The sequence below is a fragment of the Dama dama genome, chromosome 6, assembly GCF_033118175.1.
Source record: "Dama dama isolate Ldn47 chromosome 6, ASM3311817v1, whole genome shotgun sequence".
Classification (NCBI taxonomy): domain Eukaryota; kingdom Metazoa; phylum Chordata; class Mammalia; order Artiodactyla; family Cervidae; genus Dama; species Dama dama.
In genome coordinates, this window is record NC_083686.1 from 32503742 (window position 1) to 32575830 (window position 72089).

The 72089-nt window shown below is 37.5% G+C and overlaps 1 protein-coding gene across 1 annotated transcript; it reads left to right on the top strand.

The window, feature by feature from the left end:
• Positions 1–25027: 25027 nt before the first annotated feature.
• Positions 25028–54867, top strand: TMPRSS11D (transmembrane serine protease 11D). The gene is made up of 9 exons (XM_061145582.1): positions 25028–25109; positions 26271–26396; positions 27685–27803; positions 35093–35160; positions 40461–40615; positions 47997–48174; positions 51072–51331; positions 52521–52663; positions 54706–54867. Exons 1-9 carry the CDS (start codon positions 25028–25030, stop codon positions 54865–54867), a joined length of 1293 nt encoding a protein of 430 aa, XP_061001565.1.
• Positions 54868–72089: the final 17222 nt, after the last annotated feature.

The following is a 72089-nucleotide window of genomic DNA, read 5'->3' on the forward strand; positions in this document are numbered from 1 at the left end:
TAGCCCGCCAGGCTCTGTAGCCCCCAGGCTCCTCTGTTCGTGGATTTTCAAGACAAGAATGCTGAAGTGGGTTGCCATGTCCCTCGACAGTTGAAACATAATAGAACATACTTATCTGCATATGTCCCCTTACCTCTCACTGCCTACAGGTCATAACCCACAACATTAAACTTGGCCACGCTGAAAAAATCAAATTACTACCCAACTTTTAAACTTACACTTACAGTAAATATAAACATGCATATTTAAACAACACTTTAAAACTTTCAAATGGTGAGCACATCCATTATCTTTTTTTTCTATCTATATAATAACTCTATGAAGGAGGTCATGACAATTCATTACCAACTATAGCCATATGACTGTGCTGCTCTGGACATGATGACTAAGCAAACTCCAAATTTAGAGAAAACACCCTGGCCCACACCTTCTTAGATCATCTGCCTTTTGGTTGCTTTCTTCTGCTCTTATTATTATGACAGGTTCAATTGAATGACTCATATGTCTCTCACAGCTAGAACCTTTTTCAGACATTTGTGTACCTGGAGATACTATCTCTGCCATAGTCTCCCCCCTCAGCCAAGGCAGGCAAAAGAACCAACCTCAGCAGTGTGTGCACTACATGATTTATCCTCCATCTAAATAAGTGATCTCATCTATTTCCTTGAAGCCTGTTCCTGTCAATCCTAGGTCACACCTAGTCTTATGAATGTACAGCTGTAAGAATAAAATCAAGCCCATGGCAGACAAGAAGAGGATTCTGATGTTTTTTGTACAATGTCACTCTACACACCTTATTCTTGCAATGGCCGCCCCTTGTAGAATAGAAAAGGTCAAGCCCTATCCTGCCACTCCTTGAGGATCTGAAAATTAAGAGTCAACATCTTTTGAAATAGTCCCTGTGAAGAGCAATTGCTTTGCTTCACAAACCATAATTTCATGCCCCACCTCTCCTTCCGTGTTGAGCTCATCACAGGAAAACAGGAAGATGCTTTCAGACTGAATGCAGTTTTCCCCCTGCCTTTCCCCTGACTCGTTCCCAATTTCTGTGTGAATAGTGATGGGACACCAGAATCTGCATTAATTCATTTAGTTATTAAGACATTCAAACAATATGTGTTGACTAAGCACCTTCTCATTAAAAAGGCCTTTGCTGACTGTTCTAGGAAATACAAAGATGGAAAAGAAAGAACACGTATGGTTGGAAGAAAGTGATGTCAACAAAACCCAGAAGACAATATACTTCACATCTTTATTTTTTTTTTTTCACATCTTTAAAAAAGTACTGAAACAAAAGCAAATTTTAAAGGCCATTAAAATATTTAAATAATTTGCCCCAATAAACAGTTTTTATTTTCATTTATTTCAAGGAAATGTTTAGCAATGTGGTTACAAAAGCATGTTCATGAAGGTGGTCAAAATACTTCATATTAGGAGATGGTTTCAGTATTTTATAATGAATCTATTTGGTGTGATATTCCATACGGCTGCATGTGATTAAAATAAAGTCATTAAAATTCTTAACAACTGATGGATCTAGGTCCTATATTTGCAAGTTTTCTGTAAACTTGAAATTGTATTAAAATAAAAAACTATAATATAGCTTCATATAATACATAGTATATATATATAATTTAATATAATATATAATGTTATATACAACTTATATAATAAGTTATAATACAGTTAAACAGCTACTGGATACATACATAGCTACTAGAAATAATACAGAAGCCATTAGAAATAAAAATTAGTAGCACAAGGATATGCCTATGAAATAATATTGAGCATAAAAAGCACAATACAAAGTTATATGCTATAATATAACTTGTGAAAAAGATCTGTACAGTCAAGGTTAACATGTAAAATAAAAATGGTTTGTTTAGGTAACTTTGTTCAACTGTTTTGATATATTGTCTTATTCTTTTTACTAAAAAAAGAAAGGTCAGAATGTCAGGTGTGAGATATGAAAATGTATGCAGGAATGGTAGGCAGGAGCCCATGCATTCCTATTCCTGTTTGTTTTTCTTTTTGTTTTTGCTTTTGATAATTTTTTTTAATAATTTTGATTTTTTTTTCTTTTTTTTCCCAATTATTTTTATTAGTTGGAGGCTATTTACTTTACAATATTGTAGTTGTTTTTGCCATACATTGACATGAATCAGCCATGGATTTACATGTGTTCCCCATCCTGAAACCCCCTCCCACCTCCCTCCCCATCCCATCCCTTATATCTACCTATTCCTGTTTTATGCAAAGCTTTGCACATTACATTTTAAAAATGCATAATTGAACACTTCTTGAGTTACAGTCCTGGAGTGAATTCATTAGCTATCCATGATTTACATGATAGTTATAGAAGACCATGTAATCAGCACCTAATTTTTTCAGCAAGTAAATGAGACTCATAAAGGCATAAGTAATTTTTTGCTTAAGCTTCACAATTAATTGGTGAAAATGTTGAAACCCAAATTCAAATTTCCTAATTCTGTTATACAATTCCAACAATTTAGTATTCATTATTTCTCACAAAGTAACTTCCAGCATAACCTTCCAAATTTATCTCCTATCCTTCCCAATACAATAAACAGAAATAGCTTTTCTCACTTCCATGCTATTCTACATGGAATTCTCATTCTACACTCTGCTGCCCACTCATCTACTGCAATACTGAGTTAGAATATTTTTTAAAGACATACTCAGAGAAAGACTAAATGAATTTGTTTCAATTGTTTTTCTTGCTTATCTCACAAATTTGTATACATAGTCAATTACTTCTCTGAATATTTCAAATGCTATGAGAAAAAGAGAATTTTATCAAAGAGAAAGGAGTATTACAAATTAATCTATGGAAAGCATTTTCTGATAGTCTTTGGCCTGCTGTGGCAAAAAAAATAAGGTGTGTGACAACATGATAACATGGGCAAGAGTGTCACATCCTTTTTAAATCAAAAACTATGATGCTGCAGCCTATGGAATAGTTATAGCCTTTCACGAAATACGTATCACCTGTTACGTTTAATTACAAGTTACCAGTATAAATAAAATCTTTACTGATTTGTAAGATTTCCTGTCTATTTCTGATCCATTCCACAAGTCATATGATTGGTTCAAGTTGATTCCTTCAGACTTGTTTAACAAGTTAGGTTTTAATTGTGTGGAATTTCCTCCTTTGCTTCAGTTCTTTCATAGATCACATATAACATATGAAAGTCATTCATTTGAGTGGAAACCTCAGAGCAGTTGCATAGGCAGAAAAAAGGACTTCTTCGTTATTAAGGATTAAGATGTATAGGTAAGTTCTGTTTTTGTTTTGAAATTTTGACTGTATCATAAAGCATATGAAAAGTATACAGAAGCTTAAGAAATTTTGGTTGGCAGTTACTTCTAGTTATCTTTATCAAAACTTCATTGAAACTCTTATTAGTTAATGTTTAGGTGATATGCTTGATATTGTTTAAATAAGGTGCTTGGCTGCTTGACTGAATTTTTAACAAACTGAATAAATCTAAATAGATGACTTAGTGTTATGAAAACATATATTTAAATAAGGAAGTGTTTTTGTTTTCTCATGTTTAACTTCTCAGAAAACTGATGTGTGGCTTTAAAATGTAATCAGAAAAAAATTTCTTTGTTGTTTTAAAGTTTTTAAGGGTTCTGTATTTTTGCGCCTGTCACAATATCACTTTAGCTATTAAATACAAAGTGAATTCTGAAGTCCTCTTTAAGAAAGCAAAAACTGTATTTGTCTACCTTTTATATACTATGATATCATTACTTTCAAGCAAGTTTTTGTTGATACTTAAGAAAAAATAGTATTTGCCTAGTTTTCTTTTCAGTTAATAGCTGTTTATCTTTATATACTTCCACGTTAAAAAGCAAAGAGTCAGATGGTACAATTTCAAAATTATATAATTTGAAATGTTTGTGCTTGCATCTGTGAGTATATTGTTTTTCCATGAACACAAAAATGTGTGATACAAATAAGTCATTTCAAAAGGGAAATAAATGAAGTATGGATAGTTGGCCAAGTCAAATGTAGTTGAGTTTATTTTAAATCTCCTGAACTTTAGGAAGGAGGAAATCCAATCAAAATTCAAAAATTTTTAATAAAATATATGTACAATTATATGCTTTTAAATATATATATAAAACAATAAAAAATGGGTGGCAGGAACTTCCCTGGTGATCTAGTGGTTAAGATTCCATGCTCCCAGTGGAGGAGTTACAGATCTGATCCCTAGTTGGGGAACGAGGATCCCACATGGTGCAGCCTTAAAAAAACAAAAATGTGTAGCAGCCTAAGCTTTAAAAAATCAGTATTAATTAACAAGGAATAATATATGAAAATAATAAAAATAATTTCATATTCATACAAGGGATAGTATAAGAACCTATAAAACTAGGATAAAATCTATGAAAAAGCATATATTGTATGCTTTCATTTATGTGAAAATGAATCACAAAATTGCATTTACTCATTGACTTACCTCTGAAAACTATACATATGAAAATGTCTAATGAGAAATATAAAATATTAATCATGTTTGTTGTGTTACAGTGGTGAGCTTATGAATTATTTTTCCCCATTGTTCCTAAACATTTTATAACAATGTGGGATTGCCCTAATAATCACAATACAATTTGAAATGATTTTACTGAAACATTTTTAATTTTGTGAAGAAATTCCTCTGATTAAAAAAAAAGTATCCTCATAAATAGCTAAATGTCTTTCAAAGGAAAATAAAAGGAAACTTGTAAACAATGCAAGTAATGAAAGTGATGTACAATTTCAGAAAGCCTTGAGTCAATCTAATTTCTAAACTGATCCATCCTTATACTCAATAAGACCCAAACTTTACAGTTACAAAAACAAACAAACAAAAAAAACCAAACAACAGCTCTTCTTTGGAACTTGGTTTCTATGCAGCATACTTTAAAATATTTTTTCTCTTAAAAATAAGCTGCAGCTACAAATATTCAGTTTTTCCTTTTTTATTAACCTAAAAGTATGCACCTAGAAATTAGTTTTGCTCATTGGTTGGTTGATTTTTATTGTAAGAAGATAATCAGTGTCACTATGCCAAATTGGTGAATTTTGAGAATAACTACCCTTGTTCATCAGTTTGAGGACCCATGACTAGGAAACAATGTCCCTGTCAACCTGAGTAAACAGAATTGTCAGTGGAAACAGGAAAGTTGTTACTCAAATGGCATGGCTAATTTAAAAACAGCAAATTTTTATTTTGACAAGACATATGCCTGAGTTTAATGGTGGGAGGAATTAATTAAAACTTTCAGTTTCCTTTTACTGGACTATCCCCATCAGCATAAAGACACACCCTACTATTTTCAATTTAAAAAAATAAATAAATAACTCAAGTTTCACTATTTTCCAGTTCCTCCATATGCTCAGAGGGAGCAATTGGGTAGGGGAAGGGGTATGAAAGTAATGTTTTTAGGTAATTCTAGGTCACTCTTAGGTAAAATAATAAGGTAATTTTTTGATACTTCTGGTTGACAATTCAGTTCAGTTCAGTTGCTCAGCTGTGTCCGACTCTTTGTGACCCCATGAACGGCAGCACGCCAGGCCTCCCTGCCCATCACCAACTCCGAGTCCACCCAAAGTAAAAGAAATGCAAAAAAGCAAACTGGCTGTCTGAGGAGGCCTTACAAATAGCTGTGAAAAGACAGGAAGCGAAAAAGCAAAGGAGAAAAGGAAAGATATACCCATTTGAATGCAGAGTTCCAAAGAATAGCAAGGAGAGATAAGAAAGCCTTCCTCAGTGATCAATGCAAAGAAATAGAGGAAAACAAGAGAATGGAAAAGACTAGAGATCTCTTCAAGAAAATTAGAGATACCAAGGGAACATTTCATGCAAAGATGGTTGACAATGGGGTCTCTTAAATGGTTTGTGTGTGTGTTAGTTGCTTAGCCATGTCCGACTCTCTGCAACCCCGTAGACTGTAGCCCACAAGGCCCCGCTGTCCACGGGATTCTCCAGGCAAGAACATTGGAGTGGGTTGCCATTTCCTTCTCCAAAAAGAACTATAGAAAGAAAGAAAGTGAAGTTGTTCAGTCGTGTCCAACTCTTTGTGACCCCATGGACTGTAGCCTACCAGACTCCTCCATCCATGGAATTTTCCAGGCAAGAGTATTGGAGTGGGTTGCCATTTCCTTCTCCTTAAACGGTTTGATTACTTGCATATAAACTCTAAGACCTCTTTTAGGTTGTCCTCTCCTAAAGCTTGCAAAGATGGTGTGTTTCTTTTTTTACCTACCTGTTCACCTCTCTCTGAAAAGGGAAATCCTATCAGGGGACCCAGGAATCCGGGCAGTGGAGTTATCATGATATAATTATTATTCTTTTCAAATCCTTAAGTATCCCAGATTTTCTCAGGTTCTCTAAGAGAGTGTGTTTTCCACTGGATTACATGAAAAGTGTGAAATGAAGTTTGGAAAATAGGATGAAGATTCAAATTTGGAATTTAGCATGTAGTTAAGGAAAGATTAAGGTAAATGAGAATATCTCAGCTCAGGAACAGACATGTCTTAGAAGGACTCCTCCCACCATAACAAATCTTATTTCCATTTTCTTCCTTTTTGTTCATGCTCATGTTATGGTTAACTAACCACATAGATGTGTCAGTCAGTCAAAAGACATGGGGAAAAAAGCTATAACTGTCAGAAATACTTTCCAAATTCTGCCTGTTGATTCAATTCTGGTTTGTGAATTGCTATTTTAATTTTCAAAAACCATGCTTAAAATTGTAAACCATTAGGCAAAGGATATATTTCTCAGTAGAAATTAGGCAAGTAGATACCAACTTATCTTTACAGTAACAGAGCCCAAAATGGTGCTTTTAGAGTACAAGATACTATGCATAAAAGCCTGAAGCCACAAGCTGAAAGAGTTACCCAACGGGCCAGACCAGAATGTTTAAATAAAAAGGAATGGTCAAGGGTGTGAAATATTGCTAAAAGTCTATGAGACACGTGTACCCCAATGTTCATCACAGCACTGTTTACAATAGCCAGGACATGGAAGCAATCTAGATGTCCATCGGCAGATGAATCGATAAGAAAGCTGTGGTATATATACACAATGGAATATTACTCAGCCATTAAAAAGAATGCATTTGAATCAGTTCTAATGAGCTGGATGAAATTGGAGCCTATTATACAAAGTGAAGTAAGTCAGAAAGAAAAACACCAATACAGTATATTAATGCATATATATGGAATTGAGAAAGATGGTAACAATGACCCTATATGCGAGACAGCAAAACAGACACAGATGTAAAGAACAGACTCAGGGCTGGTGCACTGGGATGACCCTGAGGGATGGGATGGGGAGGGAGGTGGGAGGGGTTTCAGGATGGGGACACATGTACACCCATGGCTGATTCATGTCAATGTATGGCAAAAACCACTACAATATTGTAATTAGCCTGCAATTAAAATAAATAAATAAAAACCTTAAAATAAAGTCTATATCTTATCTGCCCTTAGAATGTCATGAGAACCTTAAAGCAAGGACAATTGGCCATTTTATAAATGTCCCCACTGTCTTACAGAGTGACATAAGTACTATCTATTGATTTTTTCCCAACATTCATTCAATAAACATTCAATTTAATGTTTCTGCCATTCATTCTGTGTAAGAGAGTGCCCACAATATCCTAGGTTGATTAATTAGCTAATTTAAAAGAGCACAGACAAAAAAATTAAGAGACAACTCGATACCACCACTTAATTTCTGTTTAGATCAGTTTACTCATCTGGATAACGGATAAAGTGGAGTAGGTATTCTCGCAGTTCCCTTCTACGGCTAATGTTCTGTGATACTGCAGAAGGTTATCACTCTTACAAAATGCCATTACCAAAAAAAAATAAATAAATAAGAAATAATAAAAAAAATAAAATAAAATGATACCTGCAGTTAAAGTTGGGTTTTACCTAAAAGAAGAATATAAAATTTGCCATTTATGAAGGCAGGCCAGAGTTCTAGGTACTTTACAAGCAGAACCCCCTTTAATTTTCACAACCCTTTGAGGCATGTGATTGATCCTATTCTATGAATGAGGAACTAAGGCTTAGAAAGATTTTTTTGTCACTAACCCATGGTCACATTGTGTCCGTCTGGATACAAAACTTGAGATTATCATTACTGTACTATATTATCTTTCTGTATTACTTGTAAAATAAAATAGAAAAAAACTGAGTAAATAGATCCATTTATCCAGGAGACAGAGAAGGATCTCTTAACGGCTCTTCATGCCCACGCTAGAAGCCTTAACAATGTTCATAGAGTAGACAGGGCCTCGCTTCCACCACCTGACCCACTTCTCACTGTACAGATACACTTAAACACAGACCATCAGAAACTTCAGGCGACACAGTGGAGAACTAACCGCAGTCAGTCCCTCCCCTCATGAATTTGATTGGCTGCACGCTGACAATGGGCCGAACGTCAGACAATAATAACTCTAGTTGTGTTAACACAGTTTTAACTTCTTTATCCTCACAACCTGGAGATAGGTACCATTATCTCCTCTATTTTGCAGATAAGGTAATAAGGAGAAGTAAGGTAACTTCCCAGGTTCGTGCAACAAGTAGACAGCAAAAATAGAACTCATGAAGTCCGGCTTCAGAGTCTATGCTCTCAACTGTGGCTCCTCTCACAGAGCTTAATCTACCAGGAGGGGAGGGAGGTGATGTGGGAATGGGGAGATAAGAAAAATGTAAGCAGACAGACATTCTTAAGGGAATAAAGTATTTGCAAAAATTTAGTGTGTAGTAGATGTGAGAGAATCTACCAAATAGAGTGGTCACGGAGTTAAAAGGAACCATCTATGCGAAGCAAGGGAAAGGACAGAACACTGTGAAGGTGATGGGGAAACTCGCTGATTCTTCATTCAATGACAAAGGAGACCATGGCTGATTCATATCAATGTATGACAAAACCCACTGAAATGTTGTGAAGTAATTAGCCTCCAACTAATAAAAAAATTGAAAAAAAAGAAAAAAAAAAATGACAAAGGAGAAAACTCAAGTTCATAGAAGTGATTTGCCTAATGTCAAGTAGCTTTGCTGATCTCTTCAACAGTGTTTTCCCCCACACTACGTAAACTGCTTCCCAAGAAAAGAGATGTATCTGCAGCCTTTTTACTAAGTTCTGTGGAATATATTCTACTGTGTAGGTTTCAAAAAAGTTAGTACCATAGACCTTGGAACTCTGCTCATTTCATATGACACAGAATCCTCCTGGGAAAATGATAGAGAATCTCAATTTTTTCCCTCTGCTTCTTTAGAAAATCTGGGCAAGAAGCCACTAGGATTAAGTTCTGAAAGGTTTGAGTACAAGATGTTGTTTTAAAAAATATACTAATGCAACTAAATATTACTCAAGAGCATTTGAAACAACTAATCTTGGGTTTGGTCCATGATTCATTAAAAGCTACTTCTTTTCCCTATGAGAACAATTATCATGTACTGGATATAGTTAAATAGAACTAACCATGAAGAATACATACGAGGTTCTGATTTCAGTCTCCACTCTTTCCAAGTTATGGGTAATAACACTTAACTAGTAGCTCTGAGAGAATAGTTCAGTCAATTTCCAGATTCTCTATTCTATCATGCCCACTAACTTATTCCATCCAGCTTCTGCTGAAATGTCTTTCTTGCTTTAGAACCTACACTAATACATTTTTACTTAACTTGTACATTTCTTTTTTCTTTCTTCCACCCCATGATTCACTGTACCTCCTCTGTCCCCACACAGGTAAACAATGTTAAAAATCTAGTATCTATGTTTCCACACAAATTAAACCAGATTGTCTCATTGGCAATTGTTAGAATTTTTAAAATTCAGATCTATAAAGAATAATCAAATCAAACATTGTAGGATAAACACATTTAGAGCACACACACACGCAAAAAAATGCTTCCTTGTGCTTCTCCAGAGTGTGATATACCAACTTTCTCACCTCACTGGGACATGCTTTGTAGAAACAATGAAACCAGAAATATCCTGATGCTCTCAATTTGGTATTACAAATCATATCACATTGAGTTAGGAGTAAGAGCCCCTAAATACTACACTCATTTATTTCCTATAGAAAACAAACACATCTGGTTTTATATAAGGGTCAGTATATTTGACAAAGCAGTAAGTTAGGTTTTCAACATTTCATAATGATCTTATAGGAGTATTGTCTCCATTGTGCTTGGACTTTAGGAAACAGAAGAAAGTAGGATGCCTTTACTAAAAATCATTCTTCTCTGCCTTGGAGCTATTCTGATCTAATTGTATCCAAAACCTTTGTTCCACAAAGTGTGGTCCTTGGATCAATAACATCAGCATCACCCTGGAACTTGTTAGAAATGCAGAATCTTGGGCCCAATCCCAGATTCACTATTTAAATTTGCATTTTAACAGGCAACTCATATATACATTGAAATATAAGTACTAAACAAACCAACTGAAACTAAACAGCTACAAAGTAGTTCCCCAAGTATTATTCAAAATGGAAAGAGAGTTACAGCAAGACATATTTCCGTGTATTTACATATGAATGAGCATGCCCTCTAAGCTGGGTATGCAGTAGCTCTCCCATCCCTTTCCTGCAGAAACACTGAGGGACTTAGGCAAGTCAGGACTCACAGAGGAACATTTTCTTAACTGAGTTCCAGGAACACTGTGCTCCTCAACATGTCAGGTATTTCAGAAAGAAATGTTTCTGCACTCAAATAAGCCTGGGGGGACACTTATTTAGTCAGTTCAGGCTGCATAAGAAAGGAAGAAATGGGAGAATTGGGAAATGTGTAGAAAATGAATGGGTTTTTTTGGTCATTTAGCAGCTGGAATTTAATTATTATAAGTTTTTCTCTAGGACTTCTTACCTTTTTTTTTTTCTACCCTGACAAGTAACAATAATATGTGTGACAGACTTCTGTAGATTTAACCAGGCTTATAAGCAATGCCCAATGCACTCCTTGTAATTCCACTCAAAAAATAAATAAATAACTAAATAAATAAATAAACACAAATGAGTGACAGCAATGTTACGGTGAAATTATGCTTTAAATTGTGTATACATAATTTCAAAACTCTGATGCTTTAACTATTACTTGTAACGATTTGCTTGCTATTGTTGCTATTGTCATTAACTGCATTCTAATACCTAGCTCAGGACTGCTTTGGAGAAAACGGCATTGAAACTTGAACTGAATGGGGTAATGGGTTTTCATCTCTGTGAGTTCAAGTCCACCCTCACTGTCAATCATTCTTTGAAAGTTTAGTAGTTTTGTTATTGCAGTTAAGTTGAGAATCATAAAAGATAAACAACTTTAACAGCTTTACTGAAATTTAACTATACGTAATAAAGCTTACCAAAGTGTACAATTCAGTGGTTTTAGTATACTTACAGGGTTGTACAACCATCATCAAAATCAAATTTCAGAACATTTTCATCATCCTAATAGATAGATTTAATTTAAAAAACTAATTTCAAACATACATTTTTAAAAGAGCATTTTGACAATAAAATATCACATGCTTGACGTACATACACTACGATGTGTAAAACAGCTAGCTAGTAGGAAACTGCTATATAACATAATTTGTTCAGCTCGGTGCTCTATGATGACCTAGAGGGGTAGGAAGCGGTTATAGGAGGGAGGTGCCAGAGGGAAGGAATACATGTATACACATAGTTGATTCACTTTGTTATATAGCACAAATGAACACAATATTCTGAAGCAATTATATCCCAATAAAAAATGAAATATCACATGCATACAGTATCATGAATATTTCTTTGCAATTTGCAGAAAGATGGCAAAATAATGTTGGTGGCTATAAAGGTTAAATATTATCTTTAGGCTTCTTTTGTGGCTCAGCTGGTAAAGAATCTGCCTGCAATGCGGGAGACCTGGGTTCAGTCCCTGGCTTCAGAAGATCCCCTGGAGAAGGGAAAGGCTACCCACTCCAGTATTCTGGCCTGGAGAATTCCATGGACTGTATAGTCCACCAGGTCGCAAAGAGTCAGACATGGCTGGGCAACTTTCACTTCACTTTAGTTTAAAAAAAAAAAAAAAGTTAAGGAAAGGAAATAAAAGGAAAGAATAAACAAAAAAGAAAAAAAATCTAGTTTCTAAAAACTAAATCTATATAGAAAAAATACTATTTGGAGGAATATAGGGAAGCAAATCTTCAACTAAATAGTTACTTCTTGCTCTGAAACTACTCTGGGCTCAATGACTCAGTAGCTACCTACACTTTCTAGAGTTCAGATGGAGTTCTAACATGGGGAGCAGTGCCCTCTAGAGTACATGCTAATCTTTCCCTAACATTAATCAGCCAAGAAGACAGGGAACCTGTGTCAGGACTTTCTCTGTTACATTGTCTGTGCTGAAACACCAGGGACATGCGTTTCAACAGTGGTAGAGTCAAGAGAGCACGACTCCATGACTGTGGGTGTGGTGATTCCTAGAGAAATATTCTTAAAATATCAGCATCTCAAGTTCCGAAGTAGCTTACCGTTCTGTCGTTTCAAGACACTGAGGCAGGCTCACTTTTGCAGACCGTGTCACTGTGTACCACAGCGCCACTGGGCCTGTTTGCACACGGAAAAGGCTCCATCATCTCAGCTATGAAAGCATAACCTGCCTTTTGGGCAGCTGTACAGTTCCAGCAAAGTTGACTTTCCTTATAGAAGCACATATATTAAGCTTAGCAGCACCATGCTGAATCGCTCAGTCACGTCCCTCTCTTTGCGACTCTAGAAACCACAGCCCACCAGGCTCCTCTGTCCATGGGATTCTCCAGGCAAGAATACTGGGGTAGGTTTTCATTCCTCCTCCAGGGGATCTTCTAGACCCAGGGATCGAACCTGCATCTCTTATGTCTCTTGCATTGGCAGATGGGTTCTTTACCACCAGTGCCACCTGGGAGGCCCGAGTTTAGCAGAGCAGTAACTTTAAAAAAAAAAAAAAAAGAAAAGGAAAAAGAGGCCTTTAAGTCTTTAACTGACTGTCACTTGAAAAGTGAAAGTGAAGTCACTCAGTCATGTCCGACTCTTTGCGACCCCGTGGACTGTAGCTCACCAGGCTCCTCTGTCCATGGGATTCTCCAGGCAAGAATACTGGAGTGGGTTGCCATTTCCTTCTCCAGGGGACCTTCCCGACCCAGGGATCGAACCTGGGTCTCCCGCATTGCAGGCAGACGCTTTAACCTCTGAGCCACCAGGGAAGCCTGACTCTGTCACTTAGGAGTCATCAAATACCTTCTGTTAATAATTATACAAGTCTAACTCTATTACTGAATATGGAGGTATATTCTGAGTAAAGGAAACCCGGCAAACTTTACTGATCTCAGTCTAGCAGCATCCCTCAAACCCTCCTCAGTGGTCTACTCCATTCGACTAACCAGACTGTGTGCTTGAGAAAAATGAAGCATGCGTGGGACAATTCAGATAAATCATTTCCTTCCTTAGTCTAAAATAAGATAAATATCAAACAAAGCTCAGAAACAAGCATCTGGAAATGCTTACTTTAAAATAATGGGAGCAAGGCTGTATTAGCCCTCTGATTTGAAAAGGAAGAACTTTGATTTTCTTTGGATAAGTCTTCCACAGTCAAGAATTTATTCCCCTGAAAAGGTCTTTGAAACCAGCCTGACTTATGAACAAAGACTCTTGTTTTTGGTTTATGTCACATCCTTTTATAGTCTTTTCAATATTAGAATCAGTTCCTGCTTCTAGTCAATGCCTTTCTTAAAAGATTTCTTGAATATGTTGAACACACAGAAACCAGAGTAATGGCGCCAGTCTTCTGAAAATAAAGATATTATTTACAAAAAGGAAGGTAGTAGGAAAGGTGGGAAAGAAGGAAGGAAAAACCTATGGAAGGAAGGAAAGAAAGAAGGAAAAAGCCCCACCTTCATGAAGCTTCTAAACCAAAATAGCAAATAAGCAAATTTTCAGAATAGCAAATAAGAACAGTCTCAGCCTATAGCTGTGAACTGGTTGGGAAAATCTATCTACAATGAAATTATTATGATCTTGGTCTCATTATATCATGCCATAATTAATAAATTAGCTATGAAGGGCCACTCCTACTCCATTAAGCCATCAATCAATTGTTTAAATCATTATACACCCAAGCACCCAGCATGAGTAGTCATTTATGTTGTTTCATTCATTTGACTATTGTTTCCTCTTTAAAGCATAGGCTAGTAAAAGAAGTACAGAAAACAATTTGTATTTCTTTTCTATATGTAAGCCACAATAAAAGTTCATTTCTTCTGGATCATGGTTTGTTGCATTTTTAGCCTCACACATAAAGATTATTTCACTTAGGACAATGGTGTGATTACACGTATTTTGTTTGTTGTTTTTTGTCACCAAATCATGTCCAACTCTTTTGCATCACCATGAACTGTAGCCTGCCAGGCTCCTCTGTCCATGGGATTTCCCAGGCAAGAGTACTGGAGTGGGTTGCCATTTCCTTCCCAGGGGGATCTTCCTGACCAAGGAATGGAACCCATGTCTCCTACATTAGCAGGCAGATTCTTTACCCCTGAGCCACTTGGGTTACCCTTACAAGTGTTTAGTAAGTATTAATTGATGGCTGCCTAAATTATATGTACACACTGATTTCGTAATAACCAGGCTCTTTTACTTATTATTGGATACCTAAGGCTATGATAACAGAAAGCTCTTCATGACATCAAATTCATGGGTGTTTGCATATCTTCCTGGACATTTACATTGTAGTTTTTTTTTAATTCAAATTTAGTGAGGTGAGTTGGTTTCACACTCTCTTTTTCAGAGCTTTAAATTACTGTCTCTCAAAGTAGCTTCAAAAAGGATACCTCCAGTCTCAATATCTTTTCCCAGTCTAATTACCTTTCCAGCTAACTGCTGGGAATTATCATATAGATACGATTAGTTACTAAAATTAAATATTATTAAAATATCCCAAAAAACCTAAAATTGCCTATTGATATAACTAGCATAACTAATTCCTAAGTTACTCAGGCTGAACTTTCAGTCTCATTTTGGGCTGCCACTCTTGCCTCTGGCACTGATTCGTCTACAGGAAATGGTTCTAGTTTTCCATCTTCCATGTGTCCCTCAATCCTTCCTTTTCCATCCCACAGCCTCTACAAAGTCCAAGGCCCATCCTATCCCATTCATGGATTAATGAGTTAGTCTCCCCAGTAAGACCTCCTGCCTCCCAACTCCCTCCCATTCAGCTCAACCAAGCCACCAGATTGGCCTTTCTACAATATTACTGTTTTGCTATAACTCATTTCAAAAGCCCGAGTGATGTCCTAAAGCAAAGACTCCAAATCCATCACACTTAATCTCTTCCATGATCTCGACTGGTCTCGTTTTTCTAGATTATTTTCCGTTTGCTCCTCTATAAGTGCAACACATGGCCAAGTACTCTTCTCCAAGCACACTTTGTACTTTCTATCTCTTTTGTCTTTGTTTATTTGTCTGCTCAGATCTCCTGTCCACTCCAGAAAGCAGAGCTCACATGCCACATGTTCTATGATGAGTGGAAACAATTCCTCCTTCCTCACCCAAAAGTTACTTCTCTGACCTCTCAATTTTCTATAGCATTTGGCATCCTTACATGCCACTATGACTCTAAAGTCATTTAAGGACTTTTTTTGCATGTCCAGCAAAATAATAGGTATGTGAAATCAACACATATTTCTGAGTAAAGCAACTGATGACTATAGAAGAAGATGAGAAAATTAATATTAAATTTCTTCTACTACAGAAAGTACCTCAGTAGAGGTACTATGGACATACTTCAGTATGCCCATAGCTATGGACATATCCTTTTCCTTCAGTATAAGGTATATGTGTGATAACACCCAGGTGTCAGTTGGAAGATATTGGACTTCATGAAAAGCATTATAACAGACATGTAGACACAGGAGGGAAGAGGAGGGTGGGATGAATTGAGAGATTGGAATTGACATATATATAGTGCTTGTGTGCATGCTAAGTCGCTTCAGTTCTGTTCGACTCTTTGTGACCCTATGGACTGTAGCCGGCCAGGCTCCTCTGTCCTTGGGGATTCTCCAGGCAAGAATACTGGAGTAGGTTGCCATGCCCTCCTCCAGGGGATCTTCCCCACCCAGGGATCAAACCCAGGGCTCCCGTGGCTCCTGCATGGCAGGCACTTTCTTTACCACTGAGCCAACTGGGAAAGCCCTGTGTAAACGGATAGCTAGTGGGAACGTTATGCAGCACAGGGAGCTCGGCTTGGTGCTCTGTAAGGAGCCTGAGTTCCAGGACACAGCCTGAGTCCTAGGAAAGGAAGAACTTGACTAGCCTATGAAGCGACTGAACCCACACTCTTTATTTCATCAGCAGTTTGTTCTCCTGAGTCATCATCAAGCCCCCAATTCAACTACTATATACATGCCAACATACACACATGCTTACATCCATACCTACTAGCCATTTGTCTGTACCAATTTGCAAACTTTACAAGAGAAAAATGAATCCTAGGTTGGCGTTTCCCACAGCAGCAGATTCCAAAGCTTTGATACATCAGTTCTGGTCTGTTGTACACAGCTATATAGCTTGTATAATGCACAAAAATGCTGGTTCAGGGGGAGACTGGAAGCCAAGGTTGTGCCTATGCTCCTTGCCAAGCTGTCTGGCTCAGACCAGAGCTGCACGTAGCCCAAGGAACACCTTATGTCTGTTTCCCAGAGAAGCTGCTTTTTCCCTAATTTTCACAAAAACATTGTACAGGCTTGCTCAGGTACCACTTGCCCAGTCTGTTTCCTCAACTGGTATTAGTTCAGTCGCTCAGTCATGTCAGACTCTTTGTGACCCCATGGACTGCAGTACGCCAGGCCTCCCTGTCCATCACCAACTCCTGGAGCCTACCCAACCTCAGGTCCATTGAGTCAGTGATGCCATCCATCCGTCTCATCCTCTGTTGTCCCCTTCTCCTGCCACTTTCAATCTTTCCCAGCATCAGGGTCTTTTCCAATGAGTCAGTTCTTCCCATCAGCTGGCCAAAGTATTGGAGTTTCAGCTTCAGCATCAGTCCTTCCCATGAATATTCAGGACTGGTTTCCTTCAAGATGGACTGGTTGGATCTCCCTGCAGTCCAAGGGACTCTCAAGAGTCTTCTCCAACACCACAGTTCAAAAGCATCAATTCTTCGGTGCTCAGCTTTCTTTATAGTCTAACTATCACATCCATACATGACTACCGGAAAAACCATAGCTTTGACTAGACAGACTTTGATGGCAAAGTAATGTCTCTGCTTTTTAATATGCTGTCTAGGTTGGTCATAGCTTTTCTTCCAAGGAGCAAGTGTGTTTTAATTTCATGGCTGCAGTCACCATCTACAGTGATTATGGAGCCCAAGAAAAGAAAGTCTGGCACTGTTTCCATTGTTTCCCCATCTATTTGCCACGAAGTGATGGGACCAGATGCCATGATCTTAGTTTTTTGCATGCTGAGTTTTAAGCCAACTTTTTCACTCTCCTCTTTCACTTTCATCAAGAGGCTCTTTAGTTCTTCACTTTCTGCCATAAGTGTGGTGTCATCTGCATATCTGAGGTTATTGATATTTCTCCCAGGAATCTTGATTCCAGCTTGTACTTCATCCAGCCTGGCATTTTGCATGATGTATTCTGCATATAAGTTTAAAAAGCAAGGTAACAATATGTGATTTATATCCTCAATGAATATAAACTTATTTAATTGTTACCCAAGATTAAGTTGGAAAATAAACCATTGAATTAAAAGAAAGCCATGCAGTGCATTCCAAAGGTATATGCACATAAAGTCTCATGGATATGTGATTCAAGGATAGGAATCTTATCTTCCATATGAACCCAGTGTTTTAAGAATGCATCATGTTTAAATAAAGCAAATATATCAAAGAAATCTTAAAACTAGAGCCCCAACTCTACCATCATCCAGTTGTGCAATCTTGAATAATTCTGTGTCTCTCTTTTCTTTTAGAGCACAACCAAAGCTATCAAGAACAACAACAAAAAAAAACTTTTTTTAAACACTTAAGAAATTAATAAAAGTGTTGGGCTAGATCAGTGATTTGTTAGAAATAGGAAAGGGTCCTTTTCCCACAACTCAAAATCAAACAAAGAAGCTATTCCATTTTCATCTGTTTTAATCGTTAATCTTTCAAGTTTTTTAAGACCTTGTTTGAACAAAGCCTTCCTCAACTTAAAAAATTAAATCATTGAATTGGATAGTCTCTAATGCCTGCCTCATGACAACCATCGAGATTTAACGAAAGGGACTAAAATAGAAAAAGTCCCTCTTCTTTGGAACTATTGCTCATATTCTGCATAACTCCAACATATTAATACACACACTCAAATAACTGTCTTTGTATATCCTATAAGGGCTATAGAAATATTTGAACTTTCTGTTTCTTAGTACCAACAAAGTAGTAAATGTGATAGAAATTAATAACAACATAATAATTAACAGAAAACTTCTTCCCATATGAAGTGGTCATTTTGTAGTTTGAGCTTGACAGATCTGGGTTTGCATTCCAGCCCTCTTACTAGCTGACTAACTAAGCTTCTATTTTATTATCTGTAAACTAGAGAACCTGGTGCGCTGCAGTCCATGGGGTTGCAAAGAGTCAGACATGACTGAGCACCTGAACAAGGGTTTTTAACAGAGATTAAATTAAATGATGTTGAAAAGTTCAGCCAGTACATTGTAAGCACTCAATAGATGGCAGAGATTATTCTCTGATCTGTATTTTTTTTTTTTTTAGTATTTAAAATAAGAATGCACAGACTACAGTGTTAAAGTCCTTTCAAAAAATAGTAAAATTATTTTTTAAATCCCTCTTTTCAGTCATTCATCAATTTTTCTATTGCAATGCCCGATGTGGACTCAGTCTATAATATGTATTGTATATGAATGAGGCATATCCTGGCAGACAAGATGCATCTCTACCTTTCATGAGTTACTTCAAGGGTTACCAACCCCCCGGCCACAGACTGGTACTAGTATGTGTCCTGTTAGGAACTAGACTGCACAGCAGAGGGTCAGCAGTGGGTGAGCAAGCGAGGCTTCATCTGTATTTACAGCCACCCCCCATCACTCGCATTACTGCCTGAACTTTGCCGCCTGTCAGATCAGTGGTAGCATCAGATCCTTATAAGAGTGTGAAAGAAAGTGAACCCTAACCCAGAAGTCAAGGCACAATATACTGAGATTGCCACAAAATAGAAATAAAGTACATAAAAATTGTAATGTACTTGAATCATCCCAAAACCTCCCCCCACCCCCGCCCCTCCATTTGTGGAAAAATTGTCTTCCAAAAAACTGGTTCCTGGTAAAAGAAACCTTGGGCGTTGCTGAGTTACAGCATCCTGGATGCAGGCACATGAAGGGATAAGGACTATAGTAGAGAAATTCATTGAGCATTATGAGATCAGATGAGGGGCAGAAGGAGGAGAAAAGGGTAATTATGTGGTAGGAAATGAAAGATGCTTGAATTATTTTAGGATAAAATGAGAACTATACAGATATGACATTCTCCAGGCAAAAGACATCACATGCAGAAGTGACTGTGATATTTGATCTAGATGAAGTCAGGTGGGCAGGTGAGGATGTGACAGAAGATAAAGTTGCAGAGGTTGGCCTTAAATGCCATGGACGGTTTGAATGCCATTTGAGGATTTTTGATGAGCTACAGATAAATTTAAAATGAGGTATTATTGGAAGGGAGGATATCATACCCTAAGATTCACATTTTTTTAAAGCACTTGAAGGATTTTAAAGGGTTGATTGGAAAGAGGCAAAAATCCTGAATTCAGTCTGGATTCCTCTTTTTCCCACATCTCATAAGTGAATCATCAGCAAATCCTCTAAGGCCTAAATTCAAAATATATATAGATTCTGACCACTTTTCACCATCTCCACTTCTACCACCCTTTTCTAAACTACCGTCGTCTCTCACTCTAGTTATTTAGTGAGCTCCTAAGAGGTCTCCCTGGAGGAGGAAATGGCAACCCACTCCAGTATTCTTGCCTGGAGAATCCCATGGACAGAGGAGCCTGGCAGGCTACAGTCCATAGGGTCACAAAGAGTCGGACACAATTGAAGAGTCTTAGCACGCATGCAAGAGGTCTCCCTCTCCATCCCAGGTCCACTACTCCTCATGAAGTACCCAGAGTGGGAACCTATTAAATAAACAGATCTGATGTCATGCTTTTGCTCAAAACCCTCAAAGACCCTATCTCACTCAGAATAAACATCAAAGTCCTTAAGTGCAAAACTCTAAATGATTTTCCCCCAACCACTGACTCCCTGCTCCTTATCTTTCTGACCTTATTTTCTTTCAATGTCCCCCACCCCTAGCTGTCTCACTCCACTCCAGTTCAGTTGCCTCTCTTAATGGTCCTCAAATTTACCCTGTGAGTTCCTGGCTCAGGGCCTCCAAACTGCTGTTCTTCCACCTAAATAATTCTCCCCCTGATATCTTCATGACTTGCTCACTCACCTCCTTCTGGTCTTTATTCAAATGTCAACTCCTCAGCAAGGCCTTTCCTGGTCACTCTATTTAAATTTTCAGCATCCCATATATATTCCCTTTCTCATCTCTTTGCTTTTATTTTTTCTTTATTTTACTTACTTATCTTACTCATTTCTCTCCTCTCACTATTAGGACTGCTATGATTGTTTCTTTTCGTTGTATTTCCAGCAATTAAATTTTGCCTAGACCATTGCAGGCACTCACCAAATGTCTCTTAATTAGGTAACGGAAGAAAGGAGACCAGTTAACAGGCATTTCACGTAATACAAGATGATAACATCAAGAATTAAGAGAGAGGGAATGAGCAGAAAGATTTAGGCAATAGGATAAACACCATTCAATGACCTCTCAAAAGTGGAAAATTATCAAGAGGGGGCAGGTACAACTAAATCTTGGGTCTTTAATTTACCAGATTGATGGTAGGGACATTCCCAATATTAGAAATAGTAGGGAGGAGAAAAAATCTGGAGAAAAAGATAGCAAGTTCAGTTTTGAACTGAACTGTTATACTTAAGGAGGCTGTAAAACATCCGTAAGATGTCCAATGCACAGCTGGAAATAATGGTGTGGAGCTCAGAGACTGAGATCTGAGGGTGAAGATCTATCTCAGAAAATATTACCTTATTAAATGCTACCTGAAACCAGGGTGTAGGATAGGATCAGCAAGGAAGAATATATATCATGAAATAACAATCATGGACCAAATCTTTATATCATACCTGAAATCTTATTCAAAGAGACGCAAAACTGTCTAAAAGTCCTCTACAGACATACTATGTATATCTGAATGTGTAATTACCTTTCCCTGTTTTCCTCTGTTCTTACAAATAATGGAAAGCCATTGCCAAGTGACTCTATTAATCAACAACCATATATTGGTTTTAACTATGTGTCAATGGACAAAATTAACTAATATTCTTACATAAATCTGATATATTAATCTAAGATGTACTCTCAAATTAAACCAACAATTATTTTATTGCACATATGCTATGTGTAAGAACAAAATTCTAGCGCTCAATTTAATAAAAACTAAAAAACTCAATAGATGTTGATTCTCTTCGCTTCCTCCAAGAGATATCAGGAGAGATAAGAGTCCCAAAGCTTTTCTGTCTCTTTTAGTGTGAGGGAGGAAGTGTACGCCAGAGGAAGTCCATGTTCTTACATTCTAACCGCCCTTTCTATTTCCAGTTTCTGTCACTCCTGAGAAATTATGAGTTATTTATGTTTCTCTGGGCCTCAGTTTTCCTGTCTTCCAAACAGGGGTCATAATATCCACCTTATAAGACTATTATGAAGATTGGCAATAAACATGTATAAAGTCTGCCACTTAGGTTCTCATAAGAGCATAGAATATGTTTTTCAACATTCTTGTAATCTTCCAAGTCAATGAGAGAAAGGAGGCGGAAGCTGGTTAAACATGTCACAACTATGTATTTGTTTTGCTGTTTAAACACAAGCACTAAAAACTTCACTGATTAAGATCCTGCTTTAAAAGCAAAATATTTACTTGCAGATTTCCACTGCGCATGAGTCAAAATTCAGACAGTGTTAGCAAACTTATTTTCTCTAAGAATTTGCAAAACAAACATTGGACACAATTTAGTGTGTGTTGTCATAAGCTTTATAATCAGCCACATACAGAGGTTCAATGACAAGTTGAACCTATAACAAGAGAGCAGATACCAACAAGAGAACAGATACTTCTTTAGTTGTTTCTACAAAGTGGAACAACACATTGTTATGTAATTAAATACAGCTTGTGAGATTAAGCTAATTTGAGGTCCACACCCTTTGTTTATTGAGTCATACGTCTCATGGTGCTTTTCAGCCACTGAGTTTTAAGATGTTTTCCATGAACTGAAGCAAAGTTGCCTTGAAAACCATTCCCATGAGAGGCTCAGCCAAGCTAAAGCATGTGCTGACTCTAGCCTTCGGTTTGGGAGTTTGTTTTGGTTGTTTTTGTTGTTGTTGTTTTAGCTTCCAACTTAAGCCTAGTTCTTAGAAATTTCTCACTCTACACTAATAAATTTTGACACTTCTACTCATCTCTGGAAATACAGTTGGTTCCTGATAGTTGAAGTGACACTTTGGGATGGCTTGCTTCCAGCTCTTCTTTTGGTTCTACCCTGCCAAGCACCCACTGACATTCGCTGAACTTGCAAATGTCAAACAGTGTACAACTGTGACCACGTGTCACCAGCCACAGCAAGACCACAAAGAAACAGAAGAGTAAATTGAGGCTTAAAAAAATATCAATGTACCAATTTTATCCTACTCAGAAAATGACTACAGTTCAGTTCAGTTCAGTTGCTCAGTTGTGTCTGACTCTTTGTGACCCCACGGACTGCAGCACACCAGGCCTCCCTGTCCATCACCAACTCCCAGAATTTACTCAAACTCATGTCCATTGAGTCAGTGATGCCATCTAACCATCTCATCCTCTGTCGTCCCATTCTCCTCCCACCTTCTATCTTTCCCAGCATACAGTTAGTTATTCCCAGATGTTGGACCAGTGTTAGTGAAAGTCAGTTTTCACTAGCATAGCAAAATTAATAAGAGCAATGTAGTAAAAAGACATCATTAAGCTAAGGCTAAATTATTCATCTTTTTTGTTATTCTGAGATTATGTTATTCCTATTTTCATGAATTTAGACGCCCTTTTATTAAACAATAATATTTGAGCTGGTCAATTTTTATAATGTTTAATGTGTTTATTCAACAAAAAAGTCAGCAAGTCTATGGCCACCGCCAATAATCTTCTAAAATGATGTGCTTAGCCATTCAGTCATGTTCGACTTTTTGCAACCCAATGGACTGTAGCCCGCCAGGCTCCTCTGTCCATGGGGATTCTCCATGCAACAATACCGGAGTGGGTTGCCATGCCCTCCTCCAGGGGAATTTCCCAACCCAAGGATCAAACCCAGATCTCTCACATTGTGGGTGGATTCTTTACCATCTGAGCCACCAGGGAAGCCCAGGAATACTGGAATGGTAGCCTATCCCTTCTCCAGAGGAACTTCCCAACCCAGAAATCAAACCAGGGTCTCCAGCATTGCAGGCAGATTCTTTACCAGCTGAGCTACCAGGGAATTCCTCTGAAATGATACTGGTCCCATATCCAAAGCCTGCAATGTACAGGTGATACAAGGTAAAACACCAGGAGATGCCCCTTCATCAGTGTGAGTTGCATAAAGCCCAAACACCAGGCAACCCTGCTGTGAAACCTACACTCTGAGAGTCACTGACTCTCAGACCATCCCCTTCCCATATACACCAGAACGTTAGCAAAACAAATAGAAAGAAATGGAAGTCTGACTGTGTTCTGGCAAAAATGTAATGACTTTTCAGTTCTGTTAAGGCTTTTAAAACTGAAACACACCAAGGAGTTAACATATACAACAAATATTTATAAATAGCATAAATCCTAGGCGGTCCTAGTAGTAAAGAACCCGCCTGCCAAAGCAGGTAGACGAGATGTGGGTTTGCTCCCTGGTCGCTCCCTGGGTCAGGAAGATCTCCTGGAAGAGAGCATGGCAACCCATTCCAGTATCCTTGCCTGGAGAATCCCATGGACAAAGGAGTGAAAAGTCAGACAGGACTGAAGTGACCTGGCATGCTTGCATGCACCACCTATATATGCCAAGTAGCCTACAAAGTGTTGGAAACATATGCATGAATACCAACTTTATCTTCAAAGTTCTCACAGCCTAATAGATGACATATTTAGTAGAAATATCTACTTTATACACTTTACATAGCTTCTAAAACATAACCTCATTGATATTCAAAACAGCCTTATGAAGCAAGTATTAGTCCCATTTTTCAGATGAAGAAAATCTCAAATAAATGACAATATGATCTCCAAGCAAACGGGGATAAAATAGGAATTCATATACAGTAGTTCTGGTGACCTTCCCAGTGTGTGTGTGTGTGGTGGGAAAGGAGACAGTGAGGAACTACTTGGATTATATGCCTAATATAATCCAAGAAATCAGATACTACAATCCATAAACCAGATACTGTGTTAGTACAAATCTATTGGCTTACTCCTTGGAAGGAAAGTTGTGACCAACCTGGATAGCATATTAAAAAGCAGAGACATTACTTTGCCAACAAAGGTCCATCTGGTCAAGGCTATGGTTTTTCCAGTGGTCACATATGGATGTGAGAGTTGGACTGTAAAGAAAGCTGAGCACCGAATAACTGATGCTTTTGAACTGTGGTGTTGGAGAAGACTCTTGAGAGTCCCTTGGACAGCAAGGAGATCCAACCAGTCCATCCTAAAGGAGATCAGTCCTGGGTGTTCATTGGAAGGACTGATGCTGAAGCTGAAACTCCAATACTTTGGCCACTTGATGTGAAGAGTTGACTCATTGGAAAAGACCCTGATGCTGGGAGGGATTGGGGGCAGGAGGAGAAGGGGATGACAGAGGATGAGATGGATGGATGGTGTCACCTGCCGGGACCAGCCGGCAAAGAGAACAAGTCGCGATCGCAACAGCACGGAAGCCTGAGGAAAAAGCTGATAGTAAAGAATGGGGTCGAGAGGGCTGAATGCTCTTTAGGCAAGTCAGTGATTTTATTGAATAAAACAGCTACCTTTATAGTAGTACATGCAGAAAACATAGTTCATAAAAATGCCATCTGGTTTTTGTCACATCAATACAATTCTTTGTCTTAAGTGATTGCAGAAGCTTACATTCCTTTTTTCACATTCCAAGATAGACTACTAAGTGGAGGTCACTACTACGTTTTTCTCAAGGAAGAACAAAGGAGACCTGGCAAATGTTTGACTACTTTATCATGGGGTGGCGGGACAGGGAATGGCCTCTTTCAAGGCTTTCCCAGGGCCTTTTTGGGCCTTGAGCAGGCTGGCTCCCCGCAGTCACCGACTCGATGGACATGAGTTTGAGTAAACTCCGGGAGTTGGGGATGGACATGGAGGCCTGGCGTGCTGCAATTCATGGGGTCGCAGAGTCGGACTCCACTGAGTGGCTGAAGTGAACTGATTGGCTTACACTGCTATTGATAAACTCATGTGTGAACAAAATCACACAAATCCTCTGCTGCTAGTACAGTTCTAATTAATTATAAGTGCTTGTTACTCTCCTGGATCTCAGCTCTCAGCCTCTAGCCATGTCCTCATTTTAATAATATGGAGGCTATTACTGTGAGAAATGCTACTATTCTGACTCCCTCTGCCCCTCTCCCCACCAAAAATGATCTCTCTTCAGCACATCCCTGGGGACGGTGCCCAGGTAAGGGAGCTTACTACAGTAGTGTCCAACAAGGGTCTTAGAAGTTGTAGTAAAACAGAAAAGCATTGTTATTCTTGAGAAACTTACTGTCAGAAGAAGGAAAAGCAATTGCAAACCATAAATCGTATGTCCTTATTCTTCTATCAAACTACCTAAATGTCAACATTGTAGTGCTTAAAAAATGGTAAGAAATACCATTAAAGAGAGTGTTGTTCAGTTTGATTTCATTTCAGAATCATATTCCTATTTGTATGGTGGAAACCAGCATGATATTGTAAAGCAATTATCCTCCAAATAAGTAAATAAACAAAAAAAAAAGAACCAATCAATTTTCTATAATAGAGCCATGAGCAACCTAAGAGACTTCAGCAGTGCTGAAATGATGGCTTCTCTGAGTGAAATGAATGGGCTTTGATCTTTCCCCCTTGTTCTAAGGCCAGCACGAGTGGCATCAGCCTCAAGATCCCTGAATCCATACGTAGTATTTTTTGTTGTCGTCGCAGTGGTGGCGATCCTGGCAGTGATCATAGGTCTACTTGTCTACTTTTTAGCTTTTGGTAAGTACCGAAAGATTGGAAATACCACTTCTCAGATGAATTCACTAAATATACTTTCAGATTCAAAGTTTGGCCTTCTCTCTTTTATTGCCACTTTTATTTTTTAATACAACATAATTATACATTTTATTTATATACTTCTAAATATATTCCCATGTTTATATTTTCTATAATTCAGTATTTTTTCCTCTTCTAGTTTTATTTATTTATTTACTTATTTTGGCCTTTTTTAGTATACCAAACAACATTATTACCCAGGCAAGGATTATTCTAGCCGACGAATATTTATCTGATGCTAGAGTTCACTTCTTTTGTTTTTCATTAATCCTATAATTTCCTTCTTTATTTGAAATATTGCAAAGGACCTTAAGTTTCAAAATCTAAAAGTTGGACATACCTAAATATTCATTAATTCATGATCTGTGTCCTGAAAACAATGCTAGGAGCAGGACAGTTATGATAGGAGATGAATTTGCAGTTAAGAAGTAGAAAGAGGTTAAAAACAAACTTTAAAAATGATCTGTTCTTTTTTGTTTCTCTTATTTTCTTTAATTTTTTATTGAAAATATGAAACAGAAACAATATTAAGAATGCATATACACTGTTTATTAACACACAACTTAATATCCCAGTGAATATTCTTTCAGAGGTTTTAATGTAGATAAAATGTGTCAAATTTCACTAGATAATATATGCTATAATCTGGGTTTTTTTTTTTATTTCAGCTATAATTCCATTTCATTATTTAAATCATAGGGGCTGGGATAGGGGGAGAATGAAGGCATATGGGTATGTGTTAGGGTAGAAACTAAGTGAGAATAAATTTATTCCAGTAACTAGTAATAGTCTTTTCACTCAACTGAATAATAAAATTGTAGCTAAATTTTACTTTGGACTATATCTTGCTATCAAATCACCTAGAGACTACTATGTGCAAGGTGAGTTACAGAAGTAGGAAAAACCAACATCAAGTTTTAGTTTTAATGAATTTTCCCTCCTAACAACACTGTATTGTCACACTTAAACACAAAGACAGGAGCCTAATTTCTCAAATAATGCTGCTCTGATTTTCATGCATTTTTAATGTTTCAGCTTTACCAATCTTTTTAAAGACTGAAAGAGAAAATAATTTTATTATAGTTATATTTTTACTAAGTTTAGAATTTTTTCCTTTTAAAGGAATTAAATTTTTTTAAATTATATAACATAGCCTAAATAATCCTATATGAAATAAAAATTAAAGTACTTAGTAATGGGAGACTGATTCTGCCTTTTCCTTGTTTTACAGATCAAAAATCTTCCTTTTACCAAAGCAGCATTCAAATCCTGGGTGTTCGATATAGTAATGAGTTTAGTTCACCAGCTACAGAGAAATATAGGACTTTGAGTGGAAATATTGAATCTATGGTAAGTTAATATTTGCCTTTGTTCTTTATTTTATCATAAAACAAATATGATAATAAACCTAATGGTTTGTGATATATTTACAACTGCTAGATGCATATTTTCCTTCCCTGAATGGTGAAGGATGTGTTTCATCATACTTCTTTCAAGTCAGTTTGCTTGTACATTCGTTCTTATTCATATTTTCTTACATCATGAGTGAAGAACTTTAGGTTATGAGTAAGTATATTTTTTATGATTACGGCTTCAAAAATTGGAAGTCTATTGTTTGTGCAATTTGAGCATTTATCTATCCTTGAGTTGGTTTTTTTAAATCATTTTCATTTTTCCTTCTTTCCTTTTTTCTTATGCAACTAAACACACAGGTAGTAAGTGTTAAAATACATGTTAACATAGTTTGGACAAATAATACTTTGCTTTAAAGGTCAACATAGAAAATAAACAAAGCAAGTCTGGTTTCTCAAATGAAGAGGCCCCGAGGCTGCCTGCCCAGAAATCTCACAAGCAGACCCTTAGTTTATCATCATAGACCAGGGTTTGACCTTCAGCCCTGCAGAGTCAGAGCTGACCAATCTCAGCTCACTTACCTTACCTTTTCTGAAATTCTTAAGAATATAAATTAATCCAATGATTCTAAAACTTCAGCATGTAACAAAATCACCTGGAAGGCTTATTAAAAAACAGATCTCTAGGCCCCAATATCAGAATTTCTGATTCAGTAGTTAGAACTTGCATTTCAGCAAGTTCCCAGGTGATGCTGATGCTAATTGTCCAGGGACCTCACTTTGGAATCACTGAGTTAAGCTATAACGAGGCCTATGATGGACAGGGGATTGAGTCATCTGCTTGTCTGACAACCTTTACCCCTAGAGACAAATTACACTGTGAGCCAAGTTATGAGAAAAGCGCTTCATGAGCATAAAATTAGAGCAAGGGAAGTTAGGTATATTGTTTAAATGTTTGATGAGATCAGAATAAACAACTGAACCAGAACAATTTGGAAACAGAATCTAGGCCAGGAGGCAGAGGTAGGGCTAATATTGGGGAACATCAGTTGGTTATGTCAAAAGTAGAAGCCTCCTACTCCTTCAATAAACATTTATTAAACATTAATCCTGCCAAATGCAGTGGACATACAGAAAGTGGAGAAGATATTAGATACTGGATCTAAGTTTGTGCTAAGAGGATAAATTATGTCCAATCATGGAGATGAGAGATGGTTTCTTATAAAAGATGATTTTCAGGCTGACTTTTAGAATGAATAAGGCATACTACAGCTAAAACATGAGCCAAGACATAGAGAAGAGAATGTCCTTAGCTAATAACAAATTTGGGTTTTATTTTTTAGACAAAAAGTCTTGAGCTACAGGCAGAATGATGCAAACAGGATCTGACAGATTCATGTTCAGATTGTAAAAATTAGATTATAAAGATAAGAGACCGCACACAGTAAGACTAGTTAGAAGCTCGTTACCCTGGTCCAGAAGAAAACCAAGGGGTTGAAAGCTTGAATTACGGCATATTCCAGAAAAGGTGGAAATGCATTTTAGGCTTACATCCCCAACTTCCTACTATCTCTTCCCAACCTGGTGTTAAAAAATCATTAACAATATTTAGTCATATCATTTACGTCATGAGAGCCCATCATTTAGGCTGCAAACCAATGGCCGTTCTTAAATTTCTTGAAGAAGCTACTAGAGATAAACATCTCAGGAGGCCAGTCTGAGGACCCTTATTCATATTGAAGCCCTCATACCCACATAAAGACACCTTGTAATGTTTCAGCTGTGTGCCTAGTTTAATAAAAGTGAGTAAACTGAAAGTGTGTATTTTGAGAATTCCAGCTTCATTCTAGGGAATTAGAACGCAGCTACCAGTCATTAGTGCAAGATGCCAGAGATGTCCTCAGACCTAAAGAGGTCATTCAGTTTCTGTCAGAGAGAATAGATATGTTAGGTGAGTTCATCCTTCATAGAGCACATGGAAAATTGCAAAACACTAAGGCATAAAGCACAATATATAGCACATTCAGCAATGTGAAAACATAAACTAAATCAGTTTCTTTGAAAAGTACTACCAGCACCTTTGGAAGATATTCAGTAAGTCTTTAAAATACAATCTCCAACACCAAAAAAATTGTACAATCTAACTTGTTATTTTTAATTTATTCTCAAAAATGGTCTATAAAGCAAATCATAACACATGTATAAATTTTGTTATCAAAATGAAAATAATTTTAGTAATGTCTTTTGTGGTAAAGATAAAACACAAATGTAGAAAATTCAGTGCATTCAAGAAATATAAGAAAACCAGAAACATGCACAAAATCTCAATACTCATGTATCCATGATTAATATTTTGATGTTCCAAGTATCTTTCATGTAAACTTCACAATCATACATGCATAAACACATAAAATTTTCTGTCAATGAAATAAGACTATACATGCCTGCCTTTTCCTATTTTTTTCCTCAAAAATGTGTCACAGAAGTATTTAAGTATCAATGAAGAAATCTACCATTTTAAATAACTAAACAGTATTATAGTGTAAAAAGATACAATATTTCATTTAACCACTCTTCTGTTGACAGATGTTTACAATGTTTCCAGTTTTTCACTATTATAATCAATATTCTGATGACCATTCTTGTTGATACATACTTGTACACCTGAATGATTATATTATTGGGATATATTCCCAGAACTAGAATTATCAGAATATAGGTTTATGCATTTATTTCTCTCTAAATATTTTCAAATTTTTTCTTCAGTTTTAACAAGTATTTTGGAGAAGGGAATGGCAAACCACCTCAATATTCTTGCCTTGAGAACCCCATGAACAGTATGAAAAGGCAAAATGATAGGATACTGAAAGAGGAACTCCCCAGGTCGGTAGGTGCCCAATATGCTACTGGAGATCAGTGGAGAAATAACTCCAGAAAGAATGAAGGGGTGGTGCCAAAGCAAAAACAATACCCAGTTGTGGATGTGACTGGTGATAGAAGCAAGGTCCGATGCTGTAAAGAGCAATATTGCATAGGAACCTGGAATATTAGGTCCATGAATCAAGGCAAATTGGAAGTGGTCAAACAGGAGATGGCAAGAGTGAATGTCAACATTCTAGGAATCAGGGAACTAAGATGGACTGGAATGGGTGAATTTAACTCAGATGACCATTATATCTACTACTGTGGGCAGGAATCCCTTAGAAGAAATGGAGTAGCCATCATGGTCAACAAAAGAGTCTAAAATGCAGTACTTGGATGCAATCTCAAAAATGACAGAATGATCTCTGTTCGTTTCCAAGGCAAACCATTCAATATCATGGTAATCTAAGCCTATGCCCCAACCAGTAATGCTGAAGAAGCTGAAGTTGAATGGTTCTATGAAGACCTACGAGACATTTTAGAACTAACACCCAAAAAAGATGTCCTTTTCATTATAGGGGACTGGAATGCAAAAGTAGGAAGTCAAGAAACACCTGGAGTAACAGGCAAATTTGGCCTTGGAGTATGGAATGAAGCAGGGTAAAGGCTTATAGAGTTTTGCCAAGCGAACACACTGGTCACAGCAAACACCCTCTTCCAACAACACAAGAGAAGACTCTACACATGGACATCACCAGATGGTCGCACCAAAATCAGATTGATTATATTCTTTGCAGCCAAAGATGGAGAAGCTCTATACAGTCAGTAAAAACAAGACCTGGAGCTGACTGTGGCTCAGATCATGAACTCCTTATTGCCAAATTCAGACTTAAACTGAAGAAAGGAGGGAAAAATCACCAGACCATTCAGGTATGACCTAAATCAAATCCCTTATGACTGTACAGTGAAAGTGAGAAATAGATTTAAGGGACTAGATCTGATAGACAGAGTGCCTGATGAACATGGACGGAGATTCGTGACATTGTACAGGAGACAAGGATCAAGACCATTCCCATGGAAAAGAAACACAAAAAGGCAAAATGGTTGTCTGAGGAGGCCTTACACATAGCTGTGAAATGAAAAGAAGCTAAAAGCAAAGGAGAAAAGGAAAGATATTCCCATTTGAATGCAGAGTTCCAAAGAATAGCCAGGAGAGATAAGAAAGCCTTCCTCAGCAATCAATGCAAAGAAATAGAGGAAAACAACAGAATGGGAAAGACTAGAGATCTCTTCAAGAAAATTAGAGATACCAAGGGAACATTTCATGCAAAGATGGGTTTGATAAAGGACAGAAATGGTATGGACCTAACAGAAGCAGAAGATATTAAGAAGAGGTGGCAAGAATACACAGAAGAACTGTACAAAAAAGATCTTCACGACCCAGATAATCACGATGGTGTGATCACTCACCTAGAGCCAGACATCCTGGAATGTAAAATAAAGTGGGCCTTAGAAAACATCACTATGAAGAAAGCTAGTGGAGGTGATGGACTTCCCTTTGAGCTATTTCAAATTCTAAAAGATGATGCTATGAAAGTGCTGCACTCAATATGCCAGCAAATTTGGAAAACTCAGCAGTGGCCACAGGACTGGAAAAGGTCAGTTTTCATTCCAATCCCAAAGAAAGGCAATGCCAAAGAATGCTCAAACTACCGCACAATTGCACTCATCTCATGCTAGTAAAGTGATGCTCAAAATTCTCCAAACCAGGCTTCAGCAATATGTGCACCGTGAACTTCCAGATGTTCAAGCTGGTTTTAGAAAAGGCAGAGGAACCAGAGATCAAATTGCCAACATCTGCTGGATCATCGAAAAAGCAAGAGAATTCCAGAAAAACATCTATTTCTGCTTTCTTGAATATGCCAAAGCCTATGACTGTGTGGATCTCAGTAAACTGGAAAATTCTGAAAGAGATTGGGATACCAGACCACCTGACCTGCCTCTTGAGAAATCTGTATGCAGCTCAGGAAGCACTGGACATGGAACAACAGACTGGTTCCGAATAGGAAAAAGAGTACGTTAAGGCTGTATATTGTCACCCTGATTATTTAACTTATATGCAGAGTACATCATGAGAAATGCTGGGCTGGAAGAAGCACAAGCTGGAATCAAGATTGCCGGGAGAAATATCAATAACCTCAGATATGCAGATGACACCACCCTTATGGCAGAAAGTGAAGAACTAAAGAGCCTCTTGATGAAAGTGAAAGAGGAGAGAGAAAAAGTTGGCTTAAAGCTCAACATTCAGAAAACTAAGATCATGGCATCTGGTCCCATTACTTCATGGCAAAAAGATGGGGAGACAGTGGAAGCAGTGTCAGACTTTTTATTTTTGGGGGCTCCAAAATCACTGCAGATGGTGATTGCAGCCATGAAATTAAAAGACACTTACTCCTTGGAAGGAAAGTTATGACCAACCTAGATAGCATATTAAAAAGCAAAGACATTACTTGGTCAACAAAGGTCCGTCTGGAAAGGCTATGGTTTTTCCAGTGGTCATGTACAGATGTGAGAGTTGGACTGTGAAGAGAGCTGAGCACTGAAAAATTGATGCTTATGAACTGTGGTGTTAGAGAAGACTCTTGAGAGTCCCTTGGACTGCAAGGAGATCCAACCAGTCCAACCTAAAAGAGATCAGTCCTGGGTATTCTTTGGACGGACTGATGCTAAAGCTGAAACTCCAATACTTGGCCACCTCATGCGAAGAGTTGACTCATTGGAAAAGACCCTAATGTTGGGAGGGATTGGGGGCAGGAGGAGAAGGAGACGACAGATGATGACATGGCTGGATGGCATCACCGACTCGATAGACATGAGTTTGAGTAAACTCCAGGTGTTGGTGATGGACAGGGAGGCTGGCGTGCTGCGATTCATGGAGTCACAAAGAGTTGGACACGACTGAGCAAATGAACTGAACTGAGCTGATGGATATCTGCCAATTAATCAACTTTCTTTATGTTGCTTATTATCTTCACTAAATTACCTCAATATTTTCCACATAGCAAAATGTAATAATTTAAGTGGATTTTTAGCCCTTTGATCAAGTCTAACCTGTGCTGGTACAATACTAAATCATGAAATACAGTTACAAGAAACATTTACTTAAATTTTAGCAATTCCTTCAGTTTTAGGTCAGTTTTTTCTACTTCTGTTAAAGTCAGGTAATATTAACCTTAAATCAGTTTACTAAACCTCCTCCTACAATATACCATATAAACAAACACATTAAAACCCATCCTTCTACAAAGTTAACTAGAATATGGCTGGCCAAATGGTAGCATCCTATAATTCTAGATCATAGAATTTTGAGTGACTTTTTGCTTTCTTCTTAACACTTACTAGTACTTCTTGAATTTTTAAAGAAGGAAATTATTTTGATAAAACTAAAAGCCTCATAATTCTTAAAAATGTTCAAGACTTCTAGAAAGAAAAAAAGTTATCATATTTTCTAACAACTGGTTGGTCCAATATCAGCCTAAAGAAATGGATATTGAAAAAATAAGATATAATATGGTGTGACAGAGATTATGTAAACTTTACAGTCTCGAGAATTGACTTCAAATCCTGGCTTAATATAATATTCAGCATGCTACTTAATTTCCCCATATGAACTTCTTCACGTTCACCTCAACCTTAGTCCAACCTCACAGTACTAGCCAACAGAATCCACTTCACAATATGATGGCTTAGTATATCTCACCCTGTGTCTTGGTAGAACTTTCCAGTCACAGAATCACTACTTCTCTAGTTCTCTGTGAAGCTAAATCTTATACCTCAAGAGAGCCATCCTTGCTGGCACTGAGCAATGATTCAGGGGGAAGGTTAAAGTTAGGTCAGGAAATAACAACTGATGTTAAAAATAACTTAAGATGTTTAGACATTAATCAGAAACAATAAGGAAAAGACTGTCCTTTATTTCTCTTCCTCCTTTTCATCAGACTCTCCCTTTCTACTCATTTTAGTCTGGTTTTAACCTATTTAAGAACAGTTGTTGCAGGATCACAGTGTAAGTTGTATAGGGTTGGGCTGGCTCATGCCCCAACCTCTTTAGGAACAGCTACAAAATCACATAACATGGGCTCTCATTGAGCAAAGTGTCTGCTGTGTTTAGAATGGCTTCTAGTGAAGATGCATCCTGTCCATTATGATCTTGGTGTAATAGATGAAGAACAGACACTGCTTCAGAAGGTTTTTAACCTGTCTAAATCGATCCCAGATGTTCTGAAGTCGAATTGAACTAAATTGAACTAAAAAAACTCTAGTCTATATTCCTCATTAACATAGTCCCATGTTTCAGTGTTGGAAAGAGGAAGGAGAGAAAGAACTGTAATTACAAGGTTTTTTTTTTTTTCCCCCTTTCTGCAGATTACTAGAACATTCAAAGAGTCAGATTTAAAAAATCAGTTCATCAAATCTCATGTCGTCAAACTGAGGTAAGTGGAACTACAATATATATAAGCCTAGATACAATTTGCTTCATTAGACTTTGTTCATAGCATAGATAATGAAAGAGACATTCATACAATGTGTTGCAATATCATGAAAATAGTATCACGGGCAGCTTAAAAAACAATGTCAAATTATCACATATGGTCTATATATCTAGTAATGTGAATGACTGTTACTTCAGTTCTTCACGGGAAAAGGAAGGCAGTTGGATGACGGTACAGCAAGAAGACTATTTGTAAATTCAGGGGATATGATTCACAATGCAGTCTGTGTAAACAGTGCCTTGTGGAGATGTGCAATGCTGTGATCCCAGGCATATTCATCCAAGATCAGAATGCTAAACCAACATCAAAAGTGGCTTTTCAGTTTTTGTCTCCCTGGAATGTTTTAAAGGATGCTGTGGCCAGATATAGACATGTCTGCAATGAATCAGTAATAGAGGAAGTAGCAGCATGCGTATTTATTATTTTCCATTCCTACCTGAATGGAATACAGACCTATTCTTGTGAGGTGATGTGATGTGGTATCTCTCCTAACTAAAATAGTTAGTTACCCTTACTGAAGTGAAAGTAAAAGTGACTGGCCCTACCACAAATGTCTCAAATGTCCACACTGCTCAGTCCTTCAAATAATGTAAAAAAATTCTTCAGAAGAGAAATTATACTTTCTTTCTCAAATACTAACACCACAAAAAGGTTAATTTTTCTTATTCTTGATAGAGTCACCTAGTTAAATACAAGCATGGCGCTCTGGCCTTTTAAGTTTTGCTGAGGAGCCCGAGAAGTAAGAAGAATTCATGGGAAGAGTTTGTTTCAAAATGTATTTCAGTCAGTTCAGTGCACATTCACCTTAGTACTTTCTTGAGCAAGTCTCTGTACTAGCCACTAGCTGGCAATACTTGTAGAACTGAATTTGTATTTTTTTTTTCCTTTTGTTCACTTCCCACTTACTGCTCAATCCACTGCCCTCTGGCTTCTGATCTCACCACAAAATACTAATTGTTCTTCCCAAGTTCAACAATGACATTTGAATCATAAATTCCCCAAAAAATCATTTATCAGTCCTCTTCTTGAACCTCTCAACTGACTTGGATGGGAGAACTTAGCACTGTTTTTATTCTTTTTTGAAACAGTGCCATCCCTTGGTTTCCATGACCCTCTACACTCTGACTTTCCTTTTACTTCTCAGTTTTCTTTGTTAGCTCTTATTCTTTCTTTTTACATTCCTCAAATGTCTGACCGTGCAGTAACCCTCTCATCACACTGAAGCTCCTTTTAGAGGCTTCCCTGCCCACTATCCTGGGAAAGATTGAAGGCAGGAGGAGAAGGGGATGACAGGATGAGATGGTTGGATGCCATCACCAACACAACGGACATGAGTTTGAGTAAACTCCAGGAGCTGGTGATGGGCAGGGAGGTCTGGGGTGCTGCAGTCCAGTCCATGGGGTCGCAAGGAGTCGGACACGACTGAGTGACTGAACTGAACTGAACTGCCCTCTATATGCTAATTATTATCAAAGTTGTATCTCTGGGGCCCGACCTCTTTTCTCCTCTCTAGATGTGAACATATACAGCCATCTACTTGATATCATAATATGGCTATCTTGCAGATAACACAACGTTAATACATCCAGACCTGAACCTATCCTCTGTCCCCAATCAAATATGTGACTCATTTAGTGTTGCCTACCTCTGTCAGGGGTGTCACCTTCAACCTAGTTGCTCAAGAAAGAAATATGAGAGTTATATTTAATTCCTGTTTCTCCCTCAACCCATACATCCAATCATCTAACCTTCACAGTTCTGTTTCTTACAATGTTTAAAATCCATAACTTCAAACACTCTGTCCTCAGTCATCTCTCGTCTGGACTTGCACCACCACCTGACGAATCTCCTCTCCTCGAGTCTTTCTCCATTCCACATTTCACAGAGCAGCCAGTCAGATTTTTTTTAAATGATAAAGCTAAACATAGTATTTGCTTAAAGTTCTTCTGCCACTCCTTACCCCTACAATATATAAACATATATTATGTCTCTACATATAACATTATATGTGCATATATGTACATGTGTAACAGTATATTTTAAAACAGAAGAGGAAGGGGGAAAAGTGGTGTGAGTGTGTTTATGTGTATTTCAGGCAGAAGGAATAGCTTATATATGAAGTTTTTGAGGTTAAAAAGAGTGAAAAACTGAAAGCAGTCTAGTGGGACTGGTGAGTAAAGAACAACATCAGTTCAGTTCAGTTCAGTCACTCAGTCATGTCCGACTCTTTGTGACCCCATGAACCGCAGCACGCAGGCCTCCCTGTCCATCAGCAACTCCCGGAGTTTACCCAAATTCAAGTCTCATCCTCTGTCGTCCCCTTCTCCTCTTGCCTTCCCAGCATCAGGGTCTTTTCCAATGAGTCAGTTCTTCACATCAGGTGGCCAAAGTATTGGAGTTTCAGCTTCAACATCAGTCCTTCCAATGAACACCCAGGACTGATCTCCTTTAGGATGGACTGGTTGGACCTCCTTGCAGTCCAAGGGACTCTCAAGAGTCTTCTCCAACACCACAGTTCAAAAGCATCAATTCTTTGGCGCTCAGCTTTCTTTATAGTCCAACTCTTACATCCATACATGACCATTGGGAAAACCATAGCCTTGACTGGACAGACCTTTGCTGACAAAGTAATGTCTCTGCTTTTTAATATGCTGTCTAGGTTGGTCATAACTTTCCTTCCAAGGAGTGAGCGTCTTTTAATTTCATGGCTGCAATCACCATCTGCAGTGATTTTGGAGCCCAAAAACATAAAGTCTGTCACTGTTTCCACTGTTTTCCCATCTGTTTGCCATGAAGTGTTGGGACCGGATGCCATGATCTTAGTTTTCTGAATGTTGAGCTTTAAGCCAACTTTTTCTCTCTCCTCTTTCACTTTCATCAAGAGGCTCTTTAGTTCCTCTTCACTTTCTGTCATAAGGGTGGTGTCATCTGCATATCTGAGGTTATTGATATTTCTCCCAGCAATCTTGATTCCAGCTTGTGCTTCATCCAGCCCAGTATTTAGAGTAGTAAAAGGCTAGCCCAGAAATAAGAATGGTAGGTGCAAGCTCGACATTGGAAAGTTTAGTAAACTTTATAAACACACACCACTTTTTCTCCTTCCTCTTCTTTTTTAAAATACACTGTGTTACAAGGAACTATACTGAATATCCTGTGATAAACTATAATGAAAAATAATATGAAAAAACAAATGCATTTATATAACTGAGTCACTTTGCTATACAGCAGAGATTGGCACAACATTGTAAACCAGCTATACTTAAAATAATAATTTAATTTTTTTTTAATGTACTGTTATCAGAAAATCTGAGGTACAATGAGGCCAAAATATCAGAAGATGACTTCTGAAAAGACAGCTTGTTACTCACAGTTTCCAAGAGGAAGGGATATGACTCTTAGACACAGTTGTTATTAAGATCAAATAAATGATGTATAAACAGAATCCTGTTTCATCTATTTACATGTTTATTTTTCACCAAAGATCCCTCTTCTTTGAATTGTTTTTCTATTGTTTGTCTTTTCCTTATTAATTTGTAGGCATTCTGTGTTAATAGGAGGCACCAAACATTTCTTATTTTGAGTGCCGAACATATTCTCCATCTATAGCTTATCTTTACAGTTTGTTTATGGCATCTTTCCTTGTAGAATATCAGCTGCAAAATGTCTTATTTAAGAATCCCTTCCTTCTCCTATATATAAAGACATTCTCTCTTATCTGCTTGAAAGTTTTAAATTTGTGCTGTTCATATTCAAATTCATATTCAAATGCTTTGTTTGCATGTGGTATAAGCAGAGATTTCTTACATGAGTTATTTTCCTTCAGATTTGTGATACTTCTATAATATATTGTTATACGTGTCTATGAGTCTGTTTCTGGACTCCTACTGTATGCTATGTACGCTTCCCAAAAGTTTTACATATATTAACTCATATAACCTTCTTGATAACACATTTTAATGTGAGGAGACAGACAGAGGTTAAGGAGAAAAAAAAAACCTACCTAAAGTCCAACAGTAAATGGTAGAGCTGGTGTTCACACTCTGGCGTTCTGACTTCAAAAACAAGCTATCCTGACTGGTGGGTACAGTGCCCTATGCACCGATATTAAGGGTTTGTAGGATACCATTGTGATACATCATTACATATACAAACACCGTGTGTGAATCTGTTCTAATGTTAAATTTCTTTTTTGTTGTTGTTAAATTTCTTTTTCTTTTCCATTTATTTTTATTAGTTGGAGGCTAATTACTTTACAATATTATAGTGGTTTTTGCCATACATCGACATGAATCAGCCATGGATTTAATGTATTCCCCATCCCGATCCCCCCTCCCGCCTCCCTCCCCATCCCATCCCTCTGGGTCTTCCCAGTGCACCAGCCCCAAGCACTTGTCTCATGCATCCAACCTGGGCTGGTGATCTGTTTCACCCTTGATAATATACATGTTTCGATGATGTTCTCTCAAAACATCCCACCCTTGCCTTCTCCCTCAGAGTCCAAAAGTCTGTTCTGTACATCTGTGTCTCTTTTTCTGTTTTGCATATAGGGTTATCGTTACCATCTTTCTAAATTCCATATATATGTGTTAGTATACTGTATTGGTCTTTATCTTTCTGGCTTACTTCACTCTGTATAATGGGCTCCAGCTTCATCCATCTCATTAGAACTGATTCAAATGAATTCTTTCTAATGGCTGAGTAATATTCCATAGTGTATATGTACCACAGCTTCCTTACCCATTCGTCTGTTGATGGGCATCTAGGTTGCTTCCATGTCCTGGCTCTTATAAACAGTGCTGCGATGAACATTGGGGTGCACGTGTCTCTTTCAGATCTGGTTTCTTTGGTGTGTATGCCCAGAAGTGGGATTGCTGGGTCATATGGCAGTTCTATTTCCAGTTTTTTAAGAAATCTTCACACTGTTCTCCATAGCGGTTGTACTAGTTTTCATCCCACCAACAGTGTAAGAGGGTTCCGTTTTCTCCACACCCTCTCCAGCATTTATTGCTTGTAGACTTTTGGATAGCAGCCATCCTGACTGGCATGTAATGGTATCTCATTGTGGTTTTGATTTGCATTTCTCTGATAATGAGTGATGTTGAGCATCTTTTCATGTGTTTGTTAGCCATGGATTGTTAAATTTCTTAGGTAATTTTTTAAATGCTTAATCAAGAAGAAGATGTAAAAATAACAGAAAATTATCATAATTGTACACTTAAAATATTTTTATGGCTATTCAGGCAAAGTGGAAATGACCTGATAGCAGATATTGTCATGAAATTTACATTCACCAGAAGAAACAATGAAGCATCAATGAAAAGGAGAATTGAGTCTATTTTACACCAAATGCCGAATACCTCTGAAGACTTCGGAATGACTCCAATTCAGTTAACACGCAAGTATCATTTTTTTACATACCATTTCATATCGGTTTATCCCTCTACAAGTTCTAATTCATGTTTTCATTTAATGAGGGACTCTTTTTTCCCTGAATTAAATTTTGTGAAAACAACTTACTATGAAGTTAAATGTAATACATAGTTCTCTAATATAAAATATTCTGATGTTTCAAAGAATCATATGCATTTCATAACTTTTATTTGCTAAAAATTCTTTATTATTTTTCCCCTGTCAATACTCTTTATGAGGGACATTGCTGTCAGATGTTCAATTGGTAGATATGTTATAAGAATGGTAAACAGCCGTTCAAGGTCAGAGAACAGTTTAATTTAGGATCACCTCACTGAGAAAAGAGTATGTAATTGGAAGGTGTCTGGTAAATACTTGTAGAATAAAGAAAGAAATTAGAAGATTTAACAGTATCTCTATCTCCTCTCTGAAAATCCACACAACTTCTGCCTGGAATGGAATTCTAGTTCCACTGCCTTCCATGCCTATTGTGATCACTGTGGTCTAAGCCAACATCATTTCTTACTTGAACTATTGTACTAGCCTCCAAACTATAGTCCTTCTTTACTTTCACAGCCCTTCGAATGTATTGTCTGCATATTGATAAGGAAATATTTTAAAATATAAATACAATCCTGCTTAAAGTCTCCCATGTATTCCCACAAAATGAAACAAAAATGCCACCTGTAAGCAGAATACCATATTTCCTGGTTTACTCAGGACAGTAATGGAGACCATGTCAATTGTCTAAGAACCATTATTAATATTACCCTTTACATGTTCTGATTTGGACAATAAATGTTATGGTGGGCACCGGGCAGGATGGGCGCCTGGGGCCCCGGCTGGGCTGCTCCTAAGCCCGAAGGAGGCTCCGGGGACCGTGGCCCCGGGCCGAAGCCACACATGTCCGGAGCCACGTGACCCTGAGTAGCGAACGGGACCCTGAGTAGTAGGTGGGGGGCGGGGTGTGGGGGGGCGGGGCGGCGCGCCGCCGACCGGGGGCGAGCGTGAAGAGGCCCAGGGAGGGAGGGCACCGAGACGTCCTCGGCGCTCACCCCCCCCCCTCCCCCCACCCCAGGTCCCAGAGGCACGCCAGGCCTTTCATATATTTCCACATATTTCATATATTTTCATATATTTCATATATTTCATTTTTCATATATTTTCATATTTTCATATTTTTCATATATTTTCATATTCTTCATATATTTCATATTTTCATACATTTTCATATATTTTTCATATTCTTCATATTCTTCATATATTTTCATATATTTCGTATTTTTCATAATTCATATATTTCCATATATTTTCATATTTTTCATATATTGTCATATTTTTCATATATTTTCATATTCATATTTTTCATATATTTTCATATTTTTCATATATTTTCATATTCTTCATATTTTTCATACATTTTCATATATTTTTAATATTTTCATATATTTCATATATTTTCATATCCTTCATATTCTTCATATATTTTCATATTCTTCATATTTTTCATATATTTTCATATTCTTCATATTTTTCATATAGTTTATATATTTTCATATATTTCATATTTTTCATATATTTTCATATTCTTCATATTTTCATATATTTCATACATTTTCATATATTTTTCATATTTTCATATATTTCATAGATTTTCATATTTTCATATATTTCATATATTTTCATATACTTCATACTTTTCATATATTTCATGTTTTCATACTTTTCATATATTTCATATATTTTCATATACTTCATACTTTTCTTATATTTCATATGTTTTCATACTTTTCATATATTTCATATTCTTCATATATTTCAATATTTTCATATATTTCATATATTTTTCATATTTTCATATATTTCATATAATTTCATATATTTCATATGTTTCATATTCTTCATATTCTTCATATATTTTCATATCTTCATATTTTTCATATGTTTCATATATTTTTCATACTTTCATATATTTCATATTTTTCATATTTTCCATATAGTTCACTGTATGATCTCATTCATGCTTCCCCCTGCATCCATTTATTATGCTATTCTCTTCCTCATTTACCACAATCTGGCCACACCTTTACTTTCTCCATCTGCAAAGATTCTCTCCTTCCTGCCCCAAGCCTTTGCATACATTGGTCCAGTTTCTTATAACACTTGCTAGATCACTCCCTTGCATCTGTCAAGTTATCATCTGGATCATTTCTTTCTAACCTAAGCCTTTTCTGACTTCCACTACTAAATTGTTTACCTCTGTCACCGACATCTTCATTTTCCTTCACAGCATTTATCATAATCGAAACTACAAACTTGTTTCCATGAGTTTGTACTGTCTTCATCCTACTCTAAGTTTTCTGAAGGCAAGAACCAGTCTGCCTTGTTAATCCTCCTTACTTCTCTTACTCAGCATCTAGTACATAATAAGTACTCTATTAATATTTGTCAAATAACTTCTAAAAAAGAAATTACTCAATTCATGTGTAGACACTCCTCCAACTTTGTCATGTACTACTATCTTAAGAAACCATGATTCACCTCATAATAAGCTCCAGATTAAGGGGTTTTGGTGACTCCCACATTGGACTAGTAGTTAATCAACATACACTTGTTATAATTTTACCCGTGGTTAAAACAATGAAATTCCTTCCTATCTGTTGGCAAATAACCACGACACCAGGCCCACAAAGTTGCCTCCCTAACCCCTCCAAATTCTCCTGTCTCTATCCTGGACTCCCAGCTCCTGACCCTGAAACTACAGAGTTGATCCTTAACACAGCAAGGACCTCTAAGACACTGCTCCAGCTCTGGGGGTGGTTGGGTACTGCCTGACTTGCTGACGCATATCAAGTTTGTTTCATTCCCACAACAACCACATACTATAGATCCTTCTATTGTCCCCACTCAGAAAAGATAGATAATTGTCCAGGGCATATAGACAGGATGAAGGCTATTGTTAAAAGTATTGTCAAAAAAGAAAATACAGGTGTCGAATGATGAAAGCATGTACTCAAGTAGTAGCTAAAGGGATGGGAAAGATGAGGCTAATTCAAAGGATAGTTAGATGCTAGAAGGTACAAAATCCGGAAGCCAATAAGATGTGGGAAATAGTGAGAAAGGAGTTAGAGACTGTTTCAGGTTTCTAGCTATTGGTGGAAGTGATGTCATTTACTAAGTGTGTGTGTGTGTGTGTGTGGCTCAGTCGTGTGCAACTCTTTGAGACCTCATGGACCATAGCCCACTGGGCTCCTCTGTCCATGGGATTTTCCAGGCAAGGATATCAGAGTGGGGTTGTCATTCTCTTCTCTAGAGGATCTTTCCAATCCAGGGATCGAACCTAGGTCTCTTGCATTGCAGGCAGATTATTTATCATCTGAGCCACCAGGGAAGTAGTAAATTGGGGCTAAAATTTGGTGACATTGAGTTTGAGATGGCTGTGGGACATTCAGAGGAAACAGCTCTGTAAGCAGAAATTGAACTGGAATAGACAGGCCTTCAGTGTCTGGCGCCAACATAGTTTCTTTCTGTGCTCTCCCATCACTTTCCTACATGAAAAATTTGTATTATCTCTACTGACTTCATTGCTCCACAAACATCTTCTATCTTCATGCATTTGTGCCACTATACCTTTCACCTGGAATGCCTTTCACCTCTTGGCTGCCTGAAAAATTGCTTTTAGGTATTCAAAATACAATTCAAATATTATTTTCACCATCATAACATCCGTGAATCAGAACAGCATTAGTAACGCTCTCCTTTCTCCTCTCTATTTTGCATTTAAATTTATTTGAATGATTCCTTAATTAATTTCTTTCTATAAATTATGTGAGAGCAAACCCCCTATGTTTTGTTATACCTTCAGTACTACAAATAATATCAGTCAAGGAATACAGATATAGTTATATGTGTATATATATATATTAGAATAAGTGAAAAATTAATTTCTCTTAGAGAATTTATCACTTTGCATCTCAATGACTATGTTTCTGTTTTCCCAAGTAAACTGAGTGACTTGAGAACAGAAATATCTTTTAAATATCTTTTAACTGTTTGATGAGAAGTTAATACACAAACTTTAGTGTGATTAATGACAAATTGGGGCAAAAAAATAAATGCAGTTTTTTGCAGCCTGTGACTCAGATTCTCTCAGCAGGTCTGGGGTGGAGCCTAGGAATCTAAATTTAGCAGTCCTACAAATGATTCTGATTATGGTTATCTGAGGACTACACTTTAAGAGATTAATGTGAAATGATATACAGTCTTTTTTGTATTGATCTGACTCCTCCTTTTTTTTAACACTAGCAATAACTGGCCAGGATACAGTACAATTGTTCACTCAAGGTAAGATTTTAAATTACTTTGTAAATGTGGTTTACCAAAATAACAAGAGTAAATGTTCAAGTGACGTGTACTCTTTGCCAAGGAAGTATCTATTGAGATGGTATTCTTAGTTTACTCATGTAGGTTGTTGTTGAGATTAGACACTGCTGACCTCATTGGGCTATGAAGTGATGTTCCGGTTTTCCCCTATTTTTAGAAGGAGGAAGAAGTATCGGTGACATTCCACCCACTCTGTATCAAGTTTGGTCTCACTAAAGTTTTCTCGGCAGCTTTGGGAAGTTTCTCCAAACCTGATTCTATGGTAGCATTTTAGCAGACTTGCAAATTACATTTGGCTGCCCCATTTATATAGCTTTTCCTAACTACCAGAATAGTTTGCTTTGTGATAGATTTAAGTTAATCATAAAGTATAATTAAAAAAAATTGCAAAAAGCATTATCAGTTTTATGTCTATAACATAACATAAAAGTCAGGGCTCTCCAATGTAATTATATATACTCTCAGGATTGGATAGCAGACATATAACCCCTAGAAAAGAGTAGTTTGCTCCTTGGGCTGATAGCATGTAGTTAGAAATTAGTTTAATATATCTTGATAGCTGGCCTATCTCAGATACTTAAGTGATATTATAAGTTAATACTTCCTCTATGGGTGTTTTTCAACTTCACGTGTATTTAACAATTAATGCTTCTTTTTTATTAGAATGTGCTTAAATAATTTACTAGGGCCTTCCCTGGTGGCTCAGATGGTAAAGAATCTGCTTGCAACTGGGAGATCCAGGTTCGATCTCTGGGTCGAGAAGATCTCCTGGAGAAGGGAATGGCAATCCCCTCCAGTATTCTTGACTGGAGAATCCCATGGACAAAATAATTTACTAGAGAACTTCCTTGGAGTATGCAGCAAAGGAACCTATATGCCATTTATATTCTTAATAGAAGTCTATTCCTCCTCCATCTGGGAGATCTGTTAGAAAATAAATGCCTTTGGATGGCATCCTATTGAAGTAATATCACTTACCTTAGAGCTGGTTCAGCAACAGAAATTTTCCATGGTGATTTACCTCTAATTTCTTAGTAACATACTAACCAAGAGGAAATAAACCATGAAATTAGGAGTTGAGTGATCAAGCCCACTCCAGCACATTTCAGCTCTGGCCACTGGAGTGTCATGGACTTTCTTAAGACGTTTAAATAAACCTAATCTAGGTACTTAAAAACCCTCAATCACCCTCAAGAATATTCTGTGGACCTAAAGTAACTCCTTTTCTAGGGCTCATTTGGTAAGACAGAGTCAGTTATGGATGTGAACTGGCTCGTCCGCGGTGAACTGTATTACCACTACAGTCTTCATGATAAGAGCAGGTTCCCTCTAACATCACTATGCGTATGAATCACTTGTTAAATGCAGCTGCTCAGAGGTTCTGGGAACCTAATGTATGACTTGGTGACTCTAGTTAGTAATATGACATTTGAAAGCTGCTGAGAGTAGGTCATAAGTATTCTCATCAAACATACACACAAAAAATAAAAAAACATACACACAAAAATAAGTTAACTGTGTTAGGTATTGTGGGCTTCCCAAGTGACTCAGTGATAAAGAATCCACCTGCCAATGCAAAGATGCAGGAGACCTGGGTTCAATCCCTGGGTCAGGAAGATCCCCTGGAGGAGGAAATGACGACCTACACCAGTGTTCTTGCCTGGAGAATCCCATGGACAGAGGAGTCTGGCAGGCTACAGTTCATGAGGTCTCAAAGAGTTGGACACAACTAACTGACATGCCCCTGCATCCATGTGTGAGGTGTTAGATGTGTTAATTATCTTGAACTTGATAATCATTCTGCAGTGTATTTGTATATCATATCGGGACATTGTACACTTTAAATATATACAATTTTATTTGTCAATTCCTTAGTAAAGTTGGAAGAAAAATGCAATTTTTTATTTGTTCCCTAATATGAGTCTGACAGTCAATATTTCTTTTTGTTGTTGTTCATCTTTAATGTGGTACAGCTGACAAATAAAATTGTAATATATTTAAAGTGTACAATGTCATGATTTGATATATGTATATACTATGAAGAGTTCCCTCATCTAGCTAATTAACACATTCATCACCTCATGTATTTATTACCTCCCTCCATTTTTTTTGGCAAGAACATTTAAGTTCTACTCTCTAGCAAATTTCACTTATATAATACAGTGCTGTCGGACATAGTCATAATGTTATACATTTGATTCTCAGACCTTATTCAGCTTATATCTGAAAGCTTATATCCTTTAATCAAACTCTTCCTATTTCCCCTGCACCCTGGCAACCACTTTCTACTGTTTCTAGGAGTTTGACTTTTTTTTTTATTTCCACATAGAAGTGATACCATGCAGTATTTGCCTTTGTCTGGCTTATTTCCTTAGGACAATACCCTACAGTTTCATCCATGTTGTTGCAAGTGACAGGATTTCCTTCCTTTTTAAGGCTGGAAAACATTCCAATGTGTGTTCATGTTTCTATGTGCATATATACCACTATTTCTTAATCCACACATCTACTGATAATCACTTAGGTTGTTTCCACACAGAGTCAACATTTCTATCAAGCTCTTTAGGGACACTCATGTTGCAGGTCCACAGACCACACTTTGAGTAGCAAGGCTATTGAGAAGATGGATATTCCCCAGGGAACCTGTGGCCTCAGGTAGTTCCTCTAGCACTGACCGACCTTAACTCCCACTTATGACGAATTCCATAGAACTCTGAATCTGCTCCACAGTTTGAAGCCTCCGTGACAACCAAGTGCAGCAATGTTCTCTAAAATGAAGTCTATAGGTAACAGTCAGATAAGTACTCTAAAAGTATAACATATTGATCATGCTTTTGGAAAGCCTAGCAAAAGCCTAGCTTTTGGAAAGTCCTGAGAAAGAATACATAAAAGACATAAAAGTCATGTTATGGTGAAACTCTTAGAGCATCTCCCAGATGTAAGCGTCATGATCTTCCTAGCACATTACTTCCCTTTCCCATTAGAATGTGGGGTCCGCTCGGGCCTGATAACCTTGTCTGGGGACAGAATCATGGGAGGCAGTAAAGCTGAGGAAGGAGACTGGCCTTGGCAAGTCAGCCTCCAGTGGAGCAACTCTCACCGCTGCGGAGGAGCCTTGATCAGTAACAGGTGGATCCTGTCAGCAGCTCACTGCTTCAGAAGGTAAGACTGCAGCGCCCTATCCATCTCAGCATGCCCTATTTGTCTCAGTGAATACTTACATCTGTGTTAGAGGGTATGCATCAATCACATAGTACTAGAGACATTAAGTAACTTGCCCAGAATAACACTGCCAATGTGCAGCACAGGTAAGTTTCATATATAAAGTCAACTGGTTCCAAAACTTGCTGAAAGGAAAAGAAGGGTGGGAGAGAGGCAGACAGAGAAGAGTGCCTTTTAGCATCTTCACTAAAACGACCCGAGTAAAAGAAGTTTAGTGTAAAAAAATCCATGTATTTGCTTGTTGTCAAATATTTTTTCTTTAGAATTTCTAAGTAGCACTTACTCTTTTGCAAACTGCTATACCTGATGAAAGTATCTCCTGGATAATATATATAATCTCTATTTTTCATATAACTCCACTATCAAAACTCCACAAAACTCTCAAACTATTTGGTTACATTTTGTTTTTAGTCAACCTTAAGAGCATGTTGAAATTATCAGCTTCCAATTCACAGAACCTTATTTTCATCAGTTTGTATAAGACTTTTCTCTCATTTTATTTTTCTCCTGTCATACTTGAATTCCAATTCTATTGCCTTCCCTGCCCCCGTAGGCCTCCCCCAAATATTTGACGTGTGTCTTTAAATATGCAATTACCTGTAAAACCTTTAGTTTGTGTGTGTGTTTCTTCAATTTATATGAGTAACACTGTGTATAAGTGTCATATTGTTCCTTAATGTTTTTGCTCAACGCTGGCAATTTTTATCTGGTCCACAACTGCATCCACCATATCCCTTCATCCAGCTAGGCTGCACCAACTTCCTACAGCCCCAGATTGCAGCACATACAACTTTTTCTCATGCCTGCATATGTGCCTCTCTATAAACTTTCATCACATCACTGCAGATGGTGACTGCAGCAATGAAATTAAAAGAAACTTGCTCCTTGAAAAGAAAGCTATGACCAACCTAGACAGCACATTAAAAAGCAGAGACATCACTTTGCCAACAAAGGTCCATATAGTCAAAACTATGGTTTTTCCAGAAGTCATGTATGGATGTGAGAGTTGGACTATAAGGAAGACTGAGTGCCAAAGAATTGATGCTTTCGAACTGTGGTGTTGGACAGGACTCTTGAGAGTCCCTTGGACTGCAAGGAGATCACACCAGTCAATCCTAAAGGAAATCAACCCTGAATTTTTATCGAAAGGACTGACGCTGAAGCTGAAGCTCCCCAATACATCAGCCACCTGATGCAAAGAGCCGACTCACTGGCAAAGACCCTGATGCTGGGAAAGACTGAATGCAGGAGAAGAGGGAGACGACAGAGCATGAGATGGTTGGATGGCATCACCGACTCAGTGGACATGAGTTTGAGCAAACTCCAAGAGATGGCGAAGGACAGGGAAGCCTGGCATGCTGCAGTTCATGGAGTCTCAAAGAGTCAGACATGACTGAGAAACTGGACAACAACAAATAAACGTTGAAGAATTTCTCTGACACGTGTACCCAGAAGTGTATATACAGTGTACTAAATACACTGCAGTGCTTTCCAGAATTTTGTATCTTCACATTTAATGCAAGAGAGTTTGAACTTCTTCCTCACCAACACAGTATTATTCTTTTTCAATTTTTTTCCATTCTTATGAATATAAATTAGATGCTCATTACTGTTATAATTTCTACTTCTCCACTTACTAGTGAGTCTGAGTATTTTTCATGTCTACTGGCTGTTTGGGCTTCTCCTCCCATAAATGCCTATTAATATTTTTTGATCATTTTATAATGGTTCTCTTTCCATTTATTGTTGGTTCATAGAATTCTGCTTATTTTACAAAAATTTTGGATGTTAAACATTGCAAGTATTTTCTCATGGTTTTTCATTCCTCTGATAAATATGCCCATGGTACAGTTAATTTTGTTTTTAGTTTTATATAACTTTTAATTGATTTGTTTTTTTAATGTTACAGACCTTTTTATTGAAGTATAGATGATGTACAATATTAAATGAGTTACAGGTGCACAACATAGTGATTCACAGTTTTTAAAGGTTATACACCATTCATTATAAAATATTGGCTACGTTCCCTGTGTTGTACAATATATCCTTATAGTTTATTTATTTTATACATAACAGTTTATAGCTCTTAATCCCCTGCCCTATCTTGCACCTCCCCCTCCTTCTCCCCCTGGTAACCATTAGTTTGCACTCTGTGTATGGCATACTTAATATTGATTTCATGAAATTCCTTCTTCTTAACTGTTCAGTTCGTATTTTGGGAGTTTGGCAAAAAGTCCCTATTCCTAGATCTTAAAGATAATGCCTTACATTTTGTATATATTAGTGCTCTGTCTCTCTCTGTATTCATACACACAAACATATGCACCAAAATCTTCAACAAGCAACATATCTAGTACAGAAAAATCATTTATCCACTGATAAGACAAGGAGCTCTTTCAGTACTACTATTTAAATGGAGCTTCTGCCTGAAGGAAAGGAAAAAAATAACAGAAGGAATCAGTTAAAACTAAAGTGAACATTGTTTCAGACTTCTTGATTGCTTGAATGGAAGGATGTAGAAAAGGGAGAAATCAAAGAAAAGCTTTGCTATGCTAGTCATCAAAGTATCAGGATATCCTCATTGGAATAACAGAACACCAGGATGTTCATCACCCCAGGATATGTTTGCTAAAGCATTTCTATGTTTCTTTAGACCAATGATCATTGTGCCAGTAAAGAGCTACAGAAATAGATCCCAAAGAAATGTCGATCAAATAGTTCCTAGACTGGGGGCGGGGGCGGGGGGTGGGGACAGGGCTGGATGACAAATGCAAAATCCCATCATTTGAAATTCTCACAAGTTCTCTATTCAAATAGTATGTTTTCATATTTTTTAGCTACTCTGAGCCTCGTCAATGGATAGCCACCTTTGGTACCTCCACAACATCTCCTCGACAGAGAGTAGGAGTAATGAGAATTTTAATCCATAACAATTATAACCCTGAAACTCATGAAAACGATATTGCACTTGTACAACTTGATAGAGAAGTCACTTACACCAGATATATTCATAGAGTGTGCCTCCCAGAGGCTAACCAGGCCATTTCACCCGGTTCCACTGCTTATGTAACAGGATGGGGATCTCAGAGTTACAGCGGTGAGTATCTCAGGAAGAATAAAGACAACAGCAATATCTCCTGGTACTTGCCACTGTGCATTTTTTTCTAATCAAGGGACACCTTGATTAGAGGTTCTAATCTAATCTAAAGGTTCTAATCTAATCTAAAGGCAGGTTCTACAGAGAGAACCATCCTACAGTTTGATCATCCTAAGCTCTATCAAGAGTTCCCTCAGCAAAGGAAAGTGCTATCCCTAGAAGCTACAGGGAATTCTCAAATATAGTAATAGGGAAATGTGAAAGGAAGTGACAAAGAAATATGAGCTCTTCAATGATCCAGAGACTCTATAAGGACTCAAGTGGCTCCCCTAAAAAGAAAGTTTTAAAAATTTAAGATAGAATTTGGATAGGTATCCTCTAAGGGTTTTAACAACATTTAAGGTATTGCCAGCCATTTAAGTTATTCTGAAATGAAATAAAATTCTGCCTTTACAGCAAGAAATTCTGTGTCTACACAAGTGTTTTTCACACTTGTTTTTGAAGTGAATAAAATCAGATAAAAAATAAGGATGACATGAAAGAGCAAATATGACCAAGGGGAAAACAAGAGTATCAGCTAGGGAGTGGAAGGGCAGAATTAACAATATGTGCATGTTTCTACCCATGTTGTAGACCATCTCTACAAGGAATAAAACAAAAACCTTATTGTCCTAAAAAATAAAGTTCATTGTATTTTCATGGCCCAAAGTAATTTGGTATATAACAGATAAAATTTGTGCCAATAAGAAAAAATGGCAATGCCATTGTGAAGGAACATCAATATGAATAAATTTATTCTTTAGCCTTGAAACCAGATTGGTTACTCTTTTGTTATTAGATTAAAGGTTACTCAACATGTAATTTTCTAATTCAGAGTCACTCAATGGATAGCTCAGATTCTACTAATGTATTTTAAGGAGGCAGATGCTTTTCCCTTAAGGTCTAAGGGGCACTATATCACAAAGCTAAAATAAAACAAACAAAACAAAGATACTGATGTATGTAGAGGGGTTATCCGTCTCTAATGCAGAAATCATTGCTAAGGAAAAAACTCCTAGGACATCTTCAATAGCCTTTTTGCTGAATAAGAGATATATTTGGAGTACAAATATTCCTTTCTATATTCACCATAGCATCATTAATTCATCTACCCTGAAGTCCATTTTCTCTCTCCCTTTATACATAACAGGCAGCACAGTTTCAGAACTAAAACAAGCACAGGTCAATATAATAAGTAACAATATATGTAATGCACCAGCTGGTTATAATGGAGCCGTCCTGCCTGGAATGCTATGTGCTGGAGTACCTCAAGGTGGAGTGGACGCATGCCAGGTAAGTCAAGACAACCTTATCCACGTCCTTGGTCAAGCTCATAAGCACTTCCTAGCGTCTTGCCATGATGGGCACAGAAGTAGTAGTAGTCAGTTGCTCAGTCTTGTGTAGCTCTTTGTGACCCCGTGGACTGTGTAGCCAGCCAGGCTCCTTTTGTCCATGGGATTCTCCAGGCAAGAATGCTGGAGTGGATTGCCATCCCCTTCTCTAGGGGATCTTCCCGACGCAGGGATCGAACACAGGTCTCCTGCATTGAAGGCAGATTCTTTACCATCTGAGCTACAACATAATTTCACCCTAAATGTCTAGATTTTACAGATTCTTATATGAAATTTTCCTGCATGTTCCACTCTGGGTATTTTCAGCTAAAATACTGTAATACCTAGAGTTTATGTCTCAAAATAGCACTTTACATAAGAATTTATGAGATCCTATTTGTTTTTGTTCATTCATTCTTTTTTTTTCTTTTTTATTGCATCACTTAATTTCTATGTGCCAGACTTTGTACTTAGACAACATCGCTTGAGCTCAGCAGGTCTATGGTCTAGAAGAGAAAACACAGGCCTAAATGTCTGTTCAGTGAGGCTGTAGAGCTAGCCAAATACAGGAAACATTGCATCTATTAAACTAAGTCCCTCTTAGTTTAATTTTTGCTTGCCCTCTCTTGGTAACATGTTTTGCAGAGAAATCTCTTACTATAGAAGAAATAGCAGAAAAACACAGTGATGGGAAAGTGCTGAGAACTGGCAAACTGGAGCACATATGCATTATCTAAAGGAGCCAGGAGCCAATCAGCTCCACACAGGGCTTGTCATGCAAGCTGGTGATTCAGACACTAAACCCTTCTCCCCATATAAAGCAGTGATTAAGCACGCATGGAAGAACTAACTACCAAGAGCAGTCAAATGAATACCAAACTATTCTAGAAGCATACTTGGTAATAATAGCTGACTTTTATTAGTACTGACCATTTAGCAGGATGCACTCAGAGTGCTAGGTGTGTTAAACTCTATTAAACACATAAAATTATTATTTACAGAGGAAGAAGCTGAAATACAGAGGGCTGTTATGTGGCTTACTGGAAATCATATAGTTATTAAGTAGAGGATTAAAACCTAGACCAATTCAAGAACCTCAGACTTAACCCATCATGCAACATGGAAGATATACCAGTTTTTCTCTCCATATGGACTATTACATGTACAAATATTTAGTTGGTTGGTTTATTATCAATATTATAAGTGGCTCATAAACATTTCATAAGGAATGCTTTACTCATTGCCATATAAATTTCTTTTCTATTATTCACCAAAAAGATATTTTTGATATATCAATACTATACATGAAACACTTTGCATTATGCTATGAATAGGAAGATAAAGGAGATTTCTAAAAACATGTTCATTCAATAAATATTTTCTTAGCATCTCCTTTGGGTTAGAAGCTTAGAGTATAGCAGTGCCCAAAACATGTATGACCCCTTCCTTGATGAACCTTACAGTATAGCCTGAAAAATAGACACTGAACAAGTATCATAAATGCAATGAGGGTTGCAGAGATGTGTAACTGCTACAACGGGAGGAGCTGACTCAGGGGGAATAAATTCAAAAGGCATGCAAATGGCTAGGGCTAGGGCTAGGGCTTGTATAAAATAATGAAGTAGCAATGAAGGAGAGATACACAGGGTGTGGGAGCACCAGCAGTAATAAATAATCTAGCCCAAAGCTAGAAGGGGTGACACTGGGGAGGAAAGGTGGAAGTCAGGGGTAACCCCCTGGAGGAGGGGAGCCTGGTCAGGGTAGCAGGCTGGTAAAGTCTAGGAGATGTGCATCTTCCTCTTTTCACGCTTGCTGAAGGAACAACGTGTGTACCTGGAGGATTTTTTAAATTTTTGCATGACTTAGTATACAGTATTTCAGCAGGAAATGTAAGACTAACTTTACTGTCATTATGTATGTGGTTTCTACTATCATAGATATCAACTTCTTCATACTTTGGGGTTGTCTTCACACTTAAATAACCTATCATTCTATTTCCTTCAGGGTGACTCTGGAGGCCCTCTAGTACAAGAAGACTCACGGCAACACTGGTTCATCGTGGGGATAGTAAGCTGGGGGTATCAGTGTGGTCTGCCAGATAAGCCAGGAGTCTACACTCGAGTGACGGCATACCGTGACTGGATAACCCGACAAACTGGGATCTAGTGCCATAAACACATCTTGGTTCAAGAGTATGAATGGAGACATGCCTGTCTAAAATTCTAAAACTTTCTAGCTGCAAAAGAAACTAGATGTCCTCTTTTAACACTGTTACATAAATGTGTTTCACACTATTTAATCTTTCTCTGTTACTATGGGTTTATATTTTCTCAAGAAAATTACATGAATGTTGCATAGTACTGGGGCTATGTGCCAGAGGAAACACAGTAAACTAGTTACAGAGGTAACAATTATGCTATACTTGTGATGACCAAAGTACTACTAGTGAGAAAAGCAGGTACCCGGAGAGTGGAAACTAGAGGCAACTGCACAAGTCTCCAGGGTCAGAGGAGTTTCCTCTAAGGAAGTCTCATCAAGGCTGAGAAAGGGGCAAAGTATAGAAACTTGCAAAGGACAAACTTGCTAATAACATTCAGGACAGAATACCGTGAGGCAAGAAAAATACTAGTTTTTTAAATTTCTGGTTACTTAATATTTTATACTAGGTGTGAGTCCTAAAAGTCATGTATGAAATCACTGTAGAGTCATATAGCAATCTTAATTATCCTGTAGGAACATGCTCCGATGAGAACTAGCCAATGAATTTCAGCCACTTAACAATCCAAACTAGAATATTCACTCCTCATCAGAGAACCAAAGAATTATAATCCTCATAACTATTATTTAAAATACCTTCATCTATGTGAATGAGAGAATTTGTCTCCTCCATAGAGAAACTCAGTAAATATACCTACACAACATTCTCAGGTTAACTTACAACTGTGTGCATACATGTTGCTTTTTAACAACTAAATATGAGTAACTTTAAGATCTAAAGATCACCAGTGGCAGTTATTTTTGAAAGTTTAGGAATCCTCTGTAGCTATACTCAAGTAATGAATTGAAAGCCATGGGGGAAAAAAATGGGAAGGATTGGTTTGCAAAAAAATAAAAATAAAAAAGGTAAATAGCTTTATTTCAATACAATTATCTTGGTGAAGATACTTTTCTCTCTCCTTTTTCCTCCCTCTTTCTCTCCTGCCTCCATCTCTCCCTCTCCCCATCTCCTTCCCTCCCTCTTTTAATACATGCACACCCAAAGAACATGCATAAAATGTATTAACATTTAATGGCACGGCAATTTATGTAATATGAATTACGAATGTTACTGAATTTTTGTGGGATTCTAGCATGATCATCTATGTGTCAGAGCTTCCTCCTTTTAAAAGCTAATTCATGACACCTGGATGTCAGAATAACTACATGCATTGTGATGAAAATGTCTTGTATTTACTCATGTAAAATTGTGAAGAGACCGCCACTGAAATCATTTACTTTATAGAAGTTGAAAATTTAACTGGCTCTCAGTGAAGTGTACAAATAAGTACTGGTACACATTATTCCAAATAAACTATTTTAAAATCACTTCTCTGTCTAAGTATTTATTGGAAGTTATGGTTTATGAAGGATAATCCAAAACAATTTATTTAATTGGTTCTCCAACAACAGAACTGACAATTAGACTCTACAGTCTTGGTACTTTCAACTGCCTTATAATCAAGCTCTATAACTAAGCAAGCATCTAGCTTGATACTTCCTGGCTGCTCCCAATAAGGACAATATTAAACTGGTCATTTAGAGTAAGTCTCAAGGGAATGTGTTTGTGCAAGAGTGTTGGTGTGTTTTCATGTTTGTGCGTGTGCCTTCACATAATCATAAACATACTAGTTTCTATTTATTGACACTTACAAAGGAAAGTACTTATTTAGCAGATTCGATTATTTCTTTAAAATATTTAGCAAATATTCATATTTTTATGAAGATGTCTCTTCATAATAAATCCACCTCTCACATATCACTTCATCTCCAAATTCTCTCATGATGAAGCAAAAACTTTAAATTCACCAGGAACAAAACAAATTATCCAGAGCAAAGAAACCAAACTGATCAGAATTCAAATTAAGTAGAAAGCCATTCTGGTGAAAAAGAGAACTGTACTAAATGAGAAATTAATTTAAAAACCAAACGAAGCTCAGGCATTTTCCTACCTCCAATCACACAAGTTAGACTGGAATTACTTATGCAATAAAAATCTGTTGATACAGTATTAATAAATGATTTTTTCTTGCAAAATTCATCCATTTAATGAGTCATTCATTTTTTTACTCATCTATTTGTTTACCAATAGATTTTGAGCACTTCCAATTTGCCAGGAAAATTGCTGGCCAGCTGAGTCAACTTCAAGGAAAGAATAAGGTAAACAGAAGAAGATGCAAAAGTCCTGAGGTGATGACAAGTTTGTGAGTATCCCAGGTGGCACTAGTGGTAAAGAACCCACCTGCCAATGCAGGAGACTAAGAGATGTGGGTTTGATCCCTAGGTTGGGAAGATACCTTGGAGGAGGTTTGGCAACCCACTCCAATATTCTTGCCTGGAAAATCCCATGGACAGAGGAGCCTTGCCAGTTACAGTCCATGGGATAGCAGAATCAGACATGACTGAGTGACTAACACACAAGTCAGCATGACTGGAGCAAAACTGATAAAGACTGGTGTTAGGGGAGGCTGAAGAAATAAATGCAAAGGCAAAATTCTGAAGGGAAATTAGATTTTTTTTTTTTTTTACTTTCTAGACTTCCCTGGCAGTCCAGTGGTTAAGACTTTACCTTTCAAAAAAACCAATTAAATAACCTAACTCTACACCTAAAGCAACTAGAGAAGGAAGAAATGAAGAACCCCAGAGTTAGCAGAAGGAAAGAAATCTTAAAAATCAGGCCAGAAATAAACGCAAAAGAAACTAAAGAGATCATAGCAAAAATCAACAAAGCTAAAAGCTGGTTTTTTGAAAAAATAAACAAAATTGACAAACCATTAGCAAGACTCATTAAGAAACAAAGAGAGAAAAACCAAATTAACAAAATTAGAAATGAAAATGGAGAGATCACAACAGACAACACTGAAATACAAACGATCATAAGAGACTACTACCAGCAGCTCTATGCCAATAAAATGGACAACTTGGATGAAATGGACAAATTCTTAGAGAAGTATAACTTTCCAAAACTGAACCAGGAAGAAATAGAAGATCTTAACAGACCCACCACAAGCAAGGAAATCGAAACTGTCATCAAAAATCTTCCAGCAAACAAAAGCCCAGGACCAGATGGCTTCACAGCTGAATTCTACCAAAAATTTAGAGAAGAGCTAACACCTATCTTACTCAAACTCTTCCAGAAAATTGCAGAAGAAGGTAAGCTTCCAAACTCATTCTATGAGGCCACCATCACCCTAATTCCAAAACCAGACAAAGATGCCACAAAAAAAGAAAACTACAGGCCAATATCTCTGATGAACATAGATGCAAAAATCCTTAACAAAATTCTAGCAAACAGAATCCAACAACATATTAAAAAAATCATACACCATGACCAAGTGGGCTTTATCCCAAGAATGCAAGGATTCTTTAATATCCGCAAATCAATCAATGTAATACACCACATTAGCAAATTGAAAGATAAAAACCATATGATTATCTCAATAGATGCAGAGAAAGCCTTTGACAAAATTCAACACTCATTTATGATTAAAACTCTCCAAAAAGCAGGAATAGAAGGAACATACCTCAACATAATAAAAGCTATATATGACAAACCCACAGCAAGCATCACCCTCAATGGTGAAAAATTGAAGGCATTTCCCCTGAAATCAGGAACAAGACAAGGGTGCCCACTCTCACCACTACTATTCAACATAGTGTTGGAAGTTCTGGCCACAGCAATCAGAGCAGAAAAAGAAGTAAAAGGAATCCAGATAGGAAAAGAAGAAGTGAAACTCTCACTGTTTGCAGATGACATGATCCTCTACATAGAAAACCCTAAAGACTCTACCAGAAAATTACTAGAGCTAATCAATGAATATAGTAAAGTTGCAGGATATAAAATTAACACACAGAAATCCCTTGCATTCCTATATACTAACAATGAAAAAACAGACAGAGAAATTAAGGAAACAATACCATTCACCATTGCAACAAAAAGAATAAAATACTTAGGAGTATATCTACCTAAAGAAACAAAGGACCTATACATAGAAAACTATAAAACACTGATGAAAGAAATCAAAGAGGACACAAACAGATGGAGAAACATACCGTGTTCATGGATTGGAAGAATTAATATTGTCAAAATGGCTATTCTACCCAAAGCAGTCTATAGATTCAGTGCAATCCCTATCAAGCTACCAACGGTATTTTTCACAGAACTAGACCAAAGAATTTCACAATTTGTATGGAAATACAAAAAACCTCATATAGCCAAAGTAATCTTGAGAAAGAAGAATGGAACTGGAGGAATCAACCTGCCTGACTTCAGACTCTACTACAAAGCCACAGTCATCAAGACAGTATGGTACTGACACAAAGACAGAAATATAGATCAATGGAACAGAATAGAAAGCCCAGAGATAAATCCACGAACCTATGGACACCTTATCTTTGACAAAGGAGGCAAGGATATACAATGGAAAAAAGACAACCTCTTTAACAAGTGGTGCTGGGAAAACTGGTCAACCACTTGTAAAAGAATGAAACTAGAACACATTCTAACACTATACACAAAAATAAACTCAAAATGGATTAAAGATCTAAATGTAAGACCAGAAACTATAAAACTCCTAGAGGAGAACATAGGCAAAACACTCTCCGACATAAATCAAAGCAAGATCCTCTATGACCCACCTCCCAGAATATTGGAAATAAAAGCAAAACTAAACAAATGGGACCTAATGAAACTTAAAAGCTTTTGCACTACAAAGGAAACTATAAGTAAGGTGAAAAGACAGCCCTCAGATTGGGAGAAAATAATAGCAAATGAAGAAACAGACAAAGGATTAATCTCAAAAATATACAAGCAACTCCTGAAGCTCAATTCCAGAAAAATAAATGACCCAATCAAAAAATGGGCCAAAGAACTAAACAGACATTTCTCCAAAGAAGACATACAGATGGCTAACAAACACATGAAAAGATGCTCAACATCACTCATTATTAGAGAAATGCAAATCAAAACCACAATGAGGTACCATTACACGCCAGTCAGGATGGCTGCTATCCAAAAGTCTACAAGCAATAAATGCTGGAGAGGGTGTGGAGAAAAGGGAACCCTCTTACACTGTTGGTGGGAATGCAAACTAGTACAGCCGCTATGGAAAACAGTATGGAGATTTCTTAAAAAACTGGAAATAGAACTGCCATATGACCCAGCAATCCCACTTCTGGGCATACACACTGAGGAAACCAGATCTGAAAGAGACACGTGCACCCCAATGTTCATCGCAGCACTGTTTATAATAGCCAGGACATGGAAGCAACCTAGATGCCCATCAGCAGATGAATGGATAAGGAAGCTGTGGTACATATACACCATGGAATATTACTCAGCCATGAAAAAGAATTCATTTGAACCAGTCCTAATGAGATGGATGAAGCTGGAGCCCATTATACAGAGTGAAGTAAGCCAGAAAGATAAAGAACATTACAGCATACTGACACATGTATATGGAATTTAGAAAGATGGTAACGATAACCCTATATGCAGAACAGAAAAAGAGACACAGAAATACAGAACAGACTTTTGAACTTTGTGGGAGAATGTGAGGGTGGGATATTTCAAAAGAACAGCATGTATACTATCTATGGTGAAACAGATCACCAGCCCAGGTGGGATGCACGAGATAAGTGCTCCGGCCTGGTGCACTGGGAAGACCCAGAGGAATCGGGTGGAGAGGGAGGTGGGAGGGGGGATCGGGATTGGGAATACATGTAAATCCATGGCTGATTCATATCAATGTATGACAAAACCCACTGGAAAAAAAAAATAATAATAATAAAAATAAATTAAAAAAAAAAAAGTAGCATTAAGTATGACAGAAACCACTACAATATTGTAAAGTAATTAGCCTCCAACTAATAAAAATAAATGAAAAAAAAAAAATAAAAGTAGCATTAAAAATAAATAAATAAATAAAAGTAGCATAAAACAAAGGAAAAAAAAAAAAAAAAAAGACTTCACCTTTCAATTCGGGGGGCGGGAGGGTGGTGGGGACGGGGGCGGGGGCATGGGTTTGATTCCTGGTCAGGCAGCTAAATCCCATATGCCTTGAGGCCAGAAAACATAAAACAAAAGCAACATTAAAACAAATTCAGTAAAGACTTTAAAATGGTCCACATCAAAAAAGTTTAAATTTTTTTCTATTTTCTGAAGTCTACCCGGGTGAAACTGAGGTTAATCATCAGTTGCATCCATTAAACCTGGAACCTACCTTCACTAACCCAACTCCCTTTAATTGCTACTACAAAACTTGTATGCCCTCCAAGTGGCATGTAACCTAAACAATATAATGTTTTCCCAAGTTGTGTCCAGTTCAAGCTCCAGTTGCTTAAGACTGGTGGAGACGGCAGACCCTCCAACCTGGAATGCCTGAGTGACCACTTAGAGACATTTTGATGTCAGAGGGCCAGGTGCTCCACCCTCAGAACATGCCAACATCACCATTTTATGACCATGAGTTCTACGATGAAGGCTGTAGCTTAGCTACATCTGTGCAGAACCACAGTTACCTTATCTTTTTCTTATTTCCAATCATCTTTCCCCATTCTCCCCACACTTCAGACCATCCTGTTTGCTTATCCCAAGTTCCTCCCTTTGGGAAGTCCAATTTGATATTTTGTTCTCTCCTCACTTGGCCATCTCATGAATATGAAACAAAGTCCCCCTGAAGCTGAGTTCCTCTGCCAAATTTATGATTAACCTCTCTGTCCAAAACTATTTTTCCTTTCTTGCCCCATACCTATTAAGGAGTTTCAAAGAAAAGAGAAGATTGATATTGAGCAGGACCCTGTGGGGTCCCCCTGGGAACAAAAAGCATTTCCTTGTCACCTCTGTTTCTTGTTCAAAGACTTTCCCTGAGTTCCAAAGAGCACATATAAACTGCTAATAATTAGGAGTATGAGGGAAAGCAAAAACAAAGGAAAAGCAGCCAAGAAACAATAGTCTAATGATAAATAAGAATATTAGTTCTTCTTTAAATTATATACATAACAATCTGATACTTTTCTTTGAGTTCTTTGATGGAAAGTAAGGCCCTGACCCAGGTGAAGGATGGTAACTTCAGGCTGAGCACAAGCATGTAGACTTCAGATTGGTTGCAACCAGAAGGTTGCTGATTTGGATTCCTGGGCCACCAGCCTATAACCTCACTACCAACCAATCAGAAGAAAGCCATGCATCCTGCAGCCCTCCCCTTAAGTTTGCCTTTAAAGATTCTTCCCTGAAGACTATTGGGGAGTTGAAGTGTTTTGAGCATGAGCCTCCCATACTCCTTGCATGGCCCCTGCAATTAGCCTTTCTCTGCCCCAAATTCCAATGTTTCCGTTTGTTTGGTTCCATTGGGCATCAGGCACAGGAACTGGGGTTCAACAACAAATAAACACTTTCTCTGTTGCAACATTCAGTGGTCTCAGCATTTGACTTGCTATGCATCAGGCAAATGAACCTCGTTTGGTTACACTGGCTACTCTGTAAAGAAAGGTAAAGAGGATGAGAAGAAGGGAGACAGAAGACTAATGCAGTAATCAGAGGAAAAGATGGAACTGACTTGGATTAAAGAGCTAACAGTGAAGATGGTGACAAGTAATGCCATTCAGAAAATACATGTGGGGAGAAACAACAAGAGTTTCTGATAGACTAGATTTAGAGGCTGAGGAAAAGGAAAAAATCAAGGTTGACTCAAATTAGGAGTCTGAAGCACTGAGATGAAATTTGAGAGCAGTAAGCTTGGCTCAGGGGTGGAGAATTGGCAATTTCTTTCTGAATCTGCTACATTTTAAATATACAAGTAATAAGGTCAGGTAAACAACTGTAAATGTAAATATATATCTGTAGCTCTGGGGAGAGATTGAGACCTGAAATATCTCTTTGATGGCATTTACAGTTTCAGGGAAGTGGGGGACAAAAACCATGCTGGATGACTAGAAGAGGGAATGGGAAATACAGCTTCTGGAAAATGGAAGGAAATATCTTGATGATCAAGAAATATTTTGATAGCTAAAGAAGATGGAATGATTTTAGCATCACAACGGAAAGGGATTTAAATGAAAGAAGTTAATTTTGATTTTCTTAAAATCCAGAACTTTCTATCCAAAAGACATTATTAAGGAATAAAAAAGTCAAAATGACAGAGTGAGAAGATATTTGCAATATACATAACCAATACCATGTATCTAGAATGCATAGGGGATGACTACAGATCAAAAGGAAAAAAATAATTCAAAAGAAAAATGGAAAAAGATTGAAAAGGAGTATCAGAAAAAAAGAAGTTTAATTTGCTGACAATGTAAGATGAGGGGTTTAACCTTATGAGAAATTTAAAAAATGTAAAATAAAGCCACTGTAATGTATCACAGCTACACATTTATCAATGGATAAAAATGGAAAGTCTGACAACATCAAGCACTGGTAAGGATATTGTTGTTTAGCCACTAAGTCATATTTTGACTCATCTGGGGCCCCATGGACTGTAGTCCACCAGGCTCCTCTGTTGTGAGATTTCCCAGGTAAGAATACTGGCGTAGGTGGCCATTTCCTTCTCCAGGGGATCTTTCCAATGAAGGGATCAAACCCACCTCTCCTGCATTGTGGGTGGATTCCTTACAACTGAGCTGCCAGGGGCTCATTGGTAAGGATGGGAGAGTGTAAACTTCTTTAACTTGAAAAAAAATGACATTATCAAACAAAGAACATCATATGCATATCCTACAATACAGCAATTTTATTCCAAAGTGAAAACTCTAGAAATGGTTGCACATGTGCAGGAATATTCAAAGCAGTATTATTCTCCACAGCCAAGCAGTGGAAACGACCAAATGTCCATCAACAGCAAAATGGATAAATAAATCTTATTTTTCATACAATGGAATACAATACAGCAATAAAAATGAACAGACTAGAGTCACACCTAACAACATGACTGAACCTCAGAAAAACACAAAGTTAATGAAAGAAGCCAGTCACTAAAGAATATAAACTATATTATTTGCTTAAAATTATATATTTTTAGGAATTCATTCTTACTTATTAAAATATATTTTTTTAAAGCAAGTAATTAATTACCAAAAGATACAAGGCAATATTTACCTTTAGAGTTGCCGGGTAGAATTGTAATCATGAAGGGAAAACCTGGTTTGTTAGCAAAGGTTTGTGTGTGTATGCTTTGTAGTAAGCCATTAAGTTGCATATATAAGTTTATTTGCTTTCTTATATATGTATTGCTTTTCACATCACTGATACAGAATATCTGTGAGCATTCCACACATGGTGAGGGAAAGTAATCTATAATTCTCAGATCATCCAGGAAAGAATGTTTGAGGAAAATATATGAAACTTTTTTAAAGTATATATCATGACAGACAACAGAAAAGAGCGTTTTATTTCTGCTCATGATTCACACTAATCTTTTAAAACTTGTTTTTATTTGAATTTTAAAGACTTGGCAGGATTGCCTGGCAATGTTACCACTGCTATTATACATAAACATTCCTAATGTGCATGTACTGCTCTGCTTAATCATTCAGTCATGTCTGACTCTTTGCTACCCCCATGGACTGGAGCCCGCCAGGCTCCTCTGTCCATGGAATTTTCCAGGCAAGAGTACTGGAACAGGTTGTCATTTCCCACTTCAGGGGATCTTCCCAACCCAGGGATTGAACCCAGGTCTCCAGCATTGCAGGCAGATTCTTTACCAGCTGAGCCACCAGAGAAGCCCAAGAATACTGGGGTAGGTAGCCTATCCCTTCTCGAGGAGATCTTTCCAACCCTGGAATTGAACTGGGATCTCCTGCAATTGCAGGTAGACTCTTTACCAGCTGGGCTATCAGGGGAGCACTCTAATGTGCATAGTACTATTCAAATATCTGACTCTATTTCTTCCACAATTAGCAGTTTCCCTAAACTGTAAGTTTTTGAGTGTAAAATAAAAAGATACCTAAAACCCCATTTTGTAACTAGAGGCCAGATCAAATGATTAGAGTTAAATCATATTCAATGCTTCAGGTTAAATAATTGTACTTGCAAAAATAAAAGTAAAATTGCTTTAATAAAAGATTGTTTTGTTTGTAAGTAGAAGGCTTCTTCAACACTTCATTCTGCTTTTACTAATTGCCTCTGCCTTAAAATGTAAACAAACTTCTCATTATAATCAAAATGTTCTGTTTTTGGCCTTGACTATTTAAGTATAGACAGTCCCAGGGACTTGACACATCCCCTGAACTCTTATCTAACCACTGCCTCCAGCAAAACTCCCTCCATGCAAGAAAAGAAAACTAAAGCTTACAATAAATGTCAGTGCAATGAAACAGGGAATCTCAAAGTACAGAGTGAAATCGCTCAGTCATGTCTGACTTTTTGCCACCCCATGGACTGTAGCCTACCAGGCTTCTCCATCCATGGGATTTTCCAGGCAAGAGTACCGGAGTGGGTTGCCATTTCCTTCTCCAGGGGATCTTCCCGACCCAGGGGTTGAACCCGGATCTCCTGCATTGCAGGCAGATGCTTTACCCTCTGAACCACCAGAGACAAAAGGTATTGGTAAACTGGGTTTCAAGTGAGTCGGCCAGAAAGAGTGTTTTATTATAACTTTCAAACTACTGTACTTTTTTCTGCAATGTTTGCTTCCTTTCAGTTCTAATGCTGTGCTAACTCAGTACCTCTCGTACTCATCATGGGCCACCTGAAGAAAAAAAAAATGCATTTTGATCTTTTCATGATGATTTATGCATCCTTATAAGGTAATTTCACTAACATTTTTTTGTCCTGAACAGGCTTAGGATGCAACCCTGTTTCTTTTCACCCGTAAATGTATCACTTTCTCTCTACTTTTGACAGTAGAGCAATTTCATGAACTCAGCAACATTGGCTCATAAGATATGTGTTTATCACCCACTTAGACTAATATTTAAAAAAAGAAAAAACCTTTAAAATTATCCTACAGATGTTAAGGTCTGTATAATTATATTATTCTGGTTTAAAAAGGAAATCTCCACTTGGTTTATAGCGCTTATCGGAAAAGAAAATATTTTTTCCTCTAAAACGCTGAAGCTCTTTACAATCCTTTCTCTAAAACCTTTCTCTATAGAAGACTCAGCAAACAGTAGCAGCAGTCGTCGTCCTTAGTCTTAAAATTGTGTCTGACTCTTTGTGACCCCATGGACTGTATGTAACCCGCCAGGCTCCTCTGTCCATGGGATTCTCCAGCCAAGAATACTCGAGGGGATTGCCATGGCATTGTTATTATAAACTGACGGTGACTTCATTTTCTTTCCCAAACCTGACTCAGGAAACATCAATTGCAAAATGAAACGCCTTTAAATTTAGGGTAACACTTAACCTATGGTGCTGCCGGCAACGCCCACAGGAAAAATAAGATGGAAGCCAGGTGGTAAGGTCGACCGTCCCTTGAGCTCAGTCTAGCTTCATTTGCCAAAGAGGCCCCACACAGACGCCGTGCACCTAACACGCTGGATTAGCACTCCCAGCACAGGACCACCAAGCCGACCACACGGCTTGTGTGCAAAACCTGCGCACAACGCTGGGGTCCAAGACTGCGGCGGGGGCCGGTGCAGAAAGGCGGTGCCTAGCACTCCTAATCTAGAGTGTGGGCCCTGCCAGAATAGCACCCACCTTGAGAAAACTGTGCGCACCCAGCAAGGTCTCCGACAGATGAGAAGAATCCTGTAAAGCGACCCTGCTGCCAGCCTGTCAGGGAGAACATATAGTCAGGAGCAAGAGCTCACAACACTCCATTCTTCTTGTTTAGTCGCCAAGCTATGTTTGACTATTTTACAACCCCATGGACCCCACCAGGCTCCTCTGTCCATAGGATTTCCCAGGCAAGACAGTGGTTTGCATTCCCTTCTGCAGGGGATCTTCCCAACCCAGGGATCGAACCTGCATCTCCTGCTTGGCAGGTGAATTCTTTACCACTGAACCACCCGGGATCCTGGAATAATGCTTTTCTTTGCTTCTGAACTGAACTTGGTCTCTTATTTGTGAGCAAGACCGTGATGAGGGGGACCCTTGTTGGGGTCTGACTGCGAAGGGTAACAAAGGCATGAGATTGAAGTGAAGGCTTCTTTTCTAGATACCCAGATGTAACTGTGACTTTCATTTCTTTGTAGGTTCACATAATATGTGGGATAAATGCCAACATGGAGACATAATTGTAGGACTCACTTCGTGGCAAATACTATGAAAATTAGAATAACTCTTTCATGAGAAAGACCACTCTAATTAGAGGGATTTTTTTACCCTGACTCAAAATTAAGTTTTTTTATTATGCTCCTCTAAAATATATTCTTAAGTTTTAAAAGTAAAAGTGAAAATTTCTAAATAATAATTCAAAATTGGACCAAATAAACAGGCTCATAAATGAGACAAAGGGAGAAATAGTTTTTGAAAGGGTGCTAGCGTATATCATCACAAATGTTAGATATATAGATAAGACACTTTCAAACACATAAAACTATGGAGCTTAAAAAAATACTTAGAGTTGTAATTTCCATGTAGCATCTTCCTTTCAATGGCATCTTCCTTATATATATTAATAATTTTTAAAGCTATCACCCTATGTCTTTCTTTGACACCTCTAAATATTTCGCTTGAAAAATAAAACTTTTATGAAAATGCCCTTTTGATTTTTTAATATTTTTACTGAAATATAGTTTATGTATAATATTATATAAGCTACCAAAGTACAATATAGTGATTCACAATTTTTAAATGTTATACTCCATTTATAGTTATTATAAAATATTGGCTATATTCTCTATACTGTACAATACATCCTTGTAGCTTATGTAACACATAATAGTTTGTACCTCTTAATTCCATACCCTTGTTGCCCCTCCCTTCTTTCCTGTCCCCATTGGAAATCACTAATTCGTTCTCTACATCTGTGAGTCTATTTCTTTTTTGTTATATTCACTAGTTTGTTATACTTTTTAGATTCCACATGTAAGTGATATCATATATCATTCTTGTCAGACTTATTTCATTTAGCATAACACCCTCCAAGTCCATCTTCTTCATTAATTTATTTGTTGATGGACATTGAGGCTACTTCCATATCTTGGCAACTGTAAATAATGCTTCTATGAGCATTGGAATGCATGTGTCTTTCCAAATTAGTGTGAAAATTGCCTTTTGCATAACAAAATCTGCTTTTTAAAGCTCATACTCAAATCAGTTTCTTTATTGGCATGATAATTTCTTGTCATAAACTCAAATATATCCCCCAGAAAAGTAATTTTCTTAAGTCGTATCTCTTTCAAGCCCCAATTCTGCCTCATGGTTGCAGCTATATACTTTATTCTTGGTAGATTTAGCCAATTCAGGGTTTTCTTGGGCAGTTTGGGGTTTTCTTAGGCAGGTTACTATAATTCCTCCCCCTTCTTTGAGTTCCAGGTGACCCAGCTTACATCACCTGGGGCTGACGGGGTTGACCTACAGCCAGCCAGACTGTTACCTCCTGAGATACACGTTCCCCATCTGCAGGAATTTCAACCCTCCACACCTGTCCTCTCAGAAGCCTGGATTGCATCTTGACTCAGACTCTGACTCAGTAGATCTTGCTGTTAACTGCTGGCACCATCTCTAAGAGGTCAGTCAGCTTTCTTATACATTTATTTCTACACACTGCCTAGAAGCATAGAACAAATAGACTACTATCCTCTATTATTCTCAGTCACCATCAGACTCAGCAAGGCTACCTCAGGGACCCACTGCCTCAATACACTGTGAAGTTTCTCTACTGAATGGCTTAAGCACCATGCTGGCATAAAGAACTCAGCAAGATGCAAGATCCCATGGTTTTATGAACTTCAGATGATAAAGCAATATATTTTGAGAACATACAGAGAAAGTAGAGACTGACCTAATCTTAAAGAATGAATGGATTTATATAGGCAAGTGAGTGAAAAAAAGCATATGAGTGATTTTGAAGAAGTGATTTTGAAGTTCCTTGGAAGGACTGGTGCTGAAGCTCAAACTCCAGTACTTTGGCCACCTCATGTGAAGAGCTGACTCATTGGAAAAGACCCTGAGGCTGGGAGGCATTGGGAGCAGGAGGAGAAGGGGACGAAAGAGGATGAGATGGTTGGATGGCATCACCGACTCGATGGATATGAGTTTGAGTAAACTCCGGGAGTTGGTGATGGACAGGGAGACCTGACGTGTTGCGATTCATGGGGTCACAAAGAGTTGGATACGACTGAGCGACTGAACTGAACTGATTTTGAGGAAAAGCACACAAGCATGGCCTGGAATGCTCAAAGAAATCTAATTAAAATAGAAACTGTTAAAGAATGCAACTGTATCCAATTCGGGTCCTATTAATAACTGATACAACAAATGCCATTATGATTTTTCATTCTAATACAAATATGATTACTCTGATGACCTAAAGATCAGGTCATCAGGTCATGTTTGGTAGGGGACAATGGCAGGGAGTCTACATGGAACAATGTTTCCACTTGATCCTATAAGTTTGAGTCTCTTTAACAAAGACTATTATCCAAGGAAGACTTTGATCCCAGCATAACTGGATTCTCCCTTCCTGCTGGTCCCTGTCCCCTGGCAAATTCTTTTTCTTCCAAGTGGCTAAACATTAGAATGTTCCCTATCTAGTCTCCACAACATTATCTAAATTGGCTGCTAAGCACCAGAATGATATATAAAAATCTGAAAACTTACTGGTTAATTCCATATACACTTTTAATAAAAAAATAATCAGCACCTTTTGGACTTCAGAGAATCAAAAACTCTTTAGTGAATGCTAATATTAGGTTAGCAGTAAAAATGTCAGGGAGGAAGTCATGAGAGGGTGATATGAGTCTAAGGAAACAAGAGTTATGAGTTGTACAACATTAAGACTCTAGTGGAGGGTTAGAACTTGGAGAGCCATTGGTCTTCCACCCAAAAGCAATAAAGAAATTGATGCAATCTAGGTGCAGGGTTCCCCAGCTTCCAGGATCTACGTCTGATGATATGAAGTGGGGATAATGTAATAATAATAGAAATAAAGTGCACAATAAATGTAATGCCCTTGAATCATCCCAAAATCATCACCCCCTCCCATCTGCTGAAAAATTGTCTTCCACAAAGCCAGTCCCTGGTGCCAAAAAGATTGGGGACCACTGAAGGGAGTGAAAAGTGCAGCTGTTCTCTTCAGATTCACAAATACAGAACTGGGTAAAGACTGTCCTTCTCAAACCAGTTGACCTTATCGCTTCCTCAAGCACAACGACTGAGAGTTTTAAATTTTGCCTCTACTAGTGTTGAGTATTTATGATTTATGGAATGGCTCATGTTTTACTAATGTACAATTAGGAAATGTTCAGAAAGTGCTTTGAAGATGCAAAGTTGTATGAGCGCTAAGTATTACCATTACACCATTATCATAAAACACATAGTAGCCACAGAATCTCATAAGCTAAATAGGTGGAGAATGACTGAGCTACACAGCACTCAGGGAGAAGATGGAGAAAGGACAACCTCCACAGACAGAGCAGGCGTGGACACCACTGCAGAACAGGTGGGCTTGGGGGCCGGGCAGGAGGGGGGCTTGCCCTCACTTCTCAGAGAAATTTTCTAAAGGGACCAAAGTCATTAAAGTAGCTTCATTCGTATTTTAAAGTCTCAAAAATGAACTTTTTATGGAAATGGGAACAAAGTATATTCCAAATCAAAGAAAAACAAGAATGATTAAGATTGATACATTCTAATCATCAGAGTCTGTTTTGCTTCTTTTTGTGAGAAATTTTTCCATCACAGTTAAAACATTCATGAGAAGTGTATGTATAAATTGCTGAAGCAAAATTGGGACATTTTACTTTTTAAGATAACTTCACTTTGAAAATTGAAAGATCACAAGATAGTTATAGATATATATATTTAATGATGTGTGTTGATACAGAGACATTAATGTTCATATTTATAATATGCTATTTTACCTATAGGAAGTGATAGATAAAAGTTTAAGTCTTAGTTTTTGATCATTGAAATATAAAGTGTTTCATTGCTATATATTTTTACTGGTATGATTTAATATTTTAGTTAGAAACAAGAACAGGAGGAGATTTTACTTTTTTTTATGAGCAACACCATAAGCTTAGATAGCAATTGGCCCAAAAGTCAAAAAAATGTGCTGACTGGTTCCATGGCACACACAGATGGGCAGATAAGTTTTGATTAGCACACAAAGATAAATGTTCTCACACATATTACAGTCTTTTCTGTGACTCCAAAATGCATGCCTTAACAAGTCCATTAGGCCCGATCCAGATTTTTAAACAACTTTTCTGGTTTTGACATCTTTCCAACATCTAGATTCTAGGTGAACAGTTTAATAGAGGTCAGAATGTAACTTAATAATTGGTCACTTTAGCATTCACATTAATATTTAATGTAACTATAAGAGAACTCCCAGAATTTTTCCATTAAATTGTGACTGTTAATCCCTATGATTTAATTAACAAAAAGTCTAGTAAAAATGTTTGGCCTTGGCTCTAAGTAATATATTTTATGTTCATGTTAACTTGCTCAGTTCCTTATGCTCCATTAACAATATATGAGAAATAATGTATAGACACACCCTGATTTCATCCCTTCAAGGAAACAATTTTTAAGTAAAACTCACCAGTTAAGTCACACTTTCTGAAATTGATAAATCATCTTCAATACTATTATTACACGTGAGAGGCTTAAAAATTGTTGTTGTTGTTATTGTTGAGTTGCCAAGTCATGTCCAACTCTTTGTGACCCCATGGAATGCAGCACGCCAGGCATCCCTGTCTTTCACTATCCCCTGGAGTTTGCTCATCTCATGTCCATTGAGTCAGTGATGCCATCCAACCATCTCATCTTCTGTCACCCCTCTCCTTCTGCCCTCAGTCTTTCCCATCATCAGGGTCTTTTCCAATAAGGGTTCAAGATACACTTGGTGAATAAATAAAACTCAGGAAGAATAGGCATGTTGTTGAAATAAAAATGTTTTTCTATTCCTCATGCCATCTCCCACCTAAGACCCAATTTCTGTTGATAGTCTATTTTGCAACAGACAATTCATATAATAACATTTTATGAAAGTGGAATTTAATATGTCTCACATTGTTTTTAGAGA

Bases quoted from the DNA above. Each gene is read 5' to 3' on its own strand.
- TMPRSS11D (XM_061145582.1), top strand. From the start codon at position 25,028: ATGGTGTCACCTGCCGGGACCAGCCGGCAAAGAGAACAAGTCGCGATC. The intron at 35,161-40,460 runs GTAAGTGGAACT...ATGGCTATTCAG, and splicing joins TCTCATGTCGTCAAACTGAG to GCAAAGTGGAAATGACCTGA. The intron at 52,664-54,705 runs GTAAGTCAAGAC...TATTTCCTTCAG, and splicing joins GTGGAGTGGACGCATGCCAG to GGTGACTCTGGAGGCCCTCT.